Raw genomic sequence first — 69,532 nt, forward strand, 5'->3', positions numbered from 1 at the left:
CTAGAACAGGATCTGGCACCCAGGCACTGACCAATGAATATTAGCTCTTGATACTGTTTAAAAGCAAAACAGAAAAAAAAAATAATAAAACATGAAGTCCAAAGATGCAAATCTGGGAACACTGACAGGCTGATTAAACCGCAGGCAGGACTTAGAAGAAGAAAAAAAGTGACTCAGCTGGCTGGAGTTTCCAGAGGAGTAAGTAAGTAGGAGAGGTCATTAAACAGATCGGCTCAGGCTGCCCGAGACCGCTTCTGAAAAGGCAGCTCTGTCCACAGGCCTGGGGCGGCAGGTGAGGGGAACACCATTGGACCAGAGGAGGCTGGGATCTGCTTTGTTCCACAGCCCGCTGTCAAAGAAGTCCCGTTATTGACTCAGCCGGACACTTACAGTGCCTAGCGGCATAGTCAGGACATGACTGGACTTCCCCAGGTCCCAAAATGGCTGCCAGCGAGGGCCATGCACCCAAGTAGGACTCACTATAGGATCTGCAAATCGCTTTGCTCAAAAATTATTAAGATTTTCAAGATGGTGACAGTAGAGCATTATATGGAGCATGGGGTGTGGTACTGGCACTGGTCACACTCCTGTGAAGCCGACCTCACCCCCTGAGCCCAGCCCAGCAAGGCCTCCCGACCAGCTTAGACCAGACCTTCTCTCCCTGTGGTAGACTCAACCCACACTCAGGGCAGACCATGCACGTGCTGTCTGGAGGCCCGGAAAGGCGTGTCTCCAGCAGTCGCCTGGGGACACACACGTTTTGCACAGTCCCACAACCTGTAAGCAACTGGGTTGGGCAATGTGTCCCAAATCTCAGACTTCCTGAAACCAGAAGAATCCATTTGCTCCTCTCCCACTGAAGGCTTTGGCCTGGCACCTGTGCCCCCAGTATGAAGCTCCCTTCCAGCTGGCCTCCCCAGAGAGGTCACCCTAACTTCTTGGGCTCCAGCTGAGTCCAGCCCAGGTCTCTTTGTACTCTTTTCCACTCTTGTCCCTCAATGAAGCCATCACCTGGACTTACATGTTTATATACCTGCAACCATCTGAGCCCCAGAGGGCAGGGAATTGTACCTGGTCCTAGGTAGATGTTCAGTGAATATGAGTGGAATAAAATGCCACCTCTTCGGGGTGGGCTTCCCTGATCAAACAGGCCTCTAGCTCATCACTATCATATCTGAAGTGACCAAGTATAGCTACAGGCTTATATGTGGGTCTATAGTCTCCCCTGCTCCAGTGATGTCACATGAGGACAGGGTGCCCAGTGCCCAACACAGAGTCTGGCCCTGAATAGGGAGCATAATATTTACTAAGTAAACAAAGGAAACGTCTTTCCCTAACTTGTGGCCTCCCTACCATGGGCTTGGGCTGGCCCTGCAGAGGTGGTCTGCCTCAACACTCCTACCCCCACAGCATGAGCTCTCCTGTCTGGGCCATTAACACAACCCCTCTTCACATGCCTGGCCTGACCATGGGCTCTGCCCCTTCGTTGCTGGTCCCCAGCACCACACAGTGTGGGGCCTGGCACACATCTCTGAAGATGCCGTTGTGACCATTATGCCTGACACCTAGGCCTCCAATTTGGAGCCAGGGCAGAGACCACTAACCAGTCCCAGGTGCCACCATCAGAACAGTGGTGTCACATTGTAGGCACTCAATAAATATGGCCAGTGCTCTTGTCCCAGACAGATCAACCAGAGCTCAATGTGGGGTTTTTCTTTCTTTCTTTCTTTTTTAAACCCACTGAATTAACTGGTTATTTTTGCCTACAGGCAGTTTAACCTGGATTGTATAAATGCTACCTCATTTCCAAGACAATCAACGTGTGTGGGGTTTTTTTTGCTGCCAGACAGGCCAGATGTCATCAAGAGACTTAGAGGAGGGCAGGGGTTTTGCCTGGCATGGCTGAATTCCCACCACTCAGTGCTGGAGCTCAGTCAAAGTTTGTTCACTGAATGAATGAAGGAATGGCTGAAAGGAGGGGCAGTGATGGTGGTCTACTTTGGCCTAGGAAATTAGTGGGACCGATGGTCATCCCCAAATCCAGCCACCATGTTCAGGGTCCTCCAAGGAACGCTTAGGACCTCCAAGCTGCAGAGGCCAAAATGTAGCCAGACTTATTCCCCTCCCTCCTCCTAGGTGAACCTGCTGGTGAAACTGACCCATCCTGGGGGAGGGGGGGGAGGCTACCCAGGCCACATACCAGTGCCCTCTGAAGTAAGCCCTGAGTGCTCTCCCATCCTGGTCATGGGCCTTGCTCTGAAAGTGAGCTTCTCATTCCAAACAAATGACAGTGCCTTTGAACCTCCCTCTGTACTGGGCACTGTGCACTCCCCCATAAAGCTCCTACCAGTCCATCACCCCTCCAGAGAAAAACAGCTTCCTGTCTGCCCTCCTAAGAAAGCAAGAGACATCACCGTGTCCAGTGCAGGGAGAGAACTCACCCACTTCCTGCGCTGCCTTTCTCCGGTGGTGCAAGGCTCTGGTTGGTTCTAGTGTATTAAAAAGGAAATAATACCTTTTAGACCCTTCCCCCCATATAAAAATAGTCTCTGCTCATTATTAAAAAGTTCAGGCATTACAAGAACGTGTGGATAATTAAAGAACTGTGTGTGTGTGTGTGTGTGTGTGTGTGTGTGCGCGCGCGCGCGCACGCGTTTCTTAGCGGGGTGGGGTGCGGGCAGATGCCCCAGGACCTGGGTTGAGCTCAGTTTCCGGGTCTTTAAAATGGGGCTAATAATAATTCTGCCTTCCAGAGTTAAGTACCAGGTTGAGTTACTATTCGGTAAATTTCCGGCACGCGGTAAGACCTCCATGTAAAATAGAGATTTACGGGAGGGTCTAGGAGGGGGCACACCAAATTGCTAAAGCGTAGAGATGTGCCGGGAGGGGGCCTCTTACAGAATATTTCAATACCTTTTTAAACCAGGAGAATGTGTTTTTGTAGCCCTTGAATAATTAGCCTAATGAAGTAAAAGTACACCTCCGCAGTTCCTTCCCGCCTCTTCTGTACGCAGGAGGAGCGCCCCCCGCAGCCAGCGGCCCCTCGGGCAGCAGACAATGAGTGTGGATTCGACCCGGGCCCCGCCAGAGGGGCTTGACAAACATCCTGGACTCTTATTTACATGACAAGGGTTCCCGGGCATTTATCCGAGCTGTCCCGGGCGTGTCTACAGTGCTCTCTAGTTTCCCCAGTCGACCTCCATGGGGTCGGGTTAAAGTGCGCCGAGGACGAAGTGGGCTAGGGGCCTCGTGAGATTGCAGACCTGGAGTCGGGAGTTTCCTGAGAGATCAGGTAACGGGTGACCTAGAGGACTTCCGTACCACCCGTTTTCTAACTTGCCCTGCCTTGAGCCCTAGGGCTCTCATGCTCCTTTGGGGGGACAGGCTTCCCCCAAAGTCTAGGTCAAGGACCCGGAGGGCCGAGGGGCAGAAAAAGCACCCCCGCGGCTCCATTTGGAACCCAGTCCCGCTTCCACCGGACGGGGATGTGCGAGAAAGGGGTCCCAAACTGACCCCGTTGGGAAGGGGATCAAACCCCCCTCCGCTGCGCGGGTCCGGGGTCTATGAGGGCCGTCTCACTCTGGCCCTTTAAGAGCCCGCCCCCTTCCCTGTCACCCCGCCCGGCAGCCCAGGGAGGGGGTGCGGGGGAACCTCGGCGGGGATTGGCGCAGCGCGCGCCCCCTCCTCGGCCCCCGCGCGGTGGGAACCGGCAGCCCCGTCTAGCGCTGACGTCAGACCGTCTGCCTGCCTCCGACCGCGGTCTCGGAGCGAAACCCGATCTCCTTGGACTTGAATGAGGAGGAGGCGGCGGCGGCGAAGGAGGAGGCGCTCGGCTGGGGGAAGCCAGCAGCAGAGGCTCAGCCCCGGCGGCAGCGCGCGCCCCGGCTGCCAGCCCATTTTCCGGACGCCACTCGCGGGCACTGCCGACGCCCCCGGGGCTGCAGAGGGGCAGCCGGGGGGCGCAGGGGAGCGCGGCTCTGCGCACTGAGTCCCGCGGCACCCCAGAAACTTGGCGGCGTCCCGAGCCCGGCGAACCGGGGCGCGCCTTCCCCGCCGCGCACCTCCTGCATGCGGGGCCCGAGCACCGGGCGCCGGCCGGAGCCCCCCCCGGCCGCACCCGTGCCCCTTGCGCCCCACGCCGCGCCGCCACGCCGTCCATGCACCGCTTGATGGGGGTCAACATCACCGCCACCGCCGCCGCCGGGCAGCCCAATGTCTCCTGCACGTGCAACTGCAAACGCTCTTTGTTCCAGAGCATGGAGATCAGTGAGTGACCCCGCTCCCCCTTCCCTGGAGGCCCCATCAGGCTCAGACCCTTAGTCAAGGCGCAGCGCGGGCGGGGGCCCGAAGTGTGCGCGCCCCCTCGGGCCGTGAGCCCTGCGCCCCGGCTGCGCCCGCCGCGCCCCGGGCGTGCCCTCCCGGCTCGCGGCAGCTGGCGGCCGGCCCGGCTTTGTCCCGCGGCGCTGCGAGCCTGGCACGGCCCCCGCTGCTCGCGCCCCGCCCGCAGGGACTCGGACCCGGGGCCGAATGGCAGAGGGCGGCGGGGCGCAGGGAGAGAGAGGGCTAGTGCGGGTGGATGCGTGAAGTTTCCATTTTATTTCCCTAAGGGGCAGTCGCGTTGGAGCAATTAGGCCGGCTCTATATCAACTTTGGCTGGGAAGGGGGGTTGGGGGTGGCGGGCATGTGAGACATTGTCTGGCCTGCGAGGTGTCTGGAGCTTCGGCTGTGTGTCTGGAGTGTGCGTGGCGCTGTCTGTCTCGGTCTATGTGAGTGGGTTCCCGTGCGTTTGTAAGTGTGCGTGTCTGTGTCTCCGGGTCTCAGCGCGTTTCTCTGTGTGTATCTATGTCTGGGTCACGGTCTGTCCCAGGAGTACGTGTTTGCCAATCTCCTTGTGTCTGGGGCTGGATACTTCTCTTGGGGGTCTGGGTACCGTTTGTGTCCAGGTGTCTGAATCCAGGGCTCAGCGCTGGTGGGTCTGGCCCAACGTGGATCCCGAGTATGTGTGTCATTGTGTGAGTGTCTGTGTCCCCGACGCACCTATAAATATCCTCTGTCTGGACAGCTTGGCTCAGTCTGACTGGGATGGTGGTTACAAATGAGTCAAAGTTTGGGGCTGCCTGTGTTTGGGACTGCTTGCCCTGACAGGGGGAGGTAGACAAGGGTAAGGAGGGGGCTTCTGAAACTCAGCCTGACTCCCCCTAGACTTCCTCCTAATAGCCCACCCAAATGGAGGTATAGTTGGATGGGGAATTGATTGCCACCCCTTGGGGTCTGCCTTCTAGCTGACACTCCTCCCCCAGACGCTCTTTTGAGGACCTCTTGCCTCATTGAACTTCAGTCTCCCCATCCTTGCCCCTATAAGCGCCCCAGGCGAAGGGGCACACAGCCTTTCCCTCAAGGCCCAACCTTCCAGCTGGGACCAGGAGCCAAGAGGCAGCTGCCACCCAGCCAGGGCAGTCACTAGGTGACTCATAAGCCAGTTTCCGCAGGCGGCTGCCACAGTTTGCGGCCCTTGAGCCTGTACAGTGAGGCGCAATAGGTAAAAATAACCCGTGACCGGGCCCTGCTGGGGCAGGCTGACAGGCTTGGGTGGTGGGTCCTTCCATTCACCTCGCCCCACTCCCTACAGTCCTGGAATGAAAGCCTAGCGCCCCACCCCACCCCCAGCTGCCCTGCATCGGGCCAGCTAGGTGCCAGGAGAACCTGCCCAGAGCCAGCGTTTGTGGAATTGAGTTGCATTTAAACCAGATTGCTTCCCAAAGGCCCTTTGTGAACTCCGGAGGCTAATGAAGTGCACGGGGATATTATTAAAATATGTTTGCACATGTTTGGAGAGAGTCTCACTGGTGCTAAATGGATTGCTGTTTAAGTCCCCTCCGTGTCTTGTTTTTACTTTCTCCTCCTACAAAGCTGCTTAGGGAACCTCCCTCCCAAGGGGTCCACATTGTGTTGAACTTGTCACCTTGAGGGCTAGGGGCATTGTCGGACATTTTGCTCTTGTCCTTCGTTTGGGTTCAGGACTTTTAAAAACATTCTTATTTCTATCCCTTCTTTGGGTAATGTTTCAGCTAAGGTGTCGATAAAACTGTTGCCTATAAGGGCCCCTTGGGTAACGCCTGGAACCCTGGCCCGTCCAGCTGGCCCTGGGGTGGCCCATTAGTCACTGTGTATTTTTTACACAGGACCCCCTACTTACTGGAAGAAAGCCCAGGGCAGGAGGAAGCAGCTTTAAAACTCAGGTATAATGTAACAGTTTGTTGCAAGTGCTAATCAGATTTCAGTAAAGGTTCTGCTGAGGAAGCCTTAGGGCCTGGAGTTTCTTTATACAAAAAGATAGGAAGGAAGGAGGGAAAGCAAGATTGGAGAAAGGAAAGATTGGAGAAAGTGATTAGCAGCCACTGGGTAGTTCACACGATAGCACTGGGAACATTACAGATGGATTTGGAGTTGCACTGCTGGGCAGTGACCAGGTGGCTCTTCTTTGAGAGAAAATTGCTTTTGTTAGGGTCTTTAAGTTGCCTGGGCCTCAGTTTCCTCACCTTAAAAGCTGAGACATTGAGGTTGAGATTCTACCGTATTTCAAGATGGGGCTCTGCTCTCCAGACTCCGGCTAGAGGCTTCTGTCCCTGGGTGGTCCTTGCTCCAGTAGTGATGGGTCCACCCTGAGATCCTCTTTTGCCCCAGTTTCAGACCTGGCAGGAGCCTTGGCCCACTCAGGGTTCATGCCATCGTTTTATAGGTGAGGGACGTGGTAATGGAAAGCTCTGCCTCAGGTTCCCAACCCACAGTAGACCCAGACCCAGGGTTACTTCTTGTGGAGCACACGCACTGCCCCTTGAATTTGGAACTTGGGCCCTAGAGTAGGTCTCCCTGGAACTTGGGGGACTGGAGGAAATCAGTGGCATCCCTCTGGCACCCTGGAGGGAGGGGTGTCGGAGGGCTCTGAGGACGCCAGACATCTGGAATGGGCTTGACTTGACTTTAACAAGACCCTCCAGGAGCCCCCATCTTTTCTGAGAGTTCAGGGGTGATAATCTGATGGCAGTTCACTGTTCCCAGAACACACCCTACACAAAAATACGCCATTTTTTGAAAAGCAGGGGTCTTGAGGTTAAAAACAGTGGGCTCAAGGGACAACCCACCAGAGACGGCAACCAGGAGGGGAGTGTGTTCTGGCTCCTTTTGAGGAAAAGATTTGTCCTGGCAAGGGTTTTTCTCGGCATTCTTGTTGACCTCTTTTCGGTTCTGCTGTGTCTCTCAGAAATGACCCTGTCGTTCTCCATCAGCTTCTGCTCTTGGGGACAGGTCCACACTAACTGCTCTCTGGACAGACTGAATTGTCTGCCATTCAGCTGTTGGCTCTTATAACATTTCTTGAGGGCCCTGGGAGGCACCCCCTACCCGGGGCCCACCCTGCACCCCTGCTGGCAGTATCTGTGCTGGCAGTTTGGGTTTTTTAACACCGACAGGGTCAACGAGCCTCTGATTCCTCCTCTCCAGGCGGTTCCAAACAAAGAGTCCAACACAGCTTTCGGAAACTCGTGGGACACCCAGTGTCCTGGTGGTTTGCCTGACGCGCTGTTCACGTGTAATACTCAAATCCAGGGTATCTCAACCGCAGCACCAGGACGTTCCTGGCCAGGTGACTCCTTGTCGGGAGGGTGGGGAAGGTGGTCCTGTGTATTGATGTTTAGTAGCATCCCTGGCCTCTCCCCAGTAGAGGCATTTTCTCTCCCCACAAAGTTGTAACAGCCAGAACTACCTGCAGACTTTGCCCAATGTCCCCTGAGGGGCACAGCGCACCTGGCTGAGAATGGAGCTTTAATCAGTTACTGGTTTCTGCAGGGGGTGGCGTTGGGGGATGGGAGAGCAGATCTGAGTTGCCAGAAGGTCCTCAGGTCCCTTCAGAAATCAGTGTCCCCATCAAGACCGAAGTTGCTCCGCAGTTTGGCTCAGGCCACTCATTCCCTTAGCTTTTATTGGGAGCCTGTTGCATGCAGGAAAAGTTTGGGGCTCCCTCTTGATGAAGTTTCTTTCCAGTTTTCATCATAGATTTGGGTTTATTTGGAGGACAAACTCTAGCACCTGTGAAAATCTGTATTTCAGGATTTGGATTAAACTGTGGGTGTCAGGGCCAGCTGTTCCCACCCTGTGGGCCATGTCAGCTGGGGTTTTCAACCCACAACATTTTATGACTGGGTCTTAGGTTGAGGTGCAATTAGGAGTTGAGTTTTGACTGGACCTCAGGTCGGGCAGATGGTCCGGGTTAAGCCAGCTACACTGCCCAGCATTGGTCAGAGTCGGGGTATGCTGAAGTGTTTGTAAAGACAGAATATCTAGCTGCTCCAGTGTGCATGTGTGCAAGCACACGCTCACCCATGCATTCGTGTGTGCACACACCACTCAGCTGCTACCTCTCCCTTTCCTGCCAGCTTCTCTTCGGATGGGGAATGGTTAAAAACTTCTGGGCATGTAAGACAAAGAAATGGGAAGAAAGTGCACACATACATTTTCCCCTAAAAGTTGTGCCAACGTATGTGTTCTCCCTTCGAGAGAAAGGAGAATGGAGTGACCCGAGAAGCCGCCCAGGACCAGAGGCTGTCGGGAGGGTCTGGTGGGGCCTGCTTGTCTTCACAGGAAGATGTACGTGAACCCAGATACCTGCCCTTACCCAGAGTGTTTATGGTCTAGTCAATTGTTCACCGAAAAGGTTTGAGAGCAGTGTCCTGGTGGTAGGGGCCCAACCAGAGAGTCTGGGCGGTTTTTTGGTTTCAGGTATGGTAAAGTTTCCAGGCTGCTTGGCACCTGGGATCTTGCCCAAAGAGAAGTAACTCTTATGCATTGAACTTGGGAGGCTGTGCCGGCCCCGGCCTCTTGCATGGGCCACGGGCCGAGGGAAAGAGATCAAAGCCGAGGGCCTATTTTGTGCTTTTTAAAAGGTGATGTGTGCACACATGGCTGTGTGTACATGCATATGTGCATGTGCACACACGTGTGATGGTGCGCCCACGCCTCTTTGTGTGCCTGTGGAGCAGTGAGGGGGGCGCCATGCTGCACCCAGGACCTCCCGAGCTGGGGAGCATAACTCGGGGCAGCAGGCCATTTTCTCTGGCACGGGCTGCAGAAAACTGGGTCTGCCCCGAGGTGCCACTGCCGCTTGACTCACCGTTGCCACATGGGCCCTGTGTGGCCAGGTCTTTTGGTTCCAGGGAGATAGACAGGCATATTTTGAAGTAAAACCGGAATTTAAGTACTGGCAATTCCCTTTTATTCTCACGACAGGAGCCCCACAAAACTTGCCCACAGACCCCATCTGGCCTGTGCACTGTAGTCGGTTAAAAATGTGACCTGAGCCAGAGGGATCGAGGCCCAGCTCAGTTCCAGAACCCACTGGCTGCGTCACCTTTTGCTGTCACCTGGCCCATCTGTAAAGTGGACAACAACAGCCCCTTGTGCTGGGGTGTTGTGCGTATTTCAGACCTCGGGCACTTGTCTTCACTGCTGCCCTTCCTCCTCCCGGAGGTGGGCCACACCCCTTCGTGAAGTCGTGACAACGCTGAGCTCTGACAGTCAACCTCTCTTTCCCTTTGGGTGACATTACAGAGCTAAACCCCACACCACAGGGTCTCATCAGGGCCTTGTCAGGCTCTGGCAAGAAGTGTCTGTCGCCACGCTGGAGAAAGTCCTGGAATGGCTTGCCAACAGGAGCGGGGGCCTTGGCGCCTTGGAGTGGGTTTGGAGCTGTTTGGGGCATCCCCAGGCTTTCCAAGAGCCACAGAATGGCTTCTCTCTTCTGTTTCCAGGGTGACTGATGGATTTTTGCTTCCACTCCCTTTCCTAGTTGGATACAGAGAGCTTATTATGTGCCAGGTACTGGTGATGCATTTTTCTCAATCTTCAAAACAACTCTGTGAGAGAGCTATTGCTAACACCAAGTTGCAGATGCAAAAATGGGATCAGAGACGGTAAGACACTTGCTCCGGGTCACACTGCAAGGAACTGATGATGTTCTGTTGGGATTCACACCTAAGCTCCCTGCTCCCATGATTTCTTCCCCAGGATGCCACAGTGACTCCGTAAACCCCAGTGTACCCTTTGCCGGACTTGACATTGCAGTGGTATTCAAGATTTTGTCCTAAGACCTCATATCCATGTTGGACCTGTGTTCAAGGAGGAACACTAACAAATCTCAGAGTTCAAAGTTATGTTTTTCCCAATCTGGCACTATACTGACTATTCCAGGCGTTCCGGAACATCAGGGGACGTCACAGACAAAACCCTGCACTCTGAGAGCTGCCGTTCTAGTGAGAAGGCAGAAAACACAAGCTCACTTTAGGGAGGAGCTGAGAGCCCCTTCCCCAGGCTCCCACACTGGTCATCCTGTAACTGTCACACAGCATTTAATATTGTGTCATTAGTGTGCCATACCGGTTCCATCTGGTCACCAAACACCAAGGGGTTCACATTCGATTCCCCCCAACCTGATAGGTACCTCATATGTCTATGAGGAGTGAAGGAAGTAAACAGGGTGGGCAGGCAGGCTTGAAGAAGAATGCGGACAGGAGGGGAGGTAGTCACGATGTAGACTTTGACAACCGTCCTTTTTGGGCAAGCATAGAATCCCTCCCGAGCCTCCACTTGCCCATCAGCAAAATGGTCCCGCTTCACAGGTTGTCAGGACAGCTGTGTGAGCCGTTCAAAGCGCCTCAGGCACAAAGTATTATTTTGAATGCTTCAGGGACATGTCCACTGTTCTGGGCAGGAAGCTGTCTACCGTAGCCTCTGGATGCGGCAGAGCCATACTACGGGGCCCGTGCAGAAATCAGGCAGGGCCCCTCCTCGCCTCAGCCCCATCGTCCGGGGAGAGGTCCAGGTTTCTCAGGATCGTTTTAGTGTTGCTAAGAGCATCAGAGTGACAAAAATGCATCGCCGGGGCCCGTCCTCAGCCCAGAAGGATAATTTCTTGGGTGATTCCTTGCTGCACTCGCTTGCCCCAGCCTTGGAGCGTTTTTTCAGTTACTCTGCTATCCGTTGGCACCCATGGGTGGAGCTGTTATTTGCTTTGATGTGACGCTGAGATGCCACATGTTGAAAGGAATTAGGCAGCTACTGTGACTCGCCTTCAGAGGTATCAGCTGGTGATCGGCTCTCTGGTGTTCCAGCAGATTCTGATGATGTGTGTTTGTTTCCATTGGGGTGGGGGTGAGAGGGAGAAGGGCTGGGTCACTTGGCCGAGCCTGCAGTAAGTCTGCTGGGATGTCAGAACACTGACTGGGGAAGTGGAGGCTCTGGCGTTCTTCCCCTTCAGGTGTGTTTTAAGTACAGCCATTTGTTATTGTATCAGTGGGTTTGGGAAATGGCTGTACTGGCAGGAAAGAGAGTTTTAATTATTTGATAACAAGCATAAAATCCTCAGTGGCTCTGGGATCTGAATGCTGGATAATGTTGGCTTCTGGACTGGATGAGCCAATCCTAGAAATGCCTCTTGGGGCTCCGGGGCTCGGCGCTGGGCTTCCCCAGGCTGAACAGATACAGCCTGAGTCTCTGAACAGTTATGAAGGTTCGAGACACCACCTTGCCCTCGAAGTTTGGAGAAATTGTCCCACATCCATTGTCCCTAATGTGGACTTTGGTGGTGATGGAGAGGGGGCAATATTAGGATCCTGATTCGGATTGGTAGGACTTTGGCATGATCTTGTCCCAGAGCAGATGTTCAATAAAATGACACAGTTGGTAACAGAGTGGATTTATGGTGTTCCTCAGTTTCCCCCACGGCTGCTGGGAGCTTGCAGTGATGTTCTGCAAACAGCTCGCATGTGCCAGGGTCTGTCTGCTGCAGCTGTCACCCTTTGTCATCTCTGATGGGGAGTCATCGATTCCTGCTGTGTGGGTCACACGGGCTTCAAGGCTGGGAGAGCCTCTGTTGGTCCTAAAGGTATCCAGGAGCTGATGTTTCCATTCCTGGCTGTAGAGGTGGGGATAAAAACCTGTTCATGAATTAGTTGAGATATCAGTGATTAAGAATATAGAAATATGTGCTTGTATATCTAAGACCACATATCTCTGTGTATATATAACTACAAATCTATATTTTATTATCCAATGCGTGGAATATTTTTAAATGTGTACGTTCCACTCTCCAAGGAGTGGAGGCTTCTCTGGGGTCCCTCGACTGGAGTCCCTGCCGATGTGACGGAACGGAGCCTGTACCTTACCTCCCTGGCCTTGCTGGGCTCCCAGAGGTGGGTGAAACCGGGGTTGCCAGGCTTCATTCTCAGAAGCAAGATGAAGTGAGGAGCTGAGTCAGTTCTTCAGAAAAGTTTGGGCCAAGCCAACTGCCCTTTCACAAAAAGAGGTTTGTCAAGCCCAGCGGTGCCGGCTACCTGGACACCCACTGCTCCCCCAGGGTAGACTCCCTGAGACTGCTGTGCCCCTCACCTGCCCACTTCACCTGAGACGGTCCCGGCCGTTAGTGGTAAGCGGGACCGCCGCCTGAGAGCATAAGCCAGGTGTCAGCTGATCGGTTCGCTCAGTAGGGTTGGACATCCCCGGGCAGGGACACTGTCAGGCTTTGCTAATACTGTCCCATAAGGTTCAGATGCCTGGCCAGCAAGGTTCAACCCCAGTCATGTGGGGTGATTAATCCCAGCAGCTGCACTTCCATGAGAGAGGCTCAGAATTTGCATGTGGCCGCAGCAAACGCGCCTTCTTCATCAGCCAAAGTTAAAGCAGGCAAAATGGCTTTGATCTCTGATGATGTAACTCCAGTTGATGTCAGTTGAGAGGAGGCGTGAGAATTTGGTTCTTGCAGACGATGTGTTTCAACACCCTCATCACAGAAGGGAGAATCTCTATGTCCTATTTTGACCCCTACCTTGGAAGAATAAAAAAATAAAAGTTAATGCCAAGACTTGCACTAAAACTATGCATAACTGTATGTGCGTGCTTACTCCTTTTACATTGTTCATGTGGCTATGTGCTATAAGGACTTCATCACGGCCTTGACCCTCCAGAGGAAGGCGGGGCACCCATTTGGGCCCTGGGAGCCCTGCAGGAATTTGGTGGCTAGCCCTCTCCCCCCCCCCTGTTACCCCCAGTTTGTAGATCCCCAAGTTGTCAGGCTCTTGTGCGGTAGGTAGCTGGTCACAGCTCTAACTGCCTTCCTAAAGACAACGTAGCCCGTAATAATTCTGTAAACCTATGAATCAACTTTGCGCAAACACCCTGAGTAATTTCTTTGTTCTTTTCTTTCTACTTTGTAATTGGTGTCTGTAAGAGTCAAAGGTTTGGGCTTGCAGAAGGCATGATTCATTTATTGGTGTCTGTGCCACCCGGCCATCACTCAGTCATTTCAGGATGCAGTCGTGGTGAGCCAGGCGTGATTCATCCGTGGCCAGGCTTCGCACACCATGGGGTCATGACCATCCGAGGGAACTGTTTTTTTTCTAATCTATTTATGGTATGGGAGAAAGAGGTGGGTGTATTGAGATGATGGAGAGGGTGTCAATTACATTAGTGAATATAACCGATTAAATAACACCAACTAGCCCTTTAAACACCATTCCATTTGCTGCTGCAGATCGTTACGATAGACCACAGCTAAACACACTACTATCTCCGCTATATCTTGCCCATGTTTATGGATCCCAATCTGAGCAGGCTGATATGTAGGGATGCCTCATTAAACCTGGGGCAGAGTTTTTCAGCCAGAAGCCTCAGGTGCAGGAAATGTTGCCTTTTTAGAAAGTCTACCAACTGGGTCCACCTTGGAACAGTTTAAATATCTCTTCTTCGGAGTCAGGGGCCACTCCCCAAGTCCTTTCATTTCTCTAACAGGGACTGTTGTCAGACGAATGCCATTGTCAAGTCTATGCATTAGCTGTAAAGTGTGTGAACGTACAGGTGGAGCTCCTGGTTTTACCTAATTTTATTAGTTACTTTGGGCTCTAAATAAAATTGTCAGATCCTCCCATCTAAAGGGTAATTAGCATTGCTTGCTACATGGCCCAGAGGTATAATTATGAGTCCAACCTCCAATCCCATATAAATCTAAGCCCTACCCACAAATGCATAATCAAAAGTCGCTTGTGTTTCGTGGAGGGATGTTTCTTCCTCTGGCCACTTCTCCTTGCAGTCTCCTCTGGTTGGTCCTCCATCTGTAGACGGTGCTCTGCGGTGTCCTGCCCTCGGCATCGCTGAATGAAGGTCCAGCTCCCGGATGTGTGAGTCCTCAGCTCCTGTAACCCGTTAGTCAGGGGAGCACCCAGACAGTATTTATTGAGTTGCTTTGTGACTTTGAAGGTTGACTGCATGGTATTCAGTCCAGTACGTTCCTTCCTGCTCAAGACAGACATCACTAATCCATTCCTGCACCCACTCTTGCTGGACACCTGTTCCCTCAGAGGGTTCCACTCCCGGCAGGGTTCAGGGCGGGCTCCAGGGATGAAATCACCAATGTCGGCGATGGATCCTCACGAGGAAAACTGGGCCTTGTCTGTGCAGGGAACTGGCTGGGGAGGAAGGCATGGGGGCTTCAGAACTCCTGGGAGAGAAGTGACTCCTGCGTGCAGCCATCAGGACTCCCTGTCTGCCACTCCTCGTGTCACATGGTGGCTGCCTGACTAGTCAGGGATGGTTCCTTCTGTGAGTTCTAAGGATGTGCCACCACTTTGGAGTGACCCAGCCCCCCCCCTCCTTCAACTGTCAGGCCTGGGTCCTTCTCAGACCTCCAGGATTGCTCACGGTGAGGTCTGGAATCCCACCGACTGTACTCAGCTCCCCAACAGTACTTCATTTGTCTTTCTTTAAAATCAGGGTCACAGACTCCAATGCCATGGGAGCCTCTATTTTACCTGGTAACCTCTTTCCCTGGATGTCTTGAGCTCTACCTAAGCACATTGTAGCATTCCTTTACACTCTAGTGAGAATGAGCCCTGGACTCTTTCCCCAGAAGAGACTCAGGTGAGTGTAGTTTGGGAAGAACAGAAAAGGGAGAGGCAGGGAGGCACAAGCAGCCAGCCACCAGCACCTTTGTCTACATGCCGTTTTCCTAGTGTTTGCCGGGGACTGGCTTTTTGAATCCGAGCTCTGTCTACTGACAGTCTCAGAGGCTCGCTGAGCACGGCACACCCTGCCTTATTAGTCCCCATGTGCACACGCGGCAGCAGGGCGGAGGCACGTGCGTGAAGCTGCGGAGATCACCCGGCTGGGGGTGGAGTGGGATTTGAACTTGGGCTGCGGGGCTCCGAAGCCTGTGCTTTGTCCACCATCCCCCGAGCTGCAGAACCACCTGTCACCCATGTAAGGGTGTGATTGACTTCAGGCCTTTTGCTCTTTTGCCCTCTGGCTTTTCCAGCTGGACCTGTGTCCTATTTCGCTCCCTCTGCCACACACTCCCTTTCTTGGAAGGGTCCCCTGGCCGTGGTCCTGGGGCTTATGGCCACAGAGAGTGAGAATTTGTCCAGCATCAGGTTGCAGCTGAGGGGAGAAGGAGGTCACCGTGACCTGTGGGGGGCTGGGCAGGGTCTGCACTCCCTGGGAGTTGCCTTGTGAGATGGGGAGGGGAGGGGAGGGGAGGGGAGGGGGGAGCCCACAGAACATTAGGACCGGAGGGCCCTCTCTAGCTCCCTCCTAAACCTGGTTCTCCACGCTCCTGGCTGACCGTGAACCCGAACACTAATGCCGCACCCAGGCCGGTTCCTAGGGGCAGGGCAGGGCAGCTTCTTTAAAACTGCCTGGGCGATTCCAGGTCTTGGCAGAGCTCGGCCCCACTGTGCTAGCCCCAGCCCTGTGCTCACAGATGGACAAGCCCAAGTCTAGAGAGAGAAAAGAGAAACCCAAGCCCCGTGTACAGCCCGAGTCCTTCTGGTGATAATCAGAAGAGCACTACTAACAATATCATCACAGCAGGGACACCCCACGCTGACGGGGGCTCCGTGTGCCTCGTGGCATTGACACGTGCATGCCTCGCTCAGGTGGGGCCCCGAGCATGGTCATCATCTTTGTCTCCCAGCACAGGGCTGGCCCGTTCTATTGCACTCTGGACCAGGTACTGTAACAGCTGAGTGACCATCGCCAGTGCGGAGTGGTGTGGTTGACAGAGGGGTGGCCTGGGGTCAGTTGATGGCAGGGGCAAACTGGGTGGGAATGTGGTACTACAGGAACAGGACTGGTCTTGGAATCCTGGCTTGTTCTCTCCCTGTGGCTGGCTGGACATGACCGTGAGCCCCGTCTTCAGCTGGAGGCTCTCTGCTTCGCCGCACGGAAGCTCACCGCTCCTTCACAGAAGGTTCTTGGCACAGGGGGCAGAGCGGGGATCACAGAGGCAGGAACGGGGCTGGTGGGCCCACGGTCGAAGGCGGGACGTTCGGACATGAGGTTCTCTGGTCTCTGATAAGCCCGTGCTTGTCTATCTCCCTTGCCACCTCCTCCCCCTCCTCTCTCCTCAATTTTCTTCTCTGTAAAATGGGCGTGACTGAACCTAGGGCTCTTGGGAAGAGAAGGAAGACACAGCAGAGACCCCGTCAGACCTCACCAGCTGTCCCTTTTCTTAAGCTGTTAAATGTCCTCTTGGGACCTGCGTGTCCTCTGCTCTGATAGTTTATTGGGGTATAGTTCACAGACACAGAAAATGTACACTGTGATGGGTTGTGGTAAGCATGTGTGCGGGACAACTGTCCAGACCCAGATGTGTCCCCACCCCTCCCCAGTCTGCACCTGTGCCGATCACCACAGATCCCGTCTTCCCGGGGTAGAATCTGCATGCGTGGAATCACGCCGTGTGTTTGCTCTCGTGCGACCTCCTGACTCAGGCCCACCTGTGCTGTGTGTCAGCAGCACCTCCCTTTCATTTCTGTGTTTTCACAAGGACAAAGGGACTGTGAGAGGGCCACGCTGGGCCCACAGGAAGGACTATCTCATAGTGGGATTCCAGGTGCCTCCTTGGGGAAAAATGTTGTAACCTGAATGTGGTTCCCATCCGCAGGGACTCAAGACCCGGACATTTGTCCAGCCCCAGCTGGGGGGTGGGTCTCAGGGTGGTGGCAGAGCCCGTGGAGACTCGGCAGGCTACAGCTCTGCCACCACTCGGCCCGGTCCCGCCAGCCACCCATGCCAGCCGCCCGGTCGCCTCACCTGGCCTGCATTCCTTTTCGGGGAATGAGGATGTGGGTGACTCCAGACAGGTATGAGTCATCAATCATGTCTGGCGGAGGTGGTTACTCACAGGCGATGAGCTCGAGGCCGATTTCCTGCTGGCGGATAGTTGGCTTGGACCTCGGAATGGAGCTGAGTGCCCTGGGCATTGGGCCATGCCTCAACGGAGAACGTGAGGCTCACAGGCCATGGTCCCTGTCCCCTCGACTCCAGCATTCTCTGAAAAGTGAAATGATAGCCACAGAGTGGCTTCAGATTCAGGATGGTGGCCCAGAGTCGTGGCCCCTTCAGCTACCAGCTTTGTGGTCCCCGGCGCTCACTTCTACATCCGTAAAATGGGGATGTTAGTGAGCACTTCTTTGTGCTCTGATATGACAACACGTGGTTTCATTGCTCTTATTTACTGAAAGCCTGCCATGGGCCAGGCAGCATGTTACATGTTACATGCAGCCCCCGTGGGAGCTACTATCCCAGGGTGGACAAACAGAGGCTTGGAGGATGGAAGTCATTTGCCCAAGGGCACAAGGACAGTAATTGACTGAGCTGGGTCTGGAACCCATTTAAGCTGTCACCTGTGTACCCTACCTTGTAGGTTTGGAGACACCAACAGGCCCAAAGCAAGCTGGTAGCGTGTGAGAAAGTTATGGATGGCGTGTGGATGGGCCTTTCACATTTACTAGTGATGCACTTAGGTTGATGTAGGTTAAATGTGCGCTGGGAAAAAAACAGAACAAGCACCTCATTGATCTCCTGAATGTTATTGTTTAAGACGTAGCCCAGTAGTAAAAGTGAGTCAATGGAGTATTTATTGAAAATTTAAAATGAACATATTGAGGAATTATAATTCCTTTAATGGGTGTTCGGAAAAGGCCGAGTTGGGAAAGCTGACAGAGAAGTGATGTTTAGGAGGCACATCGAAGGCGTCCTCAGGGGCCTTAAGGAGCAATTCCAGACTCAGGGCACCTCCTGCAGAACGGAGGCACTTCACTCTTGACCTTCTAAGGTCACCCCAGGCGTTTGAACATCAGAGTCAACTCGATTCTAATGAGATCAAGGTCACGGGGTCATGTCGCCCTCTGCAAGCTAAGGGGGAAGTCCATGGGTGGCGAGTTACAGGAGACTCTCCCGTACTTCCTCCAGTTACTCGGCTCGGAGACGCTTATTGTCGGGATGGGGCTGATGGCGGAGAAGCCAGCCCTATGCCCACTGGATTCTCACAGTCCCCACGCAGTGTGCAGGGGAGTACCGAGGCTCGGAGTGTCTGTGATTTTGTCCGGTCACAGCTGCGTGTCATCTGGACTCTGTGTTTTCACCAGATCTCTACATTCCTTTTTTGTAATGGAAAAAAAAAAAATCTCCTTTATTTAATTGCCTTAGTGCCTGACATGGTTTGATATTTCACAGAATAGATCTGTGATCTATTAGCCGGTCTCTTAATGTCCCTTCTGTTTCTGGGGAGTGGAGACACAGTGGGGAGAGAGTGGGCAAAGGTGTGTCCTGGCTGTGGGCCTTGCGGGGCTGCTTGGACTCCTGATGTCACCCCCACCATCATGGGTCACTGCTGGGTAATGTTCCAGAAGCAGAGGCACTGGGGGAAGTCTGGCCACCTGTCTGGCTTGGGGTTTGGCAGAGCTGTGTTTATTTCAACTATTTTCTAAACAGTTTGCATGAGACGGGGTAGGAGGAGCTGTTTAAAGACCCCACAGTGAGACTGGAACTGAACATCTTGAGAGATGGCAAGCTCCTTTGAGGGACTCAGCCTGGGAGGCTAGTCTGGCCCAAGTGAGGCAGGCACCTTCCTGGCTCAGAGACCTGCCTGGGCCTGGGCATGGCCCCAGGTCTCAGATCCGAGCCCGGGTTTGGTCCTGCGGAACAGAGAGGAAAGGGAAGAGAGGTCCCTCCCTGAACCCGCTGGCCTTCCTTGCAAGGCAGGCGAGCCCACGGCCCTCGCTCCCTCCCCTGCCCTCTGCTCGTCCCGGGCCTGCCTCCTACCTGACTACCTGTCTGGGAATTTTTATTGCAGCCACATAAGCCTTGCAGCCCGGCTGGAATGTAGAGGATCCTGGCTGAGCGGGTGGACATAGTTCCGCTGCTTTGGGGACTGTCTGGGCGTTGTGTTGTCTCTTTGTGCCCAGATTCTGCCTTGTTGGTTCCGGTTAGATTTTGGTTTGACCAGTTCCCTGAGCCCTCCACCCACAGCCGGGACTGAGTCAACAGTGATTTTGAGGAGGTATGAAAGCCAGGAAAATGCTCCTGAGGGCAGGAACTCTTTGGCAGCCCCACTGCAGCCCCCTCGTGTCCCGAGGAACATTTCCCAGCACATTCCCCGTGGTGTGGAGTCCTCCCCGCACCCCTGGAGGTGCTTGCGACCATCCGTCCCGTTGTACAGATGTGAACACTGAGGCTGAGAAGGCACTTGTCTGGGTCTCGTGGCTGTCGTAGCAGAGCCAGGACTTGAACCTTTGTAGCAGAGCCAGGAAGCAGGCTGCCATGGTCACTGAATTTATCTGAGTGTGGGCTGTGGACTCGGCCAAGGGACAGTTCTGGCCCCTTATGGATCTGATCAATTTCACCAGTCAGCTGTCAGTTACTGGGAAAGGTGGTGCTCGCCCTGAGAGTGTCCCGGTGAGGTGAGGTGGGGTGGACAGAGGGGCTTCAGGCCCCAGACGGACCCCTGCTCCTGCAGGCCACCCTGCCAGGGTGCCACAGCCGTGGGTGGCCAGTGCAGGGGAAGCCGCTCTGCCTCTTCTTCATCTGGCAGCTTTGGCCCTCAGGGAACTTCTTCTGGGACCAAGAGTGGCTGTGCCCGCCCCTGAGACTGTAGGCCAAACGGAGGTCCAGGCCCCTCTGAAAGAGCAGCGGCCCAAGCAGGGGACGGGGTCTGGGGAGGAGGACCAGGCTCGGAGACACTGGGCACCAGGGACTGTGAGGTCGGGGCTCCGTCTTCTCTCCTGGCTGTCTGTGATTTCTGGCCTCCAGCCTGACATCCTCGCTGCTGCCCCGCCCCCATGGTTTCCTGGATACATCTGCTCTGAAGTCCAGTCCAGCCTGGCAAGTCGTCGGGGAGACCAGCCCGGTGTGTGGGGAGGGAGTGGGCACTGAGAACCCAGACCCAAGAAGGGGACGGCAGTAGGGCCAGTGTGGAGCCAGACAGCCTGGATTTGACCTCCTAGAACTTAGGAGAGTCCTTGGGGCTGCTTCTCCCTCTGAGCCTTAGTTTCCTTGTCTGTAAAATGGGGGTCAGAAGAGTCAGCTGCCTCATAGGATCTTAGTGAGGATCGAATGAGAGGTGCCGTGTGAAAGCTCAGGAAAGGCAACTTGTTCTGCTATAAAGACGTGGTCAGTACCGAGGGCAACAGAGCGATGGAAGCCCCGGGACCTCCCGGTGAGATGGAGGGGAGAGTGGGCTGGGGTCCCTGGCTCCCATGGGGCCTCGGGGCCTGAGCGGGAGTTCTGCGTGGGGAGAGCTGTCTCGGTGAGGTTACAGATCCCAGCCCGCGCAGTCACACCACGGCTCCAGTCGCCATTCCCCAGACGGGGTGGGTGGGTAGACTGAGGCTCTGGGCACCAGGGATGGGTCTGAACCCCTCTGTGCACGTGCCTTGGACAAACCCAGACCAGGAGACAGTGGACAGGGCTCCTCTCCCTCTCCACTTGGACCTGCCTGATTTTCCACAGCAGAGCAATGATTTCTTTTGGGAAGGAGGTCCCCCCACTCCACCCGTAAGGAACCAGGAGAGGAGTTCTAGGCGCCGGAGCTTCTGTCATCCCCTCAGCCTGCTATTCCCTGGGCACCCCGTCGGCCCTCCTGCCTGCCCGGGGCCCCAGCCCAGCCCCTGCCCTCCCGCCTGCCCTGGGGGGGGGCCCAGCCCAGCCCCTGCCCTCCCGCCTGCCCCGGGGAGGGGGGGGGCCCAGCCCAGCCCCCGCCCTCCCGCCTGCCTAGGGCCCCCAGCCCAGCCCCCGCCCTCCCGCCTGCCCAGGGCCCCCAGCCCAGCCCCCGCCCTCCCGCCTGCCCAAGGCCCCCAGCCCAGCCCCCTGCTGCAGGCGCCCCTGCGGAAGTGCTGAGGAGCAAGATGAGCCGGGGGAGTGGGTCCCCTCGCCCCATACCGACGGGGGACTAGAAGACGGGGTGGCTTGTGTTCCTTTGTGCTCAGTTGGGAACATCACTGATGGGCAGTTTTCCTCCATATTTGACTCCTTCATTCATGATTCCACTCACCATTTATTTTTTTAATTTTTTTAATTTTTTTTTAATTTTTTTTTTCTGTTTAGCCATTTCATATAGGAGGAGGACACAGAAAAACCCTCCCTCTTCAGATCATGGCAGCATTAATCTATCCCATAAGCATAGCCACCACTCACCATTTATTAAGCACCTACTCTGTGTTGGGCTTGATGTTCTGGAGATATGCAGGGATGAAAAAGACAGACAGACGGGGGGGAGAGGTGGGCAGGACCCCCCTTCTCTCTTGATTCCTTCTCTGTCAGCCTTGTCCCCTGCTGCGGCTCCATCCGAACCGACCAGACACAGTGGTTCTAAACTCAGGTGTGGAACATCAGGGAGACAGAGACCTCTCGGCTTTCCCTCGGGGCGCTCGCTGGAGACCTGGGGTGGGCCCGGACCCTGCATTTATACACTTTTGTTGTAGGAGACACGGATTCAAGAACTCTGGGTCTGAGGTCCTGTCTGCTGGGGAACCAGAGGTTCTGATGGCCCCGGGGAAGGGGCGTGTGTCCTGGAAGCCTTTGCCCCTCTGGTTCTGAGGACGCATTCCAAGCCACGGACCCGCGTGCGCCTGTTTCCACGCTTCTGCCAGATGGTCCCCGCAGCACAGCCGGGTCCCCCAGCACCGCCTCTGATGAGATAATTAGCATTTTTGCCTCTTAGGTCACGCTAAAAACAGTGTGACTCTTCTGATTATATAAAGCAATATATGCTCTTTATTTAACAAAAATTCAAAGAATTTGAAAAAAATGACAAAGTTGAAAGTCAAAATGCCTGTATCCCATCAGGAGATCAGTTCGTTCGGCGAACCTCTTTCCTGCAGGCCTGTCCCAGGCATTAGCCTTGAAGGCGGAGGAAGGGCAGGTGCCAGTGGCTGGGGAGACGGGTGCGCCCCCAGCCCACCCTCAGCCTGCATCACTTGCTGGCGACCTCCTTCAGGTCCCGCATCAGCCTCAGCCAGGCTGCTTCTGTATCCATTCAATACAACTCGGGCTCCTGAGTCAGACTTTCATTCAAGATCGAAGGTTTCTGCTGGTCAAACAAGTCAGAAAAGCCACAGATCTGATTCAAAGCTCTCTTTGCAGATGGGGTCCCTGACACCCAGAGAGGGTGAGTAGGGGCCTGGGCCACAGCCAGCAGCCACAGTCAGGTGTCCAGGAATGTGTCCTCCACTTGGAGCAAGGCCTTCCAGAGGAAGGAAGACCCAGGGGTCCCCTCCAGCGCCCTCCACCCTTGTCAACCTGGAATACACATGAAGCTTCAAAACCAATCATCGTAATGAAACAGCTGATATTCACAGATGCTGCCCGGGTTCACCTGGGTTCAGGACCTTTCTGAGGGCTTCCTGTGAATCCGTTCCTATAGTGATGGCTCAGGATTCCCCAAGTTTTACTGGGGACAGCGTTTCCAGCCGAGGCAGTGGTCCAGGCTGGATTCCAGGGGCTGGGCTCCGGCCACGTCTCTGTCCCAGGAGGGCCAAGCCAGGCAGGGCATCGGGGAGGTGGGCCCAGCCAGAGCCTCCCACGCCTGGCCCTGTACCCCGACCTTTCCGCCTGGGAGGCCAGGCCTCGCTCGGGCGCACAATGCCCCGTCTCACGTTCAGACGGGCGGTCTAGACGCTCACACTCCCTTTTGTTCTGCAGGGTCAGGGGTTGGGGAGCGGCCCCAGAGAGTGGGATTTGGGCCCAGGCAGGAAGAAATCTTCCCCAAGAGAAGAAAGGGGTGGGGGTGGGTCAAGGGACGCCGGTTTCAAAGGAGGCGGCTGGTGTCTCCGCCTGCCCGGCCAGTGACCAGCCCTACCAGCAAAACATGCCCTGATTTGTAATGACTGAGGCAGTTCCCGACAGAAATGCGCTGTGAAACCCAATCAAGTTGACGCCCACTCAGGCCTGTGCGCCCAGAGCTGCTCAGCTGACAGCGTCTAAATAAAACCGTGCCAGTGGGTCTGGGCCAGAGGCAGCGCCCAGGCAGGCCAGAGCCCAGGAAACCCTGTGCCATGCCCACTGCCTCACCCGCTCAGGGATGCTCGCCATGTCTGGGTGCTTCATAAAGGGCAGGGCAGATAGAAATGTCCCTCTAGTGGGTCCCAAAGCCACCTGGTCCCCTGGCCGTTGGTGTCACTGCCTGGGAGCTGGCTCCGGCCAAGGAGAAGGGCAGACTGAGAGCATTGTGATGCCCTGGTTCCAAGCCCAGTTCTCAACTAGCCAGGTCCATCACCTCCGAGCCTCAGTTGTTTCATCTGAGAAATGGGGACATGAATGGCCACAGGACATCTCACAGGGAGAACCAGGATGGGGATTTCATGAGATAATCCACCTTCGCCACCTGGCACATCACTCTTTTGATGGCAATAATTATGACGTTGTTTAGTCTTGGGCCAGGGAAGGAATGTGCAGACGCCCCTTCCTGATAAGCCCAGGAGAGAACACAGGCGGAAGCCACTGCAGGTGGTTTGCCGCCAGTGAGGACGAGAGACTTTGTCCAGGACGTGTGGCTGTGTGATGTGGGCAGTCACTTGCCCTCTTTGAATGGCCTGTTCCCACCAGAAGGCCCCTCCCAGCTCCGCTGTGCTGGGGAAAGCCCCTGGAGTTCGGGTGGTTTAGGGCACTTACCGCACGCCCAGGCCGCAGTGCCTGCTGGCCCGGCCTTGGGGAAGGAGAGCAGAGTTCATCTGAGGTTGCAGGTTTCCTGCTGAGGCAGAGCAGAGTACAAGGCCTCCGGGACCGACAAAGCTGAAGAGGGCTCGTTAGAGAGAGACAGAGCTGTCAGGCTGAGAGGCATTTGGAGTTGGTGCTGGGGTACTGGGGAGCCCCGTGAGGGTACGGGGGAGCAGAGCAGGAGAGGGGTAACACGGGCCCAGTGGATGATGCGTGGAGATGGGGCTGGAGGCGGGGAGAGCAGCGAGGGGCGGCCCTGCCAGGGTTCACAGCACCAGCAGTGGTGGCTGAGCCAGGTGGAAAGGAAGGTGGGTACAAGGTTATGAAGACAGAGGTTGCAGTGGGACCTGGACCAACCAGCCTGCCCTCCTGGTGCTCAGAGCTGAGAGGGGAGGACAGACACAAGGACCCAGGAAAGGCGAGAGACAGAGGCCAGCTGGCGACAGAGAACCCACAGGGAGAAAGCTGCTCACACCTCTCAGGAGCTTTCAGGAGGCCCTGGGGGTTTGGGGTGAGTTTGGGAAACAGCATGACCAAGAAAGGCAGGCAGGGTAGGGTCCAGTGTGGGCAGAAGTGTGGAGATACTGGACACTGCTGTGGGTCTTTGGAATGATCGCTGGAGCCCAGCCTCTTCTGTTTCTACCTGAAACGGTGCCTGAGTGTGTCCTGCAGGACATCTTTTATTTCCTCCGGGCAAAGACTCCTTTTAGGTCGCTTCCTTTCAGGTCGAAGACTTCACGACTGTGTGTGGGGAAGAGTTGGCAAAAACAGTTTTGTTTGTTGGCTGGGTAGAGACGTCGTCCCCGGTGGCTGGGTGGAGGAGGAGGCCCGAGCTGGGCGACCGTGGCAGGTGGTACTGATGGATGACGGCGCTGTCTGAGGAACAGCGCCGTCATCCATCAGTACCACCTGCCACGGTCGCCGGTCAAGATGGGCAGCAGGTGCGTGTAGGAGGCAATCACAGGTGGGTTCTCTCCACTCCTGGCCGGGTCACCCGGGCAAGTTGCACCCCCTCCAGCCTGGGAGTCAGCTGTTAGATGGCAGTGCTGACCCAGCTGGCCTCTGGATCTCTGGCATCTCCTAGTCCCAGGGCCTCGGCCCTGCCCCCGGCACAGGGGACCGTGAGGGACTCTAAGTTCCCATCACTCGGTTGGACCCCTTGACCAGAGAACGCTGTTCTAAATCCCAGTGTTGTATCTGACGCGGTGGCTGATGTCTTCCAGAACCACGACCTCCGTGTGTCAGGGTGAAGCCAGAGGCTCTGCCCACGGGCAGAGGAGCCGTGGGCCATGGGAGGAGCGATTAGTAGCAGCCTTTTATCAGCAGTTATTAAAAACGAGAGCATGGAAACCAGAAAAGAATAAGGGGGAGCGCTCGAGTCTTTGGTCCTCTGACAGGTGGCCTACACCTTCCCCTTTATTTGAGTGGTTTTGAGTCACTGTAACGAGTTAATGTCATCCTGGTGACCTCCCTGGGGACTGGTGTCGACAGCTCTTGTCTAATCCTGACAGTGCTGTTTATGGACGTTTGTGTGTGTCCAGCCCTGAGCTGAGCTCTCCACGTGTGGCAGCAATGAGGCTCGGGCAGCATGCTGTGCCAGCAGCAGCCCCCCCCCTGCCCCCCCCCGGCATTTAATTCTCATGACAGCTCTTCAGGGTGAGTGGCTGGGGCACCCATCACAGTTGGGGAAACTGAGGCTCAGAGCAGTGGCTCGTCTTGGGCCGCTTGGAAGAGGTGGAGCGGGAGTTTGATCCGTGTCTGTCTGGCTCTGGCGTTGGAGGGAAGAAGGGAGTGTGGGCAGACACAGGGAGGAAGCCAGCACCCTGGCAGGTGAAGGTTGGTGGAAAGAATGGCCCTTTGTTGGGCACCTGGTGGGTGCCAGGCTTTGCTCTAGAAGTTGGCAACTCTGAATTGAAGAGATTAGAGACCCCTACCATGGGGACCCAAGTTGTGACCTGGACAGGGGGTGGCCTACGAGCTCATGGGTGCATTTCCTCCTCCTTTTGGCCTGGTCTGGCTGAGGACAGACAGGCACACCTCATGGTCCAGGGTGTATGTGGGGTCATAGTGAGTATGTCCCAGGGATGCAGTCCACCCTCCTCGTACACACACACACACACACACACACACACACACACACACACTGTCCTTTCCTGGGAAGGGAGAATTGGCCCATTTTGTAGCAATCTGTTGTAAAAGCAAGGGCAAACCCCTCCTGCTAAACGCATACTTAGAGGTAACACCAAGTTTCTCCTCTCCCGTTTTTCTCAGTGTCCCCCTGCCCCAAGCAGGTCCTCATCCTCATGAATTTTATCTTAACCCTTTTTGCCACCCTCTAAAATTGAACAGCCATACACAGAAGCTGTTCCCACCAGGTGCTAGGAACGCTGTAATAGTTGACCCCTTTGAACAAGAGGAGCGAGAATTATCTGCCGGTCAGCCACACACAGTCCTATTCTAAGAGCAAGTTGGAGTGCAGCCCAATCAGAGACGATCTGTTTTCTATTTCTTCGGAGCAGCCAGCCCCCTGATAGCCAACCCCCTCCCCCCACCAGCCTCCCCATCCACCGGCAGACCCCGAACCAGACCGATAACTTAGCATTTTCATTTAAGTCCATCTGACAAATCGTTTTAGACGGAGAGAGCAATACTGCATCTTTAAATGGCTACTTTGTCAGCGTGTCTCTGGGCGCTGTAAAAAGTCCTTTGTTATCTGTGTCTAGACAGCACGCCAGCGGGATATTTGGTCTGCGCGAGGGAGAAAGATCTGACAAGGTTGAATTCATTTACCGGCGTAGTTAAAGCAGAATTTCAAAACGCTCGCTCATAAACTGCGTTCGGCCCAGACTGCCCTGGCCTCCCCCAGCCCACACTGGCCTTTTCTTGTTTCATAATTTTTCGCCTGTTCAGGCAGTTTGTGCGGGTTGCAGCCGGGTGCCCTGCGAGGAGGAGACGAGGGGTGACTGTGGCTTGAAGCTTTTTTTCTTTCTCTTAATTGTCCTCTTTATGGCTGTCTAGACACGCTGCAGATGCACGTTCTCAGAGACCGGCTTTTCCCTCTGGTGATGGGACATGAAGTGGGCTGCAGACACCACCCCTCCAACGATGTGACCACCCTCCCCCTCCCCAAAATTGATCCTCTAGTTCTTCCCTCCATTAAATGAAGTCACTTCACCTCTTGGCAGCAGCCTTTGTGTTTATAACACATTGACTTGACGGTGCTAATTTTATACCAGCACCAAAAAAAAAAAAAAAAAAAAAAGGAGAGAGAGAGTGACTTCCCAGGTTTTCTCCTCTCTGAAGGGCAGGCAGAGACCCCCTTCTCCCCTCCCCAAACTTCTCCACTTTTTATCACTCTTTTGCAACTTTTGTACGTATATACGTACGAATGTATGTATGTGGCACACATAGATGAACAAAACACTGGGGTTGGCTTTTCAAAGATAAAAATATTGGGGCTGTCTGAATGGGTCTGGGGTTTGAGTTATTCCAAACAGATACATCAATTAACGTTGTTGCCATAGTGACTAGGCGATGGTTGCCAGAGTGAAAGGGGGCAAACTGTGGGGGTGGAGTGTCTCCCTGCCCCCCATTTACCCATTGCCATCTCTGCAGACACTGAGCCTACAAATAGGCATTGTCCTGCTGATGACCAGCACAGGGACCACTTTCGGCCTCTCTGGACTCTGCACCCTGCCCCTTGCGAGGCAGCCCCAAAGGTTAGGAAACTGCATTGTGACAGTCCAGCTGTACGCCCAGGTCGGGAGGGAAGCAGGTGCCAGAGCTCCCTTCTGGAGTGGCGTTGAAGGGTGGAGAGATGGCCCGTGTCCTGCCCGTCTCCCCAGCCAGACCGCCTGCCCCCCCCCACCTTGAAACTATTGTCACTGCTGTTGACCTGGATGCAAAGCCATAAATTTCCACCTCTACCCTGCAGTCATCAATCTGCCCTTGGGGTTTTACGTGGTAGGGGGCACAAAAGGTGGGGAGGGGGCTGGGGGCAGGCGCTATCCAGATGTCCCCTGGGACCCCTACCCTGCGTCTCATTTCTGCCAGACCATGCAAATCCGGCATGTCAGTCTGCTTTCCTAGGGGGCGGGGAAGGGGGCCCCAGACATTTCATCTGCCCAATATGAGAGGTGGAGGGAGTGTGTCTGAGAACACTGGGTTTCTTGGCCGGATCTTTTGATTTCTCCCCCTAGAGCAGTCCAGACTCCCAGGCAGCTGTCTGTTAACCTGCACCTCCCATTCGCAGGCTTATGACTAGCTTTGTGCCGGCCACTTAACACGGAGCCGAGACTGAGGGCCGGAGAATGTGGGGCTCCGAGCCTTTTCATCCTTTTCGCCTGAAAACCTGTAATTCCCTTGCCCTAGAAGGGAGACCGCAGCTGGCTGAGTCTGTAATATTCTGACTTCCACAGTCACTGAGGTTTCTCCCCGCTCGCCCGTTACTGTAACGCCCGTCTCTAAGGAAGAAAACCCTAAATGTCGTGTTTTGAGGTTAAGGGGTCCTTTAAAAAAGAAAAAGAGAAGGACCAAAACAACATCACCAAGTTTGTGTGCGAGCAGGCGCCGGCTGGCCCCTCCACCAACTTCCCAGGTGGGAATGGTCCTCCGGAAGGGGAGTCTGTGAAACAGCAGGGCCTCAGGCCGGAGGACCTGTCTGCACTGTAACTGGGTCTGTCTTGGAGTAATTAAAGGGAAATGATGACATGAACCCTGTCACCAAGCCAGTGTGCACCAGAAAAATGAGTGGCACTAGGATTGATTTTTTTTCCCCTCCAAAAACTGGCCTTTCCCAGCCCATGAAAAACACACTCTTGGCTTGATTTTTGAGGAAACTTTTTATATATATATATTTTGAGGAAACTTTATATATATATATATATATATATATATATATATATATATATATATATATATATATATAATTGATTGCATATCTCCTGGTCTTCTTTTTCTTTTTTAAAGAGCAGCAGGGACCCCCGTTCCTTCTAATCCGGCAGCTTCAGTTTGCGCAGGGAGATGTGAACTTGGCCAGCCGAGCTAAGGGTGGGCACAGCACGATGCCCACGAACCCGCAGCCTCAGTGATGAGATCGAAAAATCATCTCCTTTTTAAAAGCTCCAATCTGGGAGACCTGGACTTTTTTTTTTTTTTTCTTTTCTAAATAGTTGGAGAAGCCAGACTTTCAAGATGGCCTTGGTGTGCTGCCTTATTTGGGAGGCAAATTGCTGCTCGTTTGTCAGACAAAACAGATGTGGCCAGGAGACAACATCTATTTTCATAATTTGAAACAAATCTGGTGCACCGCCTTGCTTTTCAGTGGGGCCCACTCATGCAGAAAGACTGACGCCCAGCAGCATGGAGCAGAAATATTTATAACTCATCAGTTGAACTTCCTTCTGTCCACAAGGAGTTGCTTTCTGCTGGTGACGGGGAATGTGAACATTTGATAGGCAATGTGTACTGTTGCAGTGGGTTTAAATTATCTTTTATAATGGAGAAATGGGGGGCCCAGCTCCACCTCCTCAGTGGGTCTTCTCATCTTCCTAGTGTGTGAGGTGCTGGCTAAGGACCCCTGCTTGCTGACCATGTTCATACCTGTTTGTCAAGAGGTGCAGTTGCAGGGATAACTTGGGGGGGGGACCCCTCTGGGCAACAGATAGCACCCCTGACACTCCAAGAAGACCCAGGAGCTGGACCTCTCATCAGTGGGGAATTTGTGCTTTGGTTTGCAAGGGAACTTGGGGGGTCATTGCCCCATTTCGTGGATGAGAATACTGAGGCTGAAAGAGAAACACCTTGCCCAAGGTCATGTGACGATTTGATGGCAGAGCTGGTCTCCTGCCTTTGAGGCAGGACCCAGAAAGAATCCACTCAAGCCTCCATTCCCAGCTGCAGCCTGACTGTCCTGACTCCAGCTACGTGCAGCCATGTATACACTTGTGTGCAGTTTATGCAGGGTGGGCCTGGGCATCTGGGGAATTGGTGATCGCTGTTCATCCATCAAATAATTGAGCTCCTGCTCCGTGCCACTGAAGGAGATGGGGGACAGATGGTGGTGACTGAAGGGACCTGGGCTGGCCCGCATGGAGCTCAGCCTCTAGTGGGGAAGCAGACAGCAGATGGTGTGCCCCCTATCAGGTGGGACAGCTACAAACATTTCCAGACATTGCCAGATGTCTTCTGGTGTGCAGGATTGCCCTCAGTGAGAAACACTGCTTTAACCCTCGGGCCTGCCCTTGACGTAGCTGTGTGAGTGCGGGCAGGCAGGCTGGCTGGCAGCCTCTTCATCTGTCAAGTGTACGTGATAACAGGACTCCCCGCAGTGGCTGGTTGGGAGCCTTGAATGGTAGAATGCACTTAGAGCTCTTAGCACAGAGCAACTGAACCATAGTGGTGAAACTCCCCGCTGTGTGTCTGATGGGCGAAAGTCACTCCTCCACTCATTCATCCAACCAGGGCTCCCGGGGCTTTCCGTGAGCATGAGCCAGGCTCCACAACTTATGCCAGACACACCTCACTGAGATGGGCAAGGGCATGGCCCTCCTTCCCTGGGTGGTGCATCTCACTGACCCTAACAATGTACACCAATGTGGGTGGCCAGGACTCCTTGACTCTGAGCAACTGCCTTCTCCTCTCTGGTTCCATCCTTTTCGCATCTGACCCATGTCGGCATTTCCAAGCTGCTGCTTCCCCCAGGGACCTACCATCCAATGGGCTTGTTGTCCTCAGCTCATTCAGAAGTTCAGGTTGCTTTGGGGATCTCTGAGCCTCTCAAGGTCCTGGCATCCACCCCTCCTCTCCCTTCCACTGTGTGAGTTTCAATATTAGACTCCAGCATTTGCTTTTTTATATCTGGGACTGCAGCTAAGAATTTATTTGAAGCAGTGGTTCCCCCACCAAAGAGAAAGCCTGATAGGGATTGTTTAATCTGCAGCAGGCAGCTATGCAAAAAAAAATATTGAAGCCTGCAGGTCCATTGACCTGCCACTGAAGTGCCATTCAGTCTGTTGGACGCAGGGGACATGGGGCCCAGTGTGCTGCGTTTAAGGAGCTTCCGTGGCAATTGTGACATGTGACTTGTTTGGAAATCACACTGGAAATTGATACCTGGATCATGTCAAACTCACCTTCTCTGCACACCCCCTGCTGGTATACGCACACACAGTCACCCCGGGAGTCATGCACACTTGCCCAGCCCAGAATCAGCCAATTCCTCACACCGTCCTTCCACATCCCAGTGGCATCAGTCTTCCTTCTTGCCCTTAAATGTGACAGGCATTCCTACCTCAGGGCATTTGCCCTAGCCATTCATTTGGCCAGGAGTGTACTTCTCCCAGCTTTTCCCAACTTTCAGGTCTTGGCTTCAAGACCACCTCCTCAGACAGGCCGCCCCTGACACCCCATCTAAAGCCCTCCCACCCAGCATTGCATTCAACACCTTTTTGCATCACCTTTCTAGCACCCTCGAGAGCTACTGGTGCTTGGTGCTTACTTGTGTATTTTCTAGCTCAGCGCCCTCCTCCCCCTGCCCCTGGCAGCACTGAGCCCTGCAGGGACCAACACTTACTTCTCCCAAGCTAGCACAGGGGCTGGCATGGACCCCCAAACTCAGAGGAACCAGTACTCATCACAGAGCAAATCCAGCTCAGGCCAGGTTTCCTGAGCAAACAGGTGCGTCATATTTGAGAAAAGGATGCTGGACTGTCTTCTGACGCCCATGTAGCTCCTGACCCTGCTGTGCCTGTGGTGGCCACTCACAGCAGAATTCATAGTCACTTTACCATTGGCGATACAATGATACTTTACAGTGATACAAGGACACGTTGATACATTGTGCTGGGGACAGTTGATTGTGTTGGGGATACAGTGACACTTTGATACACTGTATTGGGATATTTGATTGTATCGGAATACAATGATACTTTCTATTAAGGGAACCCAAGCTGTTCTCCCTCCCCTTGGGAAAGAAGTTGGAAGTTCTTTGCTCTTTATAGGGGGAAGCCAATAAGAGCCAGGGCTTAGAGGTTGCTTCAAATCATCTCTCTGCGTTTCTAAAATTTAAATGGTATGTTTAGAATTTAATCTTCAAACCTGGGAGCCAGACCTGCAAGTTGAAAGACGACAGCGGAGAGATGGTTTCATTTGGCTGGCTGCAGTCTCCAGATGGCAGCTGCTGGGAGCGGGAGACGGGAGGGGGCTGGCAGGGCGAGCGGCTTCTGTTTCGCCTCTCCCCCTCCCCCCTGCAGGAAGCCACCCCTCCCAGGGCCGGGCCTGGGCTGCACCGCAGGGATTGCTTGAGACTGCTGGCGGTACCCTCTGCCGGTGTGAAGCAAGGGCCCCAAGGGACAGGGCCTTCCATCTTCACTTTAAAAAAAGAAAGAAAAAAAAAGAAACCTTTACTTTGGGATCATTGTAGAATTGCACGCAGTTGTAAGAAATAATAGAGGGCTTTTGGGCATATCACCCAGTTTCCCCCAGTGGTAACATCTACACAGCCAGCAAATCGACATTTGCTATAACGCATCGACCTCATTCGGGTTTCCTGTGTCATGCACTCATGTATGTGAATGTGTATGTGTGTGTGTGTATGTTTAGTTCTGCGTAGTTTTATCACATGGAGATTGACGTGAGCCCATCACAGTCTAGACACAACAGCCCCATGACAAGGACCTCCTCATTCTTTCTACCCTTTAATATCCACACACACCTCCCTCCCATTTCCTCCCTAACCCCTGGTGACCAGGCTCGCTATTATTGAGTCACTTTGAGAACATTGTATAAGTGGAATCATACAGCACACAACCTTTGCAGACGGGCTATTTTCACCCAGCGTGATTCTCCAACGTCCACAGTCCGTTCCTTTTCATCGCGGGCAGTCCCCTAGGATAGGGACGTGCCACAGTCAGTTTGCCCATCCAGCTGTGGAACAGCATCAGGCCGCTTCCAGTTGGGGCTGTTACAGAGAAAGCCGCTGTGAGCATTCCTGCACAGGTGTCTCTGTGGCCGTAAGACTCATTTCTCTGGGGGAAAGCCCAGGTGGGCAGTTGCTGGGTCATAGGGTCGTTGCATGTTCCATTTTGTGAAAGCTCCTTCACTTTTCATTAACATCCCTGTGTCCTCTGCATAGAGATAAGAGTCCTTCTGGTGAGTGGACCTGGGGCACGGATTCCTTCCTTCCATCTTCACGAAGGGCAGCATATTATTTCAGGCATGGTGCTAACAGTGAGAACCAGATAAACAAGGACCTTCACACGGAGCTTTCTTGCTGGAGAGGTGAAGTCAGGAATAAATAGGCAAGCAAATGAATAAAGATAGTTTCTCATCGTAGTCAGCATGTACACAGTGCCTCCCTATACGGCAGGTGCTTTCTAGGTACTTTACAATCTTCAAACAGGCCATGGAGGTAGAACTAACGTTTCTCCATGCTGTAGATAAAAAAAAAGCAGAGGCACAGAAAGCCAGAATGGGACAGAGCCGGGGTGGCCCTGGCTCCTTCACTGAACCGTGCATTACCCCTCAAGGCCAAGACAGGCCATCAGGAGACGCAGAGCGAGGTGAGAGGTGAGTGTATTTAGGATGGGATGACCAGGAGGTCTCCCTGAGGTGGGTCATGCAAAGATCCCGGGACAAAGTGCATGTGCAAAAGTCCTGGGGTAGGAACAGGAAACATGCCGTTGTGGGCAAGGGAAGGAGGTGGAAGATACAGAAATGAGGTTGAGTAGGGCTTGTAGAGTTTTAATCTGACCGTGAGTCAGTAACACAATTGGTGTTTTTTTCTTTTTTTTTAAATTGCTGTGGCTGCTATGGGCAGGGTAGGTGGAAGAAGGGAGTCAGTGGGCAAGGGAGGAAACAGGAAGATGAGTGAAGACACATAGGCAAAACAATTTTTGAGGGATACCTCCTAAGTCTCCCCCAGCCTCAGCCTAGGGCCACCTCGCTGTCACGTGGCTCTGTCCTGCCAGCGCGGGAGGAAGCCCTCCCAATCCGCCTTCCCTGAGCATCCGCCCCGACCTCGATTTCCCATGGAGAGCTGTCTCCTGGTGTTTTCTAGTTTCTCCATTTTTTTGTTCTTGCTGTTTCTCTCTTCTCCCTCTGCCCACACCAGTTATCGTAGAAACAGGATTGACCTGCTCAGTTTCAGCCCCTCCAGATCATTAATGGAAGTATGCTGGTCAGGCAAGGCTGCCTGCTTTTACCCTGACGCCGCGGACCAGTTCCTGCCGGGAGAGCGAATGGGCACCCACCCGCTCAGTTAGTGCCTGGAAATCCTGGGAGGTTGTGCTTTTATTGACCCGTGCTCGACAGTGGGGAGACTAAGGCGGGGGGCCAAGGTCACGCTTACAGGGTTAGAATCCAGAGGCAGGCCACTCGCCGCCTACAACTTTGCCAGGTCCCCTTGGATGGAGCTCAGAGGAAAGGCACCTCCGTGAGCTTCCGCCTCTCTTAGAGAAGAGCTGGGCAGACCTGGGTCTTTCTAGCCTTTGGCATTTTGTGGAAGATGTTGTTCCAAAGGAAGTGATACCAAGGGCTGAAGTGGTCTCATGGTGGGGTAGGGGCCTTGGGGTGGGAACCAGGGGAGACGCTGGTGTTCTGGGAGGCTTGTAACCGCACCCTGGCTGTTCGTTTTTGCTTGTCACCTGAAAAAGAAAGAGGAAAAGACTGAAACAGGGTGTCAGGAAAAAGCCACACAGTCGCGCACACACACACACACACACACACACACACACACGGGAGATACCAGAAAGACAAGTACCCTGAGAGAGAAGGAGACACGTACACAGACAGATGGGAGATTTCAGATCATCAGTTGCCTGCCCAGAAATAAACCCAGCCAGGGGCACAGATTTGAATCCTGTTGCCACAGAGAAAACAAGTCACGGGAGGACTGACAGAGCCTCAGCTGCCCTGGAAACCCTGAGCTCCCAGCACTGGCTGTGGACCCCGGGCCCTGGCACGTAGTAGTCGGTGCACAGCCGGTCCCTGCTGCTTGAATGATGGTGGAACTGCAGGGTCCCCAGGAGAGATGTCGATAACAGACTGCCTGTCCTTCTGTCCCCACTGGGTACATTTGTGTTTCCATAGGTCTTTCTACCAGGGCAAGGATCCCGCCTCCGGGACAAGGAGCCAGTTTCCCTGTTTCCCTATATGTAGCTCCTTCATCTATTCAAGGTGTGTGCGTCTTCCAACAAAACGCAGACTCCAGGGGTAAACATCGGTCATTTATCTTCCCACTGTTCTGGAGGCTGGAAGTCCCAGTTCAAGGTCCTGGCACGTTGAGTTTCTGGCGAGACCTCTCTTCCTGGCTTGTAGACAGTCACATGGCTTTTCCTCGGTTTGTATCTCTTTTAAGGACTCGCACCCTGTAGGTCCAGATCAGGGCCTCTCCCTTATGGCCTCATTTAACCTAATTATTTCCTAGGGGCCCCATCTCCAAATGCAGCCACACTGGGGGTGAGGGCTTTTAACAAATGAATTTGGGGAGATAAAGACATTCAGCCTATAACACAGGCCCCCTTCTGATCCAGGTGGGAAATTTGGGAAGGCAGGTGAGAACTGTTAGCTCTGCAGGTTGTTCTGTTAGCAGCGACCCCCGAGTAGCTATCACTTGTAGGGCTTATTGTGAACTTGGCACTGAGATCCATGTCTCCTCGATTCTCACATCACACCCACGAGAGGTAGGATCTGAAGGTGGGAGGTTGAGCCAGACGGGCGTGTGCCCCATCCAGTTCATCATCATGACGTGAGGTGGACGCTGGTGGTGCCTGCCTCTCCAGATGAGGAAACTGAGGCACAGAGAATGACATAACGTCCTCCTGTCGCAGGTTTGGCCACTGGCAGAGCTGGAATTGGATTCCAGCAGGCCAGCCCCAGGGCCGTGCTAGTCATTGACTACCTAGCCCTGAGTTTACAGGAACTGAATTCAGTTCTTGGGGCCTGGGGAGCCTATCCACCCCTCCTCACCTCTCCTGACGTCTGACCTTGGCCATCAGTCTACCCCCTGGCTCCTGCCCTGGCTCAGACCCAAATACCTGGCTTCTCTCTCGGTCTGGAAAGGGAAGTGCACCCCTGGGTCAGTGGGGAGACCCCTCCAGACGGTGGCCGCCTGGTCAACCTCAGAGGCGCCCCCGCACGCGGCCACTTGATTGAGGAGCTATTGAGAAGTGGCTAAATAGCGACAGCATTGTGCCTCCCGATTCAGAGCGGTGCTTTGTGTCTCAGAGGCTTGGAAGCGGAGTGCGGTTCACCTCCCCTCCTGGCGCTGCCCTCCCGGCTCATGTTGGGAAACACCAGGCTCTTGAAAATTGGTCATTGAGAGAAACGTCTGCTGGTTTGCAAGGAGCACACGGTGCCTCCCAAGTGGTGGGGGGAAGCGTGCCTCCTATTGTCAGCCGCACTCGGAAACTCACACACACACACACACACACACCACAGGCTGGATGAAGTCTTTTTAGTATGCTAATGAAGACTTAAAAAAATAATAAAACAAAGTGACCTAAGAAATACAGAAAGTAAGGAGTCACCCTCTTCTAGAAGTAACCATCATTAACAATTTGATATTTATCTTCCTGTGGGCTAGAAAAATGGGTCCATGTTATATAGACTGTTCTAGTCTCATTATTTCTGCGCAACAATAACTGCTAACGCTCTTCCATCATCAGACCTATTGACCAGTGGTTTTCGACCACGGTGATTCTGACCCACAGGGGACACTGGGCAACATCTGGAGACATTTTTGGTTGTCATAACTTGGGAGTGATGGTGCCACCAGCATCTGGTGGGTAGAGAACAGGGATGCTGCCCAACACCCTTTGATGCCCAGGACAACTCCCCACAGGGAACAAGCAAACCCTAGTATGTCACAGTATGGGATATAATGGGGCCACTAAAAATATTCAGAAGTCTACAGCAGGGCTTCTAAGCTTGGGCTCTACTGACATTTTGAGTTGGTTCAATGGGATTTAGATGGTCTCTGGTTGTTCACTTAAAAAAACAAAACAAACAAAAAAAAACAAGCCCTGGCCGGTTGGCTCAGCGGTAGAGCTTCGGCCTGGCGTGCGGGGGACCCGGGTTTGATTCCCAGCCAGGGCACATAGGAGAAGCGCCCATTTGCTTCTCCACCCCCCACCTCCTTCTTCTCTGTCTCTCTCTTCCCCTCCCACAGCCAAGGCTCCATTGGAGCAAAGATGGCCCAGGCGCTGGGGATGGCTCCTTGGCCTCTGCCCCAGGCGCTAGAGTGGCTCTGATCGCGGCAGAGCGACGCCCCAGATGGGCAGAGCATCGCCCCCTGGTGGGCAGAGCATTGCCCCTGGTGGGCGTGCCGGGTGGATCCCGGTCGGGCGCATGCGGGAGTCTGTCTGACTGTCTCTCCCCGTTTCCAGCTTCAGAAAAATACAAAAGGAAAAAAAAAAAAAACAACAACCTTGCAGTGGTATTCTTATGCATTCATGCTTTCCAGACCTGTGAGTTTTTTGTTAGATACAATGGTGGAAGTTAAAATTGCTGGTTGAAAGGTAGCATGCATTTTTTTTTTGTATTTTTCTGAAGCTGGAAACGGGAGAGACAGTCAGACAGACTCCCGCATGCGCCCGACCGGGATCCACCCGGCATGCCCACCAGGGGGCGATGCTCTGGCCATCTGGGGCGTCGTTCTGTTGCAACCAGAGCCATTCTAGTGCCTGAGGCAGAGGCCATAGAGCCATTCTCAGCACCCAGGCCAACTTTGCTCCAATGGAGCCTTGGCTGCGGGAGGGGAAGAGAGAGACAGAGAGGAAGGAGAGGGGGAGGGGTGGAGAAGCAGATGGGCACTTCTCCTGTGTGCCCTGGCCAGGAATCAAACCTGGGACTCCTGCACGCCAGGCCGATGCTCTACCACTGAGCCAACCAGCCAAGGACCCCTACTCTCCAAAATTAACCAAATGCATTCAATGTATTTTAAATAACTTTCCATTGCACCTCCCACAAGTCCATTGATGGCACCAGGTCTCTTTCCACGAGTTCACTCCACTCTGCCAATAACTCTCGAACAGTGATTGATATTGTGCTGACAGTGGGTGTTTAAAGATTTTCGATGTCGGTGACAATAGAAAAAAAACATCCCATTAGCTCTTTCCATTTGGATAATAGCAAGGAAGATAAAAGCCACTGCTTTGTCTTTCCTTACTGAAGGAGCATTTAATCATGAGGTTCTAAGATGATTCCACGGGCCCTTTGCTGCCCTTCGAGTTCTTATCCCACCGTCCGGTTCCCACACGCACTTTCAGACCTACGGCAGAAACTGCAGCCCCCTCCGAGGCCACCTCCGAAAAGATGAGCTCAGGATGCGTGGGCTGAAGCCCCAGACCCGAGGAGGACTGCACATTCTGCGACTTGGACATAAGAAGTCAGTTCTGGGCGCTCCTTCACAAACCAAGGCCAGTGTCTTCCCAGCTGGAGGGAGATGCCCAGACGGCAGGATATGTGGGGTTAATGATTTATATTCAAAATCCATTAGACCTGGCCCCGTGTTTGTTGTCTTGACTGTGTCTGGGCTCCTCGGGCTCCCAGACGCTGCCACCAGCGCTGGGTCAGCCTAGTGTGGCTGTGGTTGGCGGAGTACAGAGCAGAGTCCTAGGTTCCGTGCTGAGGCGCTCACGACCGAAGGTGGGGAAACGAGTTGGAATTCAGTGTGTGGTGCCCACGTGCTCGGGAGCCCAGAGGGGGCAGGCCAAGCCCAGCAGGGAAGCACGTTGCGTGCACACGTGTGTATGCATGTGTGTGTTTGACCGGGGAGGGAGGGAGAGACAGCCAGCCAGGTGAGGCAAGGCTGGAAGTGGCCTTCAGGCAGAGGGATGGTGTGAGCTTAGACCACCTTCTGTTGTCACGTTTGATCTGCAGCAGCACGCAGGCCCAGAGGACGCCTGCCTCCCTGGAAAGGTGGTCAGTCCAGTCCAGTGTTGCGGAAACAGCACGTCTCTCTCTCACGGGGCAGCTGCATGACTGGCCTCAGGCGTCTCCCCCTCTCCATGTGGGGGTGGGCAGGCCTTCTGGCACCTGGATATAATGGGCTCCCCAGCCAGGGACACCTGATAGGGTGGTGGTCAGGTACTCTTCCTAGCCCCACAAGGGCGTTCCCAGGGCCAGCTGATCAGTCTGGGCTTTGCCGCCCTTAATTCCAGGATGAGGGCCTTGCCCCTCACCCTAGAAGTGCTGCTGGACAGGCACCACAGGCAGAGCACCTGGGAAGCGTCGCTGTGGGAAGCCACTGTCTGTGTTGGATACCGACAGATGCTGCTTACGTCTTCTTTTCTCTTTTACTCTGAATGTCGCGCCGACCCCTCTGGGAGAGACATTGAAGTGGTTCCCAGTGCTCTTTGTTTTTCGTGCAGAGCTGCGTGGGCCTTCTTGACACTCAGGTGTGCTCACGAGAACAAATGTGATCCTTTATTCAACATACTGTGCACTTGGTCTGGGGAAGGCACTGTCCTAGGTGCTGGGGACATAGAGCCTAAGCAAAGAGTCGCTTCAGGTGACACTGATGTTCTAGGAGGGAGAGGCAGGAAATGAAGAGTTGGATGGGTTACAGATGGCATTCCAAATTAGTACCACAGAGAAACATGAAGCAGGCACGGGACACGGGTCCTGGTGGTGAGGACAGAGCACTGTGTCAGACAGGGTGCCGAGGGCTGTGTCCTGGGCGGAGACCAGAAGGCAAGGGGGCAGCAAGCACTTGGATATGGGGAAAGGTTGTTGCGGGGAGAAGGAAGGGTGTGTGCAAAGGCCCCAAGGTCAGCTGTGCTTGATCCGTTCACGGAAGGCGTGGGGGCAAAAAAAGAAAGGATTCCAGGAGAAATACATCAGAGATAAGTTGCCAGAAGTTGATTCAGTTGATCAGAGGTTCACACTGGAAAGATTCAAAGGGTTACTTCACTCAACAGAGGTATGGACAGCCAGTTTATGGTGTCGATTAGCTCCAGCCCTGGCAGAGGGCACCCCCTCCCGAGGGCCTTCTCCAGCCGCTGCAGACTACGACGTCAAGATGGCGCCAAATAGACTCGTGTATTTCTCTCCACTGTTGTGTGAATTGGGGACTGGGTCAGCCCTCCCTTTTTTTTTTTTACCCCAGACAGCGATGGTTTGCCTATGGTCATAGGATGTGGCAAAGCTGGGATTCGAACTCAGGAGCATTGGAGGCAAACCCCATGTTCTTAACCTGTACTCTACATTCTGCCATGAGCAGTTTTGCAGGAAGCCTCGAACCCTGGTGCCAGGCACGTCCGGCCAGCATGTGACTTGTTCCCTCCCGGACACTGGACAACACCGGACAGTGCCTCAGGGTGATGTGTCCGGGTAGTGGAGGCCAGACTCTCAGCTGCGTGCTTGGGACAGAGTAAACCCTTGAGAAGTGGTACGGTCTGTTTGTAAAACAGAAAACTGGCTGGCCCATGTTGCTGACCACCTACTAAACCTCAAGAGAAAGGCATCCTTTCTATTTTTATTTTTTTAGGTTTTTAAAATAATTTTATTCATTTTTAGAGAGAGGGGAGAGAGAGAGAGAGAGAGAGAGAGAAGGGGGGAGGAGCAGGAAGCATCAACTCCCATATGTGCCTTGATCAGACAAGCCCAGGGTTTCGAACCGGCGACCTCAGCATTTTCAGGTCGACGCTTTATCCACTGCGCCACCACAGGTCAGGCTCCATTTTTTTTTTTTAACCTATAAATGATCTTACCCAAATAAATTAATGTGCCATTGGGGTTGTTTGAAATGGCACCAGGAGCGATCAAAACGATTCCTTTGACGTCTAGTTCAATTTTATTTGAAAATCTGGGCTGGGGGGAGGAGCTGGGTTCTCATTCAGATGCAGTGGGGGTGGGTGAGGGAGTAGGGCAGCCAGTGAAGTGGCTGGAACCCCGGGCGGGCGGGGGCTCCGTGGAATGACAATGAGGTTCGCCCCGGTGGGTCTCATCCAGGCAGGATAACAAGATTAGATTTTCATAAATTTCAGACAGTGCCAATTCCTAATTCCTTGGTGTGCAGCCGGGAGGCCAGACAGGGCAGCCTTGCACGGCTGCTTGTTAACCAGGAAGCAAGACGGCTGCCCCTCCGCCGCCGAGCAGACACGAGGGGGGAACCCCAGGGAGGTCGTCTGGTCTGGAAACCTCCTGGGGGCTGGCGGGAGCCAGGTGAACTCTGGCCCAGCTCCCCGGCCGAGGAAAGAGAAATGAGCCCCAGCACGCCACTGCCACTTGAGTTATTCACCAAAACCTCAGCGGCCATTGCACCCTCTTCTACGTCCTACCTGTACGGCCAGCCGGGGCTGTTCTGTGCACGTTAGCAAACGCTACACCAGCCCCCTCCCCATTCTCAGCAGGCAAGTGGCCCAAGGCTCCTGCATTTATTCATGTGGCAGCTCTGTCACCAGGAACAGGGGGCCATAAACTTGGGACTCCAAAGAATCCCATCTTTTCCTTCGTTCACCTGATCCAGAACACAGGCTCCAGACCATGGCGGCATCGACAGCACCTCCTGCTCTGTGGTCGTCACTGGAAACCACAGGTCTTGTGTCCCATGGAAACCCGCCAGGTCGTATTTATTTAACGCGATCGGATCCCTGGGTCACAAGGGTAATCCTGTGTGTGTATTCTCTCTGCATCACAAATCTGGTCGGGCGTTTCGTAACTGTTTTTTTGAAAGAATTGGTTCCTTTGTAAGCTGCGATTTTAATTTCGTTTTTTAAAACCATATTCTGAGCGAGTGTCCTGGCTACCCCAGCTGCCCCGGCTCCACGGCGGGGAAGAAGCGGGGAACCTGAGCCTAGAAGCCGGGGGTTCGGGACCGCTCCCTGACTCGGCTCCTGGCCTGTGATGGGAGCCGGGCCGCCCCCACGGTTGATCGTGGGAATGAAGAGAGGGAAGTCCTGGCCTGGCAAGGTGTTTGGCACACAGGTTGTGGCGAAGGGGATGGCAGCTGTTAATATCTTTTTATGCAATGCTGTGGGCGGTGCTCACAGCTCCCCTGAGTGCCTGGCAAGAGGTTCCTTCCTAACTGTCCTGTGAGTGTCCTTGTGTCAGCGGCGAGCGACAGCACCGCTGGCCACAGATCCTGGCTTCATGGACCACGTAGTGGGTGATGCTCCTACCTGGTGACCAGCCCCCATTAACACAAGCCCTTGGCTTGAACCCTTGGTGTTTCTGACATTCTGCAGCCGTGGCGCACAGGACCGTTGGGTGTGGGACAGTTGGTCTAACCTGGCCCTGATGACATGGGCGTGGGGTTCTGTGCCGTTGGGCTGTATGGTCTTTAGCCAGTCACCTCACCTCTCTTGGCCTCAGTTTCCTCATCTGTAAAGGGGAAAGGAGGTCATGTTAGTATCCATGACCCAAAATGACAAGATTCAACAAGACAATGTCCGTAGGGGTCAGGCTGTGCCTAGCATGTCGGGGATCAGAGATGCGTATGCACTCGGCTCAAAATGACTACGTCCGTCTCTGGCAGGGAAGGCGGGAGCAGGGAGGGTCAGGCCACTCCAATGAAGCAGAGGAACATGTTAATTTGAAATTATTCACGAGGAAAGAGGATGCTAAATTAAATTATTGTGACCTTACTGTGCATGTGGAAGACGGGCTTGGCCACCCCCGAGAGACTGACACATTCATCACCCATCCCACACGGGAAATTACAGAGAAGAATGACAGTTACCCTCCCCACAGCGAGGGAACAGTGACGTTTCTGTCCCAAAGGCTCCATTCTCACAGCCAGGTCCTTGGAGTGGGGACCAGTGCCCATAAGTCCCTGGTAGCCTTGGATCCAACTGCCACCCTGCCTGACCTGTTTGGATGACCTTGACCCAATCCCCCCACCCTGGGACAGAGCCAGCAGGTCATGCCCAGCATTTCCCGGGCGTCAGCCTGGATGAGGGGTGCCATCAGTCTGCACGGGGAGGTCGGGAATTGTGGCAACAGGTATGGTGGGGCCCCTGCTGTCTCCTGTCCTGTTCTGAGCTCTTCCAGGTGTCCCTGGGGCTCACCAGGTGCATGTGTCCAGAGTCACCCACCTCGTGGCTGGCAGATACAGGAAGGCAGGACCAACCTGACGTCCTCAGAGGCACTCAGGGTGTGAAGAGGAGAAACTAACAAATACTTTGGGAAAGCCAAGAGAATTTAGCAGAACAAGGCCCTTCCCTGACCTCAGCTCTCTCAGGGAAGCTCTGAGTTTAGGATCCAGCCCTGTTTTTTCTAAGCATGGCCTAAGGCAACTGCTCTAGAGCCTCAGTGTGCTGGTCTGCAAAATGGGAATGGTGACGGCACCCACCTCGCAACTCGGGGGAGGAGAGCTCAAAGCTGGGCGGATGCGGATGCTGCAGCTGTTAGAACCATCACCATAGCTACCGCAAGTAGTTACCATGAGTACAGCGAGTTTGGGCTGTGGACCAGCCCACCCACCCCCTCTTGCTCTGTCCCCTTTGTCTATGACCAGGATTTGGCTGTGAGTCCTGTGGTCATAGGCAATTTGGGGACCAGGGTTGGGGGGGCAGTGGTAGAACCCACTTCTGCAGGTAACATGCAGAACACTTGGCCTCATGTCCAGGGAAAGGGGTCTGTCAGATTGGGGAAACTGAGGCAGGGCTCCACATTTGCCATTAGCAACTGAGTGACCTGGGACTCCTCTCTGAGCCAGAAGTCCCAAAGCCTCCTGCCCTGTGCTTTGGGGCCTTCCCAATGCTTTTCAAAATGTGTTGCTGGCGTTAGAGGTCAGGCAGTCCCACAAATGGTTTCTAGGTTCAGGAGTGGTGGGGAGGTGTGACCTCTGGGGCCGCCTGCCAGGGACACCGTGGTTTTGGACCCCCTCTCTAGAGCAGTGTGGTGTGTGGAATGGGGGTGGGGGAAGGCACAGTCATGCCCAGTTAGTGATGCCTGCTGTGGGAGCCCGAGTGAGGGGTCAGCGCCCAGGTGAGGCCCGAGTGACCCACAGGGCCCAGGAGGATGGCAGACCCAGGCGGGGCTGCGGCCGAGTGGATGGCACACAGCTGTGTGAAGAGGGTGGCGGCATGCAGCCCCGTCTAGGGGACCGTGGGAGCCTGAGTGAGGGGTCAGCGCCCAGGTGAGGCCCGAGTGACCCACAGGGCCCAGGAGGATGGCAGACCCAGGCGGGGCTGCGGCCGAGTGGATGGCACACAGCTGTGTGAAGAGGGTGGCGGCGTGCAGCCCCGTCTAGGGGACCGTGGGAGCCCGAGTGAGGGGTCAGCGCCCAGGTGAGGCCCGAGTGACCCACAGGGCCCAGGAGGATGGCAGACCCAGGCGGGGCTGCGGCCGAGTGGATGGCACACAGCTGTGTGAAGAGGGTGGCGGCGTGCAGCCCCGTCTAGGGGACCGTGGGAGCAGGTGTCCTCAGGCCTCCAGGTCGCAGCCTTTCCCAGCAGGTGCTTTCAGCATGCACTTCCCAGAGACACGGGTTCATGGGCCCCGAAGGTTGTGTCTACTGGAAGGAGCACCCTAACTGTGCAAGTGCGTGGAGGTGCTGTCGGCAGGACCAGAGCCCCCTCATCCCACGGCCAAAGCCAAAACACCCAGCCCAGGGCGTTCTCTGCCATGCCAGCTGGGGCAGGTCAGCTGCTGCCGGCAGGGGCCTCTCGGCAGCACTCAGTGCCCCGCCCTTGTGCCCGGGTGTGGCCTGGAGTACCCAGTATACCCTGCAGGCTGATGGATTTGGACTGCCCATGTTTTGCTATAGCTGGGTGCTAGTGAGCCCCCCATTAATTATGCCCCTGGGTGCTGAGCATACCACCACACAGGTCTCCCCAGCAGGTACCATTCATCTTCCCCTTTCCTTGGGGCAGCTGGGTGGATTCGGGTGAAGTCCAGGGTCACCCAGTGGCTGGGCTGGGCCTCAGCGGAGGCTCAGGGACCCTCGCCAGTCTCCCTTCTGGACCCAGACCCCAGGCCTTTAGCTTCCAGACTATACCCCAGAATTCAGTTGTACTTTTCTCTTTTTCTGAGTTTCCCCCTCTCCCCACCACGTGGGTTTTCTGGTCCTTGTTTTCATGGGGCTGTGGCCGGGCACCTGGGTGGATACGGCAGTACAGGCGGGGCCCTGTGCTCATGGCTGGAGGTGACCTCTCACTCTGGACATCCGACCCCAGAAACCGCGTCCTCCTGCCTTCTGGGCCCCTCCTGGCTGGTCCGTGGAGCTGTGGCGGGGTTTCTGCACACCCATGCCGTCGGCTGGGGCCTCATCCATGGCTCCGGCGGCCCCACAGCCGCCGTCTGGGCCCTGCAGCCCGCCTGGGACAGGGACAAAGGCAGCCCCACACACAGCATAGGCAGGGTCCCTGGAGACGGCGGAGGAGGGGGCGGAGGGGCGCCCACCACCGTGATGCTGGGGTGAAGAGGACACCATGTTAGGGGAGGGAAACTGCAGTCCCTTCTGAGGAGGGAGGCCGTGGGTGTTGCACAAAGCAGGCCTGTGTGTCCCCTGAATGGGTGGCTTTATCCCGGGTCTCCTGTGGAATCGAGCCAGGCTGTCCAGGGCCTGGACCAGCCTGTCTGGGGAGGCAGAAGGTGTGGCCGCAGTTACTGGATTGAGGCCTGGCCTTTGCCCAATCCAGACCCGCCCTCCTGGCGGGAAAGTTAGGGTGTCCTGAGGGTGGTGGAGGTTTGCCCAGGTTCCTGCCAGGCAGGGCCCCAGCTGTCTCAGGGCTCAGTGTCTCACCACAGTCCCCGGCCAGTTCCTCTGCCCTCCTGGCCTCCAGAGCGGAGTGGGGACACAATCCCACCCATGGGCCACAGCCAAGGTCCGGGCTCCGGACTGAATTCCTGGGGACAATGAATGGTCAGGGTGGGAGGAGCCACCAGCTTCGGGCCTTTGGGTTACATGAATCTGTCACTTTACCTCATAGATGGGACGATAAAGAACCCCGGACATATGCTCAGCCCCGCACAGGGCGCTCAACTGTCTCACTGCTAACAGGTCATTCCTTATTGTGGGGCATTCCGTGCACATAGAAGGCTGAACAGCACCGCTGACCCCTCTGCCCATAAGCTGTCAAAAGTAACTCCTGTTGTGACAGCCACCCATGTCCCCAGATATCACCACATGTCCCGTGGGGGCCAGACTTGCCCAGCTTACTAGTGCCAAGTAAACTGGGCGCAGTTGGGCCAACACATAATGAGAAGGTAGGTGTCCTGGAGAGCCTTGGCCGGACAGAGGCGCCGGGGCCTCGGCCTAGAGAGGAGGCGGATTCTGTATGGAGAAGCTTCCCTGACTGTCCCCTTCACCTGATGCACTGCTGTCTCCCGGGAAGCCTCAGGGACAGGGCGGAGGGATATAGGAGGAGCTGGCCCTACAGTGTTTGGAGTTTGGGTGAGCCCGGCATGGGGGACAAAGCCCCAAATGTCACACCTTACCTGCAGCCTGTCCTGCTTTGGAAATGACTGTGAGCTTGAACCTGTGCCCTGGGGTTCCTTGGCTAGTAGCAGCTAGCTGCTTGTTGGACTAGGGAAGGCTGGCACCTGCTGGCTGGTGGCCTCTGTTGCCATGTCACCACCAGGGTCCCCAGCAGGGCCAGCATCAACGTCACCCGCTGCAGGGGTGGGGTGGGGGCTCCACTGGCACCAACCATGGCCAGCTGCCTAACCCTCTACAAGGACCCGTCTGAATCAGCAGAAACCTCCCCGGCTCCAGCAGGATCAAAATAACCTCCTTTTTCCAGCACTTGAGGGTTTTTCCGCCTTTGAGAGGAAAAACAACCAAACCAGACACGGGAGATGAGAACTGCAGTAGCGACAGTGGCCAGGATGGATTTTTCTGAGCCTCCTCACCAGAGTGTGTCCCGTGGGGGGCGTGTGTGTGTGTGTGTGTCTGTGTGTGTGTGTGTGTGTGTGTGGTGTGAATATACCTGTGTTATCTGTTACGTGTGTTGGGGCGTGTGGGGGGTGGCTCCACGTCTCACGTGTCCCCTTGGTCTTGCAGCGGAGCTGGAGTTCGTTGAGATCACCATCATCGTGGTGGTGGTGATGGTGATGGTGGTGGTGATCACGTGCCTGCTGAGCCACTACAAGCTGTCCGCACGCTCCTTCATCGGCCGGCACAGCCAGGGCCGGAGGAGAGAAGACGCCCTGTCCTCGGTAAGGGCCCCGCCCCGCAGCCCGCTCCCAGGAACCGGGTGGGAGGCAGCTCTGGGTCCAGACAGAGGCTCGATGGGACGGGGTGATGAGAGAGGTGCCTCGCCCTGCAGCAGTGACCCGGACACCGGGAAGACCCTTCCCCTCGAGCCCATGCCCTGCACACGTCTGGGCCGGGGGCACTCAGTACTTTGGAGGCAGCAGGTCCTCTGGAGAAAGGCCCTTCCTGGGGCCAAGTGTCATCCCCCCACCGTCCTGGCTGTGGGCCCTCGGACCAGCCCCTGATCCACGGGTGGGCCTCAGTCCCCATTCATTGGGTAGAAGCCTGGGCCAGAAGCTACGGTCTGACAGGTAGAGGTAGGCTGAGAGTGAAGGAGATGGTGGCATACGGGCGGCCCCGGGACTGTGGGTGGGCACACGTCTTTGAACCTGTGCTTGCTGGGTGCTGGGAAGACGGTGCCAGGACAAGGAGGCCGTGCTGGGTGGGGCCCCCGGTTTCCGGGGACGTGTGGGCTTGGCAGCGGTGTTCAGTCTCTGGTGCTGAGCCGGACAGCCAGCGGGCCTGTCGTGGCAGGTCGGGCGTCTTGCTTGCGTCAGGCTGTGGCCTCAGTATGTCACCAGGTTGCCCGGGCAAGGAGCGGCTGCTCTGGTGTCTCCGGCGGGAATACTGGGTCCCCTAGCCCCAGACCCAGCGTGTGCCTAGAGGGTATGGCTGCTCTGAAGGGATCTGTGCTTCCCCGGCCCGGGCTCAGGTGCTGCTGCTGTTACCCCAGTGACGGTGCCGCCGGCTACAATGCACACAGGTCTGCCCTGTCTGTACCCGCTGGTTTCCCCGCTTGCAGGAGCCTGGGAACCCCATTTTACAAAGGAAAAACAGGCTCAGAGAGGTGGGAACACTAGCCTGAGACCACACAGCTTTTACGTGGGACTTTGAAGCATTCATGACCCCTGTTTTGTCCCTCGGATGCTGGGGCAAGCAAGGATACTCGGCACAGAGGAGAAGATGCCAGCCTACAGCCCTTCTCTGAGCCTCAGTGTGAGCGTCTACAGAATGGGTGGAGCTGGCTTGTCTCCTGCCACCCCATACAGCCAATCGTATGGCCCTGGGAGGACAGTTAGTGAGAGTATGAAGGGGAGGCACAGGCTCCAGTGGGAGGCATCCCTGCTTCCACGGAGCGGGGACAGCCTGCTCAGACAGAGGTCAGGATCCGGGCCCTGGTTCCGGGATAACCAAGGCTAGAAGAAAGCCACACTGCCCCCCATCTGCCCAGCCACCTGCAGAGGCCCCAGGGTGCCTGGCTGGGGAAACGGAGCCTTACTAGGCTGATTTCAGTAAGGCAGCTGCCCTGAGGGCCGCCCGCCACCCAGCTGGGCTCATCTACTAACTGGAGAGACCCAAACTCAGCTGCTGTCTGCCTGGTCTGGCTGTCCTGCCCCGGCCCCTTCTCAGGGTGACTTCCTGGGAGTTTGTTTCCTTTTGGACACACAGCCAAGCCCAGGTCTGTGGAACCTTCAGTGGTGACTGCACTAGCTAGCCCCCTAGCAGTGTTGTTAGTCCACAAAGCAGAAAATATTCTACTCTCTGGCCCGTTAAGGAAACAGTTTGTGGACCCCTGTCTAGACGGGGAAGTCGTGGCGGGCTGGATGAGCTTGCCCCAAGGAAGTGTTTGGAAAGAAAAGGAACCAGATGGAGCCTGGAGTGTCAGGGAGAGGAGGGAGCGGGCAGGCGCTGTCAGGAGCAACCTGGGGTGCAGCGTTTGCGCCTGGAAGGATTCTGGGGCCATTCATTCACTGAATTGGGAAACTGAGTGAGTAAGACCTGGCCTCTAGGCAGGAGGGTTCTAATTGAGTGCAGTGTGGCCACCTGGACGGTGGGTTTCTGTACAGCAAGGCCAGGCTGATTTGGCAGCTGAGATGCTGCGGGAGCCTCGGGAGGGGCAGCTGGCTTGGTGGGTAGTTTCTGGAAGGCTTCCTGAAGGAGGAGGTGATCTCCAGGTGCACGAGATGGAGGTAGTCGGTGACCAGGATGATGGGTAGTTCTGGCGCCTACAGCGGGACCCCCAGGCACTGACTGGTGTATTCTTAACCTCCCTGGGGCGTGCTACTTTGCAACCAGGTGGAGAACCCTTGGGCTAGGGCTTGGCAGGTGGGTAGAGGTGTTGGCAGGAGTGTCATACAGGACCTCAGATGGAAAGCCTCATAGGAGGGTTTTAGGCAGAGACTTGTCTGGGTCACATTTCATCCAAGCCACATTGACTGCTTGTACCCCTCCCCAGAGCTCCCGACTCGACTTGGGAGTAGGTGGTTTATTGGGAGAAATAAAATGGTGCTTAAAAGAGCCTATCATGGTGCCTGACACCAAGGCAGCAATTGATATGTCATTATTAATATTAGTAGCAAAATGGTCATTGGTATGTCTGCTTTCTGTATCCCCACACTTGGGACATACTAGACCCCAGTGGGTCTTCATGGTAGTGCATTTCTGATGGGATGGTTTTGAGAGATACAAGGCCCCCTAGTGGCCATATAGGAAATTGTAGCCCTCTGGGCAAGTCCTCCCGGGACTGCAGGTGCAAATCCTCAACTGGGAACCCTCAAGAAAACGTGCCCCCAAGGAAATCAACAGGATGATGGATATATTTGTTAATTTGATGGTGGTGCTGAGTTCCTGATATGTACATATGCCCCCCAAACTTAACAAGTTGTATACTTTGTATATGTGCAATCATTATATGTCAGGTATATCTCAATAAAGGTAACTTTAAATTTTTTTGTGTGTGTGACAGAGACAGAAAGAGACAGAGAGAGGGACAGACAGGGACGAACAGACAAGGAGGGACAGAGATGAGAAGCATCAATTCTTTGTTGCGGCACCTTAGTTGTTCATTGATTGCTTTCTCATATGTGCCTTGACCTGGGGGTCTACAGCAGACCTTCGAGTGACCTCTTGCTCAAGCCAGCAACCTTGGGTTCAAACTGGTGAGCCTGGCTCAAACCAGATGAGCAATCGCTCAAGCTGGCGACCTCAGGGCTTCTAACCTGGGTCCTCTGGGTCCCAGTCCGACGCTCTATCCACTGCGCCACTGCCTGGTCAGGCACGGTAACTTTAATTTTTAAAAGAAGATATCCCTCCCTCCAGGCCCCGAGTCCAGGTTTGCCCCTCTGAAGAACCGGTCCTGACATGGGATCCCACCTCCCTGGCCCTCAGGTCTCTCCCTGTGGAATGTGAATCTCAGCGGGGAGAACGGGCTCTTTCATCAGCTGGGAGAAGTCCCTGGAGCCTCAGGCAGGGTTTCCAGCTTGGTGGGAGCTGAGGCCTCTGCTCTATCTGGTGACCCAGGTCAGTGGCCTGAGCAGGGCAGACGCTGCCCACGGGTGGTAGTAGGGGCGAGGGAGCCAGGGGTGTGGTTGGAACTCACCCTGGGCTGTCCCCCACAGAGCCCATGCAGCCTGGCTGCCCACTGAGGGAGCTGCAGGCCCCTCCCAGAACTCCAGGGCAGAGGGCATGAGCTTCATGGGGTGGCAGCCACATGCCCGGCACCTGGCTGAGAGCTTGGCACAGAAGTGATGCCACATCCACGTCTGTTGACTCACTGAATCCTTTTGTGGCGGAGCGCCTGGGTGGGGCACCCTGCTTAGTAACTCTCTTATATAAACTGGGCTCACAATAGAGAGACCCAGACAGTCCAGAGCTAAATAAACACATAGACAAGATGAGTCTTGTGAAGGAAATAATTAGATGACAGGATTTTTAATGGGTGAGGACCCTCTGGATAATGGTGTCAAAGAAAGTCTGCAGGGGACACTGGAATTAAAAAGCAAGGCCTTGACCATGCAGTGGGGTGGCCAGGGTGGCCAGTGCAAAGGCCCCTTGGGTCTTCGATGCACCAGATAGCGGTCTGCACGGCTGGGGTAGTGGTGATGGCACCCAGCCTTTCAGCCTTTTCATATGCTCACCAGGAGCCATGTGCACCCCAAGTGGTTGGTATGTTCCACTCTTTAGGTTATGGAATTAAGTAACTGGCCCAACATGGCACAGCAAGGGAGGGGTGGGTCAAGACCAGGAGGGCTTGACAGACCAGGTTTTCTAAGCAGCCGGTTCAGGAGTTAGTTTGGATCCACTCTAAGGTCTACAAGAAGCTGCGGGAAGGTTCCAAGAAGGGCCCCACGAGTCAGCCGTATATTTTGAAAAGTGCAAAGATGCATTCTCTGGGACAGAGTGGGAGCCCAGAGATCCCTGATGAGGCCGCTGTGCTCCTGTCTGAGAGACCCCCCAGCCCCAGGCAGGGGAGTGGGTGGGCACGGAGAGAAGTGGATTGTGCCAAGTCTCATTCCAAATGGAAGATCTCAGGGTCAAAGCTGAGTGGACCCTCAGCTCCCTCCACTCTGCCCGTCCCGCTGACCTGTCTCTCTCCTCCCCATGCAGGAAGGATGCCTCTGGCCCTCAGACAGCACGGTGTCAGGCAGTGGGATCCCAGAGGTGAGTCCAGCGCTGCCTCCCTGCTCCCTTCCCCCAGTCCCCTCACACCTGCCCCCCAAGGCTGCTTTAGTGTACCCGAAGGCCGCCAGCCCAGCCCTGCGGGTCCCCTACGCCAGGCTGGAGCAGTGTGTCTGCTCAAAGACTCACAGCTCCGCTTCTTTGAGGAAGCGTCCTTGGCGGCAGTCCCTCCGGTCAGGACAGTATCCACTCCCTGCCCCCAGGGAGCAGCCCGCACTGTCTGCGGCAGGCCGGCCACAGGCTGCCCCCATGTCAGCTCTGATGGTGTCCCCAGCCAGGGCTCCCCAGGGCTCCGGCCCACCCTGCTGTCCTCTCTCCCTTTCCCCAGAGTCACATGCAGCCTCCCTGCCCGGGGTCCTGCTTCTAGGGACCCTCACTTTCCTCTGCCCCCTCCAGCAACAGGTCTATGCCCCACCGAGACCCACCGACCGCCTGGCCGTGCCCCCCTTCACCCAGCGGGACCGCTTACACCGCTTCCAGCCCACCTACCCCTACCTGCAGCACGAGATCGACCTGCCGCCCACCATCTCCCTGTCGGACGGGGAGGAGCCGCCGCCCTACCAGGGCCCCTGCACCCTGCAGCTGCGGGACCCCGAGCAGCAGCTGGAGCTGAATCGCGAGTCCGTGCGTGCGCCCCCGAACAGAACCATCTTCGACAGTGACCTGATGGACAGTGCCATGTTGGGTGGCCCCTGTCCCCCCAGCAGTAACTCGGGCATCAGTGCCACATGCTATGGGGGCGGCGGGCGCATGGAGGGGCCACCCCCCACCTACAGTGAGGTCATTGGGCACTACCCCGGGTCCGCCACCTTCCAGCATCAGCAGAGCAGTGGGCCGCCCTCCTTGCTGGAGGGAACCCGGCTCCACCACCCACACATCACGCCCCTGGAGAGCGTGGCCACTTGGAGCCAAGAGAAGGATAAACAGAAAGGACACCCTCTCTAGGGGTCCCCAGGGGCCGGGCCGGGCCAGGGCAGCAGTGGGTTAAAAGGAGAAACAGTCCGCACTTCTAAGAAGAGAGAGGTGACAGGGGACACAATTGCGCGTCACCACCCCCTCCCCACCTCTCTGTGTATAAATATTTACATGTTCTGTCTGGTCTGAATGCACAAGCTAAGAAAGCTTGCAAAAAAACAAACAAAAAAACATGTTTCTTTGTTGAGCCGTGTCTTGAAGGCAAAAGAAAAAAATTTTTACCCTCTAGTCTTTTCTGTTCCTAGTTGAGCTGCGTGAGGCTTCTTTTCTTTTGTTTGTTTATGATGATTTCACTTAACTTTAAAGACATATTTGCACAAAACCTTTGTTTAAAGATCTGCAATATTATATATAAATATATATAAAGTAAGAGAAGCTGTATGTGCGAGGGCAGGAGTATTTTTGTATTAGAAGAGTCCTATTAAAAAAAAAAAGTTGTTTTCTGAACTAGACAAGAAAATGGCCATTTTTGAGTGCCAACTCAGAAAGTGTGTATTACCTTGTAAAGAAAACAATTACAAAGCAGGGGTTTAGAGTTATTTATATAAATGTTAAGCTTTTGCACTATTTTTTAATATAAATATGTCAGTGCTTGTTTGATGGAAACTTCTATCACGTCTGTCGAGACTTTTAAGGGAGAAATGTCGAACTCCGACGTCAGGCAGAGGGTGGGCTCCGCATGGAGTTTGCAGAGAGGCTTCCGGACGGGCCGAGTGAAAGCTCCGTCCAGGGGTAGGTTATTACCTCGTTACACATTCCCTCGTGAAGGGGTGGGGCGCGTTTTCCCCGCCCTGGGTCAGAACAGCCTCTGGATCGCACAAAAACGAGCAAGTTATTCAAAGGCACCAAGTTCCAGGTGGTGGCTTTGCCTTTCCCCCAAATGAAAATAAACTGTTACTAAAGGAATTTAAGTTTTTCCTTTATTTTTAACCATGGAGGTCCACATGGACAAGGGGCTAGGATGCCCCTGTCGCCGTCTCGCCAGTGACACGCCAGAGAGGTGTAGACGGCTTGTTTGTGCAGAACGTGTTGGTGTCTCCAGAATTTGCCAGCTAAGGTCACTGCAGTGCTTACTGGCAGAGAGGAAAGGCCCCCCGGGTACTAGGAACGTGACCTCATCTCTGTCTTCTTTCTACGTATAGATGCTCACGTAACAGGCCCAAAAGCAGAAGACCAGAGCTGAAAAAAAAATAAAATAAAAGTGACACACCCAAGTTCCTCTCGGGACACGCAGAAGGGCTGAAACGAGTCAGCCCTCTGCAAACCTCTGCTCGATGCTTTAGAAGCAGAACTCGCAACCTCCTCTCCATCCCCCGTTTCCCTCCCCGCGGGACACAGTCATGCCCGATGTGTTTGTTCATGTGTTTGCATAAGCGTCTTGCTCGGACACAACTCTTGTTTACCAGGATTTTACTGAGCAGGTTCGGGTGTGGTGAGACCCCCCTGTGGGCAGCACACAGGTGGAGAAGCAGGTGTGGGCACAGGTGTGTGCAAGGAGAGATGAACGCCAGGAAGCTGGGTGGGAGTCTCTTGGCATCGCCCAGGGACAGTGGCTGGAGTGGAAAGTCCTTCCTCCCAGTGGTGACTTGTTAATATTCACAGAGTGGGTGACCCTCCATCCCCGCAGCTGGAAGAGCAGGCCCCACCCCCACTCCACGGAGGTGTCTTCATTTTTGGCAGAAGGCCAACTAGCTGACTACCATTCAGAGAAAGGTGTAAGAGGCAATAACTTGTTTTTAAGCAACTTTTTTATTACTTGAAAAACAAAAACCTGAGAACGGTTTTGAAAAGTTCTGACCATTTGAACTCTATTTATATACGCATTTTAAGAACATCGTGCCCTGCAGATGAACAGGTCTCCCGAGTGTCTGCTGGCCGGCCTGGCAGAAAGTGTCCTCACCTCCGCGGTGCGACCTGCCTCTCTGTGCGGTCTTCAGCCTGAAACCTGCTTCCCTCACAGAGGACTCTTTTTGTAAAGGTCGTGCAGAGAAATCAGTGTAGTTTGTCCTGAAAGGTACGGGGACACATTTATAGATAACAATTTTTAAAAACATATCTTTCTGTGGAGCGTCTCCCTAGTGCCTTACTGAGGAAGCACTTGACTCTGGTCATCAGGCCAGGCATTCCTGGACAGTGCCTGGCTCACCCGGGACTGGCCTTCCCGCTCCTGGTCAGCAAAGGGCTGCTGCTTCTCTTCAAACATTCCCATCGCCTCTCGCGTCCCGTCCCGTCCCCCGTCCCTCCTCCCTGGATGTGCCTCCCTTGGGGTCAGGCGTCCCCCCCAGCCTCCCTTGTCAAATACTGTGTTTAATGCCCACCTGGGTCAAAAACCGGGAAGTGGACCTCATTCGTGGGAGGAGCATCAGCCAAAAGCCAGTCTGAAGCATTCCCGAGGTCCCCTTGAGCTAAATTCTGAACCTTGTTGCTGGGTGGTGTGGTCCATTTCTGCTCTATTGCAGGGTTAGAAGGGAGCGGGAGTGGGTGAGTGCCCTCAGCCGCTTGAGGGCAGAGCACGCCCCTCTGACCGCACCCCAGTCGTGCAGTTCGGGCCACCATGATGCAGTGTCCCTGGGCTTCAAGCCCCGCAGATGACAACTGCAGAAGTACATGGCGGAGTGACTTGTTAGAGCTCAAGCGCATTTCAAGAAAACCAGTGGTGTGTGCTTCCGGAAATGACCGCGTGGCTGAGTTCTCTGTTTCTCATTGGGGCAGGGATGGTGCACTCTTTCCTCTAGGTGTTGACTGTCGTGTCATTATCTTTGTAAAGCCTTTGAGCACCCCTCGGGAGACCCCCTGTTTATAGTAGAGAGTTGGGGGGAATCTTCAGAAGTGGCTGGTTGGAGGGGGACCAGGTTAGGTTCAGAAAAGATGGTGGAGCTCAGCTTTTTGTAATGCTCACTGTTTTCCTGCTTGTCAATCATCACATCCCCCCCCCCCGCACCCCCCCTCACCCCCGCCCCGGCAAAGCCCAAGTTCACACAGACGGACTTGGCAAAGTCCACTGAGACCCATCCGTGTTCCCCTAAAGCCCAGTGTTTGTGCAAAGAGCTGAAATGACTTCTCTTCCCTGTCCAGTGCGCGTCGGGCCAGGCGAGCCCTGAATCCGTTCCCTGCCCTTGTCTTTCTTCTCTGAAGTGTGCGTTTCAGAGAGCTCTTTCCTTCTCTCCATGCAACACAAAGCTTCCAGATCCATGGAACATTCTGATGATAAGGAAAGAAGTTTGTTGTTTTTTTTTCCTCCGGAATGCTCACCTCAAATGTTGCAATGCTGCTGGACTGTGGAGCTGAGGACGCCGCGCTCTCGTTTGCCTGCCTGATTCCGCGGGGGTCGTGCCGGTGGCCACGCTTTCGCGCGCGGTGCGCTCGGCTTTGGAGCCGCTCGCCTTTGCCGCCCTGTTTACCGAGTTCTGTTAAACTGTCAACTCTGTGGCACGCTGAGTGCAGGGCCCACGTCGCTGCTGCGTAAGACTCTGTGTCTGGATGCCAATCCACAGGCCTGATGAAATCGCTTGTTGTGTATCAATAATCATTAGTGGCAATGATGACATTCTGAAAAGCTGCAATACTTATACAATAAATTTTACAATTCTTTGGAATGAGGCTGTCTTATTTATTTTTTTTATTTTTATTTTTTGGTCATTCCCCTGCACCCCACTGCTCCACCCCAGGATCCCTCAGAACGGCCTTGTGACCTGGACCAATTCCTCCTCTGTTTTAGAGCAGGGAGCCCAGTGCAAACACATGTTCAGGCAGGTGGTTTTAACAAGGGAGATAGTATTTGAGTTCAAAGAATTTCCAAAACATTGCCTACTTTTCCTCATACTTGGAAAATCATTAATCACCATAGCATGACAAAAGCTCTGATAAAGGTCTGCAAGAAAGAAACTGTCTGAGGTAGAGGGTAGAGCACTTCTAGCAGTAAACTCGGAGGCGGGCCCCTGTCTGAGGGGATGCGATATGGCTGTCTCCCAGCAGACAGTTCAGCAAGTTGGGAGGACAGCACAGAAATGGATCACAGAACCCTGAAAGTGACCCCAAGGGGTCTGAGCGGGGCACCCACAGTGACTACAACAGAAAATCTGGTTTATTTCTCTTTAATGTCTTTAATCTTTTAATTTTTTAAATTCTTTAAATTTTTTTTTTTAGAGAGACAGAGAGAGTCAGATAGAGGGATAGACAGGGACAGACAGACAGGAATGGAGAGAGATCAGAAGCATCAATCATCAGTTTTTCGTTGCGACACCATAGTTGTTCATTGATAGCTTTCTCATATATGCCATGACCGCAGGCCTTCAGCAGATCGAGTAACCCCTTGCTCGAGCCAGTGACCTTGGGTCCAAGCTGGTGAGCTTTTTGCTCAAACCAGATGAGCCCGCGCTCAAGCTGGCAACCTCGGGGTCTCGAACCTGGGTCCTTCCGCATCCCAGTCCGACGTTCTATCCACTGCGCCACCACCTGGTCAGGCTAATGTCTTTAATCTTTTAAACAGAGTCTGTAACCCTCGGGGATGACCAGTTTGGCCTCAGTCCTAAGGTTTCCTAAGCTTTGGATCGTGGGCTCATGACCCTCCACCACTGCATAGAGGCAGAAGTCGGCACACATCTGTATCACCGGCTCCCTGTCTCTGGTGCACAAAATCCTCAGCGACTACAAAGACTTGGGGAGAAACCTAAAGAGCTGAACTCTCCAGTGCGAAGAGCAGGGCAGGCACCACACACTGTGCCCCGGTGTGGCTCCAGAGCCGGGGTGCTTCTTACTTGTAGTCACTCCCTTCCTGACCCCCAGCCACCTCATCTATAGAACGGGTTGATGGAGAGACCTGTGAGCTGGTTGCACCCGGTGTCTGATAAGATAATGCCTGTAAGCCCTCAAAAGGGTGCCCGGCCCGCACAAATGTTAACCACCCTTATTAATATAAAATAATAATAGGCTCCCAAAAAGGGTTTTCATATCATCAACTGCCCCTGGAAACTTCTGGATCAGTTTGCAGGTTCTCGGCTGAGCACACAGGCAGGCCTACCTCCATCAGGTAGTTGGGACAGAGCAGAGCCTTGCCCAGCCAGAGAGGGGAACCTTGGGTTCTAATGAAAAGGAGATGCCCCGCCCTTGAGAACAACCCAAGCAGTATAGCCATATCCATCCAGAATAATGACTGAACTCAGAGCAGCTGATATTTGCTGAGCATCTCTGAGGTTATCAGCACGATGCTAAGTTATTGACAGAAGGTGGCTGCTGGTTTAGCTGCTGAGCTGAGGAGGCCACTGGGGGTAGCATGCATCAGACCCAGCCCCAGACCTCAAAGAACTCACCTGGGACCTCAGCACAATACGACGAGGGCAAGAGTGAGATGTTAGAAGCAAGAGGGGGGTTTATTGAAGGCTAGATTTTTGAGTTTAGAGAGATGAGAAAGAAAAGGAGGGAAGAAGGTGAACCAGGAGCCTGCGTGAACACAGGCCACCAGGGGCCTTGGCAGGGCTCCTGCACAGACCAGCAAAGGGATGCCCTAGAAGGGAGGCTGAGTCCCTCACAGCCCTGCACAATGGCCCCGAAGGCAGAGCTTTGTCCTGGGGCCTCAGTTCTCTGGTGGGTAAAGAAAAGTTGTTGATTTTTAGTTTGTTCACCTGTCCCTTCTTGTAAGGATGAGAGTGTTGAAGTCCAGGCTGTCTGCATGTCAGAACTGAAATCAGAAGTTCCCTGTATCTCTGTTTTCATTTTGAGAAGTTGAGATAACATTTATGGACTATAGGCCCTGGCCGGTTGGCTCAGTGGTAGAGCATCAGCCTGGCGTGTGGGTGTCCCAGGTTCGATTCCCGGCCAGGGTACACAGGAGAAGCGCCCATCTGCTTCTCCACCCCTCCCCCTCTCCTTCCTCTCTGTCTCTCTCTTCCCCTCCCGCAGCTAAGGCTCCATTGGAGCAGTTTGCCCGGGCACTGAGGAAGGCTCTGTGGCCTCTGCCTCAGGCGCTAGAATGGCTCTGATTGAGGCAGAGCGACGCCCCAAGATGGGCAGAGCATCGCCCCCTGGTGGGCGTGCCAGGTGGATCCCGGTCAGGCACATGCAGGAGTCTGTCTGACTGCCTCCTTGTTTCCAACTTCAGAAAAGGAAAAAAAGAAGAAAAAAGTAAAAAAAAATTTATGGACTATAAAATTCACCTTTTTAAATGTACAATGCAGTGGGTTTTCGTGTGGGCGCAAAGCTGTGCAACCATCACCTCTACCTAATTCCAGAACATAAACATCATCCCCAGTGAAACATCACTCTCATTCGCAGTCACCGGCTCATTTCCCGTCCCCCAGTGCCCAGCAACCACTAATCCACTCTCCGTTTCCATGGATTTACCTACTTTAAACATTTCATATAAGTAGAGTCATACAATATGTGATCTTTCTCTTATATTATGTGTCTGGTTTCTTTGACTTAGCATAAGGCCTCGCAAGCTTCATTCATGTTGTAGCAGGCATCAATACATTCTTTTTGGTTGAGTAACATTCCATTGGACGGATATGTTATTACGTTTGTGCCTCCATTCACCAGCTGATGAACATTTGGGCTAGTGTGAGTACTACTGCTCTGAATATTCATATACAAATTCTGGTATGGACATACGTTCTCATGTCTCTTGGATATAGACCTCAAAGAGGAACTGACTGACTGGGTCATGGGGTAATTTTATGTTTAACTTTCTGAGGAACTGCCAGGCTGTCTTCCTCATCAGCAGCACCAATTTTCATTATACCAGCATTGTGCGAGGGTGCCAGTTTCCTCACGTCCTCACCAACATTTGCTATTTTCCTTTTTAAACATTATTACTATCGGCTCTGGCTGGTGGCTCAGTCCATAGAGCATTGGCCTGGTGTGTGAACGTCCTTGGGTTCAATTTCCGGTCAGGGCACACAGGACAAATGACCATCAGCTCCTCTCCCCATCCCTCTCCCTCTTCTCTCTCTCTTCCCCTTTCACAGCCAGTGGCTCAATTGGTTCAAGCCTGGCCCTGGGCATTGAGGCTAGTTTGGTTGGTCTGAGTGCCTCAGCCTCAGGCACTAAAAATAGCCTGGTACTCGAACATTGGCCTAAGACAGGGGTTGCCAGGTTGATCCTGGTTGGGAAACATGTAGGAGTCTATCTCACTATCCCCCCCACCATGCCTAAAAAAAATTATTACTATTAATATCAAGGCCATCCTAGTGGATGCGAGGTGGTATCTCATTGTGTTTTCAATCTGCATTTCTCTGATGACAAATGGTGGCGTGCAAGTTTTCTCCTGCTTATCGAATGTTGCATCTCCTCATTGAGGAAATGTCTAGTCAAACCCTTTGCCCATGTTTTATTTGGGTGATTTGTCTTTTTATTGTTGAGCTGTAACATTTACATATTCTGGATACCAGATCCCTATTAGAGATACAGTTACCAGATGACCCCTCCCAGTCTCTGTGTTGTCTCTTCACTTTCCTGATAGTGTCCTTGGAAGCACAAAAGGTTTTAATTTTCATAAAGCTCAGCTTATTTATTTATTTGTTTGTTTGTTGGTTGGTTTCTTGGTTGGTTTGTGGGGTTTTGTGTGAGGTTTTATTTGTGTTTTTTTTGGTATTATATAAATATTTAAGAAAGCAAGGCAAATCCAAGGTTAAGCAGATTTACATCTGTTTCCTCTAAGAGGTTTATAGGTTTAACTCTTCTATATAGGTCTTCAATCTATTTTGAGTCAATTTTTGTATTTGGCATAAGGTAGGGGCCCCGACCCTTTCTATTGCATATGGATGTCCAGTTTTCCTTGCATCATTTATTAAAAAGACTCTTCTTTCTCCTATTAAATCGTCTTGGCGTCTTATCAAAACTCAATCTACGGTACGGGTTTATTTCTGGATTCCCCATTCTAAGTCACTGAGCTGTGTCTCTCCTCATGTCAGCTCTACACAGCCTTTGTTACTGTAACTTTGTAGAAACTTTCAAGACTTTTCTATTCCCCAATTTTGTATTTCAAGATCGTTTTGCATATTCCAGGACCCATATGAATTTGAGGATTAGCTATTCAATTTCTTTAAAACAGCCCACTGGGATACCAATAAGTATTACATTGGATCTGTCGGTCAACTTGGGGACCACTGTTATCTTAACAATATTAAGTCTTCCAATCCATGAACACAGAGGGCCATTCCATTTATGTAAAACTCACTTAACTTGCTTTCAGCAATGTTCTATTGTTCTCAGTGTACGTCTTACGCTTTTCTACCCCCTAAATTTATTTCTAAGTAATTTATTCTTTTTTGATTCTTTGGTAAATAAAATTGTTTTCCAAATTTTACTTCTCAATTTTTCATTACCAGTCTATAAGAATGCAGCTGATTTTTATATAATGATATTGTATCCTGCAACTCTGCTGAACTTGTTTATTAGGTCTGAATTGTTGACTCTTCTGGCTGAAAAGCAACAGGGCAGAGCTGGGCTAGATCTCACACTACCAGGGCCAGATATGCACCCATGACATCAGGAAGGTGTCTGTCCACACCATCACACTGCTCATCTGTCTACTGATTTCCCTGTCAAGCACAGTCTAATCTCCAAGTTCATTTCTGACAGCTCTAAATAAAATAAAATAAAATTAGTTTCCAATTCTTCCACCAAAAGTCCCAGAATAAAATCCCATTGGCCTGCCTTAGGTCATGTGCCCATCTTTGAACCAATCACTGCAGCCACAAGAAGAGAGTGCTCTAATTGGCCAGGTTTGGGTCCTATGCCCTGCCCTGAATCTGGAGATGGGGTCAGCTCCCTTCCATCCACATGGGAAGGGAGAGAGGCGATTCTCCAAAGGAAAATTGGGGTGATTTTATAAGAAGAACAGAATTGGGTGCTGGGCAGCTAATAACAGCAGATGCCATTAAACTGGGCAAGTCAATGCATTAATACTGAAAAAACAAAAAGCTGTTTATAAAGAGGGAGAAACACTCCTGTCTATGCTGTGCAGACCATGCTGTCTCCTTTGCACCAGTGGGCAAGGCAGAAGTGCCCGAGCCAGCGCTTCGCGTTGGTTCTGAGTTGATGTTTGTTGAAGCTGTTTCGGCATGGTGTCTGGCTTCCTGTCGCAGCCTAGACGGAACGTTCAGACTGAGGGAGGACTTGTGAGCCAGCCAGGGAGACAGAACACGCCGAGAGTCTGCCAAGTCAGCATCGCGTTTTCTTTAACACTTTGTTCAGTTGTCCCAAAGAAAAAGAACTGTTTCTAAAAATAAAACAAAATATTATAAAAGCTTCACAGTCACACAAGTTGGGGACAAATGAATGGTTTAAATGGGCAAATGACTTTGTAAAAGAAATATCCATCCATGTGTCCATAGGTATGTATGTGTGCATGCGTGTGTGTGTGCATGTGGGGACTCTGCCCCCTCCCCACATCCCTCCCCAATATCCCTTTACCTCCCCTCTCTGCCCCCTCTTGGCCTTGACGAACAGCCCTGACAGCAGAGGGCCGAAATCATGATTAAAAGTTTATTAAAAGGCTTTCATTGAGCTCAAAATAATTAAATTTGTCTTTACAAGTATCTAACTTGATTGAACGATCAAGTTTAAAATGGATTTTTTTTTTCATTCCCGGAGTGACACTCCGGCCTGCTCTTCACAGGCATGTGCAGGGAAAGCCACAGGCGTGGGTCTGGGGCTGGCTCTGTGGCTGTGTAATCCAGCTTCAGATCCTCCCCCCTCCGAAACCCACACCCACACTTACCCCAGACCACAACCCTAAGGGACGCCTGTCTCTTTTGATGTGTGTCTCCCCGTTTTACTCATTTCACCTTCTGAGCAGGGAAGTCTTAGTACCACAGGCTTCCAGCTGCTTTTGAAAATGTTTGAGTTCAAAATTTTAGGGGAGGGGGGTGGTGGCTGGGAAGGAAGGAACCGCAAAATCAGAATCAATACATGTTTAATTAAAAGCCTAGAAAACCTTACATGTCGAGTTCATTAATTGTTCCGTTTAGTCATCATAAAAATCTCATTCCGCTTAATTATATTTGAAACCAATTTGCAGGTGAAATCGTCTCGCTTTTGAGAGGAATCCCAAGACACTCCTTCCTGGACACTTGTTGAAGAATTTGTGGCCCCGTTAAAATTAAATGAATTTCTTGTAGGCAAATAACTTTGGAAGCAAAATTATTTTTTAAAATCATTTGATGATAAAAAAAAATAAAAGGTAGCTATGAATTCATTTCAATATAATTGTTGGGATATGGGAAGGGCTTTTCAAAAAACGTTCATGGGACAGGAAGGGTGTGAGGATAGCCCAGTGCTGATCACACCCCCTCTCCCTTGCCCACCTCCTGCCACGTTTCTCTGGTACCCCGGCCTCCCTTTCCAAATGCCTGCCTCACCTTGGGTGGAAATCCTCCAGTGGCCCTTCCTTTGCCCCTGGGAAAATCTCGAGTTATGACCAAGGCTAATTCCCTGGCCCCGCCCACCTGCCCAGGTCTTCATTTACTGACCGGAGCTGCTGAGAGTGGGATGGGGGAAGCTGGGACTCAGCCTGAACCATCTGTCAATCCCTGGATCGGGTAGTGTGGCCTCTTCTGCAGCCAGAGGGGGAGGCAGAGCGAGGGACCAGTGAGGAGGCCTTTCTCCTGCTCCCCCCCCCTCCCCTGTGCGTGCCCCAGGACGTGGCCTGGGATTAAGAATACACAAGAAATTGTTTGGCAAATGACCAGCTGAATAAATAGGATGGCTCTGTCACCGTGGAGAGGAGCAGCCAGAGGTCATATAATGACGATATGACCAGCTCCTGTTTATTGAACACATGCTACATGCTCAGTGCTCTGCTAGCTCCTTCGGGTGCTTAATCTTGTTTAACCTTTGCAACAATCCCACAACTGAGGCTCCGAACGAGTAGTGGCTTGCTGCAGGCTAAAAGGTGGGCGTGCCAGGACCAGGGCCCCAGGTCTGCGTGACTAGTGGACACGGAGGACCGAGCTCTACCGTGAAGGGCAGTGAACAGAGCCTTCACTGCCACAGCTCTGCCTGGGATTTGCCCTTCTCCCTCCCCCAGCAGCTCCAGTGACCTGTGTAATCCCTCTCTGGTCATCACCTCCGGTTCTCAGACCTTTGCCCTTATTGTCCACATTGGGTGTCTTCTGACATTTCCATTGTCACCCCTGAAATAAATTCACAGAGAAAATGTGAAAATCACATCCAGGATGCCTGGTAGAAAGGAGACTGGGTTTAACCAACACAATGTGCAGTAAAAATATCTCTTTCACAGGAGAGAGAGCGAGAAATATAAAGACTCAAGATCAGTAACATGTTACTATCATCTGGTTTGGGTAGAAAGTTCTAATAGTTTCCAGAAAAACACAAGCCATGAAAAAAGTGTGCTTTCTGAGGCAGAAAGAGATTTGGGCTCCAGCAGGCAGTGGTGCTGTCTGGGATCTCCTACAGCCTCGGAGGCCCCTCCCGGGTGGAGTAAGGGCACCCCACAGCCTTGCCTCCCTCCCTCCCTCCTGCTGCCTTCCACATGGGCGGCAGGTCCGAGAGCATGGAAATTGCTCTGCAGCTTGGTCTCGGACCTGATCCATAAATAGGCCCTGTGCATGGCCATTCCTAAAGGCACAGAGGAGGTATCCTCGCTCTTTCCTCAGAGAAACAGAAGAACCTCACAATGCAAGGGACAGCTAGATATCCTCCAGTATCTATTGTCTCATATCTTTAAGGAATAGAGCCCCCAATTTTAGCTGGTATATTGCGGCCCAGAATAAAGACCGTTTTCCCAGCCTCTTTTGCCAGGGAGATGAATGAGTTGTCAGCGGAATGTGTGTGCAACTTGCAAGTGTTCTTAAAAGGAAATGTTTTTCTCTTTCCTCCTTCCTGCTGGAAGGAATGTAGATGTGGTGGCTGAAGCATGAGCAGCCATCTTAGAATACAAGGCCAACCTTAGAACAAAGGCTACAAATGGCAGAGCAATGTTAGGAAGGGCCTGGGTCTCAACACCATGGTGTGCCACACCCAATCTGGACTCTCTATTGGACTTTTAGAGCAGAAAGAAAGAAACGGCTGGATTGGCTAAGCCACTGGTATTTGGGGTAAAGACGATCCTTAAAATCAAAATTACCTTGAAAATCTCTTAAATTAAGAAGAGAAGTAAAAGATAATCCAAAGTATTAAAAGTGAGAATCCCATTCAGTGTGTGAGCCTTTGCCACTGAAACACAAGTGACCCTTCCACAAGCCAACCTGACTCCGAGGATCAAGCTTGAGGCCCTCAGCCTGTCTTACAAACCTACCAGGCTAGGCACCTGAGTCAAAGCCTGGGCCTGGGGCATCCACACTAAGAGGTGTGAGGACGAGAGGCCAGGGACGACGCGGGAAAAGCCAGGGTCAGGCCAGATGGATTTGGGTTTCCCTGGGGAGATGATGAGTTGGAGGTCCAGAGGGACCAGGCAGAAATGCGCCAGCACCCAGGTTGGTGAACAGGCGCCACCTGGTGGTCAGTTCAGGAACGGTGCCTCTCAGTGTCCACTGGGGGCTCAGCTGGAACCCCTTCCACAACCTTCCTCAACACCCGTAACTACCCCTCGTTTAAAATTAACAATGTCATTTCATATAGAGATACAGTTTCTTCGGCTACACAAAGAAGAGGGACAAAACCATCATTGTGGCTTCCTGGTTTTATTGAGTGGTCGTCCCAACTCTCCACCACCCCACCATGAGATGACATCACCTGGGAAGCTCGGCTCCGCCCCCAGAGATGCGGATTGAATTGATCTGGATGTTGACTGGGCATCACGGCTCTTCCTGCTTGCTTTTCAAAGGCAGCTTCCCCACAAGTCTTTCAGGACCCCTTTCCCTTGCTGCTATCGCTGTTCTTAGCCCTTCCTTTGCAGGACTGCTGCCGGCGAGTGTCCCCCAGGGGAGCACAGATGCCTGCTAGCCCACCCAGGCCTCTGCAGATGGCACCTGGAGCCCACGACTTCCTGGTCTTTCTTCATTCTCTTGGCTGCCTCACATCAAGCCCTTCATTTCTGTAGGCCTCATTTTTCTCAGTATTCTATTACCTGAAAGAGAACAGTGGCTCTGAACTGCTTGAGATCACTTATGAAAGTGATGGGTTTTTGTTTGTTTTTTATCCTGAAACATGTATGTACCCAATTGTGCTCAGATCTGTAGGTAACACTGGAAGTTTTGACTGTTCAGCTCTATCGGTTCCTGAGTCCTCACAATGACTGACCTCCTGCAGTATCTGTTTTTTGATGAGATGAGTGAATTGGGGCACAGAGTGGTTAAGTAACTTGCCCAAGGTCACACAGCCAGTAAATGTGTGGGGAGGGGCTGGATTAGAACCCAAGCATTTCCAACTGACCCAAGCCTCAGTTTCCCCTCTGAGTAAGGAGGCCGGTACCAGTCCCTATCCTGTAGGTGAGTTAGAGGTACACATGAGATTTGAAAGCACATAGTAGGTGCTCATTTAAAAAAGTTGTCGTGGCCCTGGCCGGTTGGCTCAGTGGTAGAGAGTCGGCCTGGCGTGCAGAAGTCCCGGGTTCGATTCCCGGCCAGGGCACACAGGAGAAGCGCCCATCTGCTTCTCCACCCTTCCCCCTCTCCTTCCTCTCTGTCTCTCTCTTTCCCTCCCGCAGCCGAGGCTCCACTGGAGCAAAGATGGCCCGGGCGCTGGGGATGGCTCCTTGGCCTCTGCCCCAGGCGCTAGAGTGGCTCTGGTCGCGGCAGAGTGACGCCCCGGAGGGGCAGAGCATCGCCCCCTGGTGGGCAGAGCGTTGCCGCCTGGTGGGCGTGCCGGGTGGATCCCGGTCGGGCACATGCGGGAGTCTGTCTGACTGTCTCTCCCCGTTTCCAGCTTCAGAAAAATACAAAAAAAATAAAAATAAATAAAAAAGTTGTCGTTTTGAAACATATACAATCACGGGCATTCATCCACCCACCCAGGTGGCTCAGCCTCGTGTGCAGGTATCAGGGGGGCCTCGATGGGCGCCTAGAAGTTCGGGGACCCCCAAGCCCAGGGGGTCTAGTCTTGCCTTGCTCGGCTCTTCCTTACCAACATCTACCAGAGCCGCCGCCCTACTTCCTCTGGCTCACCAAGTCTGCTTTCGATTTTGTTTCTTTCGAAAGACACACGTGAAAGTTTCATTTTCTTTTTCTCCACAAAATTCATCAGTTCGGGCTAGCTGGGCCTCTGTTTTCTGGGGTGTGGACAGCTGACACCTGCTGGGCGGAGTCAGCCTCCAGTCACAGCTGCCAGAAGCCCCAGGCTTGGCCGCAGAAGAACACCCATCCTCGCCCTGGCCCACCCTCTCAGGGCCACAGAGCAGGAGCCGGCCACCACGCCCGCAAATCTCCCTGGGCGCCCAGGAGCTGCTGGCGGCATGGCCCAGGCGGCTGACCCAGGCGGGACAGGTATTTCCTTCCTTCCAAGGAACAGTGGGGATCTCGGGTGGGGCGGAGACTGGCACTCCTTTGCTTGGCCCAGATCATAGCCATGATGGCGACCCTACCCTGGAGCACCCGGAAAGGAGGAGAGCACAGGCTGGCCCACAGGCCTGCTCTGCCCTGGGCACCTGGCAACACCTCGCCAGGCACTTCACGACACCCTCAGTGGTGAGCGCAGTGATGTTTCCATTCATGCACGAGGTGATTGACTGAGGCCTTGAGAGGTGAAATGACTCACTGGGGGGGGCAGTGCTCGGCTTCACATTCATTTTGAGAAACAAGAGAAGTCGCCTTGAAAAGAGGTGTGGGTTTCCCCTGTGACATTCTTCCCTCGGCAGCAGTCACTGCTGGGAGTGAGTGGCTGTGTTGTAGGGCCTCCGGGGCTCTGGGCTGTGGGGGTGGGCAGGGTTGGGGGGGGGGTGATTGTTGTTATCATTAGCTCATTTGAGCCTCACCACCGTCTTTGAAGTAGCTGCTATTACCTCCACTTCACAGACGGAGAAACTGAGGCACGGAGAAGTCACTCAGCTAGAAGGTGGCAGAGCTGGGACTTACCCCCAGGCAGCCAGCCCTTAGATAACACAAAGGAGAAGAGGAGGGTTTGCTGGGGTGGGGTGAGGGCAGGGTGTGCCCAGGGCCCCAGACTGGTTCCCAGGTTCCTGTCCTACTTCCCCAAGTGGGATACGCGGGTGCTGGTCAAGGGCACTTGGTAACCAACTTTTACTTCTTTCCTGGTGGGTTTTCCTTTCCTTACCAACTCGTGATTTTTATCTCGTCCATTTCACAACTTCCTGTTTGCTAGAGGTCTCAGCGCCTGCGGCGGGGCCCGCCATCAGGCCAGACCCACTATGGGGCCGGCCTTCCTTCATGCGTATCTAGGATCTCACCTCTCCTTTGCAGTCAGGGAGCTGGTGGAGGGCAGGAGGAGGCTCACCCAGGGGCAAGCTTTTCAAGGATCAAAACTCTTTGCGGTCCTAGCCAGTTGGCTCAGTGGTAGAGTGGAAATCCGGGTTCAATTCCCAGCCAGGGCACACAGGAGAGGCGTTCATCTGCTTCTCCCCTTCCCCCTCACCTTTCTCTCTATCCTTCTCTTCTCCTCCTGCAGCCAAGGCTCCATCGGAGCAAGTTGGCCCCAGGCACTGAGGATGGCTCCATGGCCTCCACCTCAGGCGCTAGAACGGCTCCTGTAGCAGCGGGGCAACACCCCAAATAAGAAGAGCATCGCCCCCTAGTGGCCATGCCGGGTGGATCCCGGTTGGGCGCATGCGGGAGTCTGTCTCTCTGCCTCCCCTCTTCTCACTTCAGAAAAATACAAACAAAACAAAAGCCTCTTTGCAAGACAAGGCAAAACAAGTGTGTGGTTGATTGTACAAAGATGGGTGAAGGGGTGGGCATGCCCAGGTATTCTAATTGCACTTCACCTGCCTGGCAAGGACAACAACACTTGACCTCAAAGGCAAGCTGCAGCCTCCAGCTGTAGAGTCCAGACCTGGGTTTTCCCTGCCACCAAAGGACCTGAGAAACACCCAGGAGGCAGAGGATCAGACAGGGCCACCACCCTGGAGGGAGACCCAGACCTCCCCTAGAAGGGCCCTACTTTGCATTTCCCTTGGGGTTCTTGGGGGCAGACAGTTCCTGGCGATGGGCTAGGCTGCCACCCATACGGGCCCTTTGCAGCTCCCCGGGTGCTGGGGCGCCGTGTCTGCACCATCCTGTCCTCACACATTCTGCAGAGCGGCAGAAAGTTGGTTTGTGGGACCCTGCCCGGGAAGAGGCGGAAGCAGAGAAGAGGGGACTCGAGAGAGCCAGGAGCAGCATTCTTCGGCTCCCTGGGGGGCACCAGGGAGAGAGATGTTTCTCCTGTCAGGCTTCCGGCTTGGATGAGTGGCACACCCCTGATGAGGATGGCGAGCTTAAGGGGAAGGCCACCTTCAAAGGGCGGAGGAGGCTGGTATCTGGGAACAGTGGCATGCCTCCCGGGCTGGGGTCTCTATCCCACTGCCCTTCCCCTCCCCTGCACTCCCTTTACTCCCCTCCCCCTCTCTTCTGCTCTCCGGCCCTCACTCTCCCATCCTGCCCCCTCCACTCCCCTCTGCTCTGAGGACCCCTGAGAACTAAGTGTCCTCCTGCCCGGGAGCCACTCAGAGCAGGTGGAGGACACATGAAAAGCCTGGCACCTCCTCTGGCTACCAGACTGTCCAGCCCAGGTCATTTCTAACCAGCCCACGTGCCCCTCGCTGAATAGAGGGTTTTTTTTCTTCTTCTTCTGTATTTTTCTGAAGCCGAAACAGGGAGAGACAGTCAGACAGACTCCCGCATGCGCCCAACCGGGATCCACCTGGCACGCCCACCAGGGGGGTGACGCTCTGCCCACCAGGGGGCGATGCTCTGCCTGCCCCTCCGGGGCGTCACTCTGTCGCGACCAGAGCCACTCTAGCGCCTGGGGCAGAGGCCGAGGAGCCATCCCCAGCGCCCGGGCCATCTTTTGTTCCAGTGGAGCCTCGGC

General features: G+C 53.9%; 2 protein-coding genes and 1 pseudogene across 5 annotated transcripts in view; 2 read left to right on the top strand and 1 right to left on the bottom strand.

Annotated features, from left to right (window-relative positions):
* Positions 1-3,647: 3,647 nt before the first annotated feature.
* PMEPA1 (prostate transmembrane protein, androgen induced 1) lies at positions 3,648-54,929 on the top strand. 3 transcript variants are annotated; one of them, XM_066235518.1, is made up of 4 exons: positions 3,648-4,266; positions 46,988-47,142; positions 51,566-51,619; positions 52,034-54,929. In XM_066235518.1, exons 1-4 carry the CDS (start codon positions 4,158-4,160, stop codon positions 52,580-52,582), a joined length of 867 nt encoding a protein of 288 aa, XP_066091615.1. In that variant the 5' UTR covers positions 3,648-4,157; the 3' UTR covers positions 52,583-54,929. The 3 variants fall into 3 exon arrangements, with proteins under 3 accessions (XP_066091615.1, XP_066091616.1, XP_066091617.1); XM_066235519.1 differs by lacking the exon at positions 3,648-4,266 and adding an exon at positions 14,113-14,222; XM_066235520.1 differs by lacking the exon at positions 3,648-4,266 and adding an exon at positions 15,791-16,048.
* Positions 21,413-21,573, bottom strand: LOC136309835 (small nucleolar RNA SNORA29; annotated as a pseudogene).
* An 11,833-nt stretch (positions 54,930-66,762) lies between the features above and the next one.
* Positions 66,763-69,532, top strand: part of ZBP1 (Z-DNA binding protein 1) — an 11,579-nt gene continuing 8,809 nt past the window's right edge. For both annotated transcript variants that reach the window (XM_066235181.1, XM_066235182.1), the window contains exon 1: positions 66,763-66,993. In XM_066235181.1, the coding sequence (XP_066091278.1) occupies positions 66,963-66,993 (31 nt within the window). In that variant the 5' untranslated portion in view covers positions 66,763-66,962. The remainder of the gene's footprint in view (positions 66,994-69,532) is intronic.

Source organism: Saccopteryx bilineata, chromosome 6 (genome assembly GCF_036850765.1).
Source record: "Saccopteryx bilineata isolate mSacBil1 chromosome 6, mSacBil1_pri_phased_curated, whole genome shotgun sequence".
In the NCBI taxonomy this organism is placed as follows: Eukaryota; Metazoa; Chordata; class Mammalia; order Chiroptera; family Emballonuridae; genus Saccopteryx; species Saccopteryx bilineata.

Coding starts and splice junctions, on each gene's coding strand:
- PMEPA1 (XM_066235518.1), top strand. CDS start 4,158: ATGCACCGCTTGATGGGGGTCAACATCACCGCCACCGCCGCCGCCGGG. Junction 4,267..46,987: donor GTTCCAGAGCATGGAGATCA/GTGAGTGACCCC, acceptor TTGGTCTTGCAG/CGGAGCTGGAGTTCGTTGAG. Junction 47,143..51,565: donor GAGAAGACGCCCTGTCCTCG/GTAAGGGCCCCG, acceptor CTCCCCATGCAG/GAAGGATGCCTCTGGCCCTC.